General features: G+C 42.9%; 1 protein-coding gene across 1 annotated transcript; it reads right to left on the reverse strand.

The window, feature by feature from the left end:
• Positions 1-28,505: 28,505 nt before the first annotated feature.
• Positions 28,506-29,490, reverse strand: LOC136514442 (CASP-like protein 1C1). Its single transcript, XM_066508397.1, has 3 exons — positions 29,258-29,490; positions 29,050-29,152; positions 28,506-28,955 (listed from the first exon to the last, which is right to left on the reverse strand). Exons 1-3 carry the CDS (start codon positions 29,410-29,412, stop codon positions 28,725-28,727), a joined length of 489 nt encoding a protein of 162 aa, XP_066364494.1. The 5' UTR covers positions 29,413-29,490; the 3' UTR covers positions 28,506-28,724.
• Positions 29,491-72,089: the final 42,599 nt, after the last annotated feature.

Here is a 72,089-nt window from a genome sequence, read left to right on the forward strand (position 1 = left end):
AATACGATCGTTGTAGAATCGGAGGAGAACCAGATGGACGAGGATCATGAGTACCATGAGGAGAATGGAGACGACTACACTGAAGGTGTCACATCCCACCCAATCTCGTAGCACCTATTACGCATGGCTAATATAGAACTACTATTGCTTTACTTTACTGCTACAATCATACTATGACAGGACTTGCATGGTAGTATGCTTACTTGAAGGCCTTTACCTTGACGCAACCTTACCCCTGCATACCCTGCTATTAGGCTGGACACACGCTTACTGCTATATATTTCATTACTTATACTTCTAATATGCTTATACTACATGCGTGGTGGAAACTGGTGTTATCTAGACTATGGGGAGAGTGCTGCGGGTGTGACTTGGGTGTGTGGAGGGTGAGGGTTGTGTCGACCAAGTTGGAGTATATGACAAGCCTGGGGCAAGTCTTGCCATGGGGTGCTACCTGGGCTCCCCAACAATGGATACCTATGGTGGGTAAATGGTATATGAGGTGGTCCTGGGTGTGAACCTGTGATGGGAGGAGCCCGGGATGGAGGTGCTGTGGTGGCATGATAAATGGAAACCCTGATAGAGACATTCTAGCTTGGTCATCCCTAAGGACTTACTAGTACTCAGATTCACCAGGAAGCCTTACGTACCACTCGCCCTATATGGTGCGGGACGGCTGGACTACTTGGTAGGATATTGCCACTACTGCTAGGTAGATAGCGGACAGTGTAAGGAGGTATGGGGAATGGAGGATTCCCCCCACACCCTTCCGAGACTTCATGGAGACCTTGTGGACCCGGCTCATGACTCACAGTTTCAGCCACCCCAGACTGGACTTGGGGTGTACCAGGGCTGAATGGTAGAGTGGCATTATCCTAGGCTAGCAAGCGGCTAGAATCAGCCTAGTTGACGACGGTCAGCGAGGAAGGCGGATCTTGTGGTTATGTAAAACCTCTTCAGAGTGTATGGTTGATCAATCGATACATATGCCGACTTGTCGGTTATGAACCTTTCCTGGGTTTTGCTTAAACTAGATAATGAGATGAGTCCTTCTCTTCTTCCCCCATGAGAGAGTGTCGGTCGTAGCTAGGGGCTACAGGCCTTGAGACAGTGTCGAGAGGGAGTTGGCACTGAGCGATGGTATGGTGTTGGTGTGGATGGTGGTATAACGATCCCAGGATCGAAACCTGGCTCTAGAAAGGGAATGGGGTGGAATGTGTGTGGGAATGGTGTTAAAACTTGACCAACTATTATTATATACTTGATATGCTAAACATAGGAAACCCCAGCCTTATATGTTCCTTTTGAATATATCCAACTTGCATCCAATTTCCACAAAGCAACGCTCATAGGGTGGGAGTGGCCAGTACAAATCGTACTGATAAATTTGGCACATAGGTTCTGCTGAGGAGTATAGCTTTGAGGAGTTTGACAGTTGAGGGGTTCGTGCCTATGCTCGAGTTTGGTGATCTTATCTTCAAGCTGTTCTGAATGGATGCTACTTTTGATTCCGCCAATGCGGCGATGTAATAAATTATGTAATTCCGCACTATTTGTACTCTGATATTATTGTTGTATGGATGTGGTATTCAACTGGAAATCTAGGTAATATGATCTATAATGGTCTTATTACACTTCGGCACTATGGATTTCCCATCGTGGAAATCAGGTCGCTTCAGTTGGTATCAGAGCCATACTTGACCATAGGATGAAACCCTCAGAAATGGACGATAGAATAGGACGTGAACAACCCTTCTTTTAGTTATATACCGACCCTGCATTTACTTTTATGCAAGGCTTATCTATTATTGACCTGCTAACACATGTTCCTTAAAACATGCAGATGGCAACGAACATCGACTGGCTGCCTCTAGGACCGTTACCTCTGGACCACACCAAGTTTACCTTCGACCTATGTGAGCTCGAGGGTTTTGCATAGACCCTCTGCCGAGTTCTTGTCATGTTAGGAGTCTCCGACGAGCTTGTCAAGGTCACCTGCACTGAGAAGCCAGCTCAGGAAGGAGGAATCGAAGGACCGATTATCACCTCAGTCGAGTTCCCAGCTAGCACTACCTTACCTTCTGTCCTAGCTTTCACTGAGTTGACTATAGGGGACACAGTTGAGGAGGGACTACAAGCTATCTCACACAAGGCACTTCGTAGAGTGATGAGGGACCACTATGAGCACCTGAAGACGACAGAGTTCCGTCTACTTCCCTAGGCCCTCGACCTCAGCCTTACCCCTAGTGAGCAGAGTTTCGTAGCCGGCAGAGTCATCTTTGCCGAGGAGGACAGATGCCTTCGTGTCTCAGCTATCCACCTACTGGAGCAGGACAGGTACGTGACCCAGCTAGAGTAGAGGAGACGTCAGGACCAGGCCCTTTAGTGGGAGTACCAGGAGCGAGACTCACAGGGGGCACAGGAGCGAGCTAGTCTACTAGAGACAGTTGCCAAGCTACAGGATGAGCTCAACTGTTGTGAAGAAGTCCACAGAACCAAGGTCACAGACTTACAAGACAAAACCGCTGACCTAGGCAACAGGAACTGCTACCTCGACAGCAAGGTCTTGGAGTTGCAGAGAGAGTTGGACGACAAGAAGGCCGAGTTCAACCGCAGAGGAGACAGAGAAAGGACCAAGGGGATTGATATGCTAAAAATCCAATCTCGAAACAAGACCATGACTTAGGATTTAGAGGAGTTTAGGAAGAAGGCCGTTCACAACTAGGGTCACCTGATCGAGGCACTCAGGCAGAACGGGTACCTACAAGACAAGTGTGAGAGGACATGGCAGGCTTGGCAGAAGTCTGACAGGAAGCGCCTCAGGGAGATGAAGGGTAGGTGGGATCAGCTACCCAAGAAGATTCACAGCAAGACGAAGCCTAGGATAGAGGAGTTTGAGTTAGCCCCGACTCGCCTCAACCTAGACGCCTGCCCTACCCTACCTAGAGCCAAGCCTACCAAGGAGCTCATTGAGGCTTTGAAGTACGTGTCCCGACTTCACAAGTCTGACGAGGAGATCGAGATTGAGAATAGTCGTATCCCAGCTGTGGTGTACGAGTTAGAGTAGATGACCCTACATGGTCATGAGTCATGTCAGTGGCTTCCATAAGTGTACCCCTTATGAGATGTGATATGAGACACTAATACATAGTACGATTCTCGCAAGTCTTCAAGTGTAGCTACTAGAGATGATGCTATGTAATAAAACCCATGTAATGAATGTTTTGGATCTTATTGCATCTTATGGATCTTATTGCTTCTTTGTAATGAGTGTTGGATAGTATAAGTGTTTTTCTTTAAAACGTCAAAATCATGTAATTGTACTAAACTATAAGCACTTATGGCACAAACACTAAGATTCCTATGATCCATGTTGCAGATGCCGAACCGCCGATCTAATCGTCTAATGAACCATGGACGTGCGCCCACCCCCGAACCAGTCGAACCAAATGGGGGGCGTGGTGGCAACAACCGTGGCCGTGACTGCGGCCGTGGACGTGGAGGGATACCCTTCAACCTAGAGAATACCCCGCCGCCCGAGGAGAACCTTCCACCACCACCACCACCGAACCTAGCAGAAGTGATGGCACAACAGACCCAACTTCTTGCAGCCCTTGTTAATGGAGCAAACCGCCGCCAGGGAGGTCAGCAGAATGACTTCCAAAGGAAGCTGGAAGGATTTCTGAAGCTAAGGCCACCCACCTATGATGGCACCGACCCTGACCCGCTTATAGCCGATGACTGGCTCAAGGAGATGGAGAAGAAGCTTGACCTCACTACTTTCATTGACGATGAGTGTGTCGGAGCTGCCACACACCAGCTCACAGGTGCAGCATGTGCCTGGTGGGACAGTGTTAGTGATTCCCATGAGGACCCTGCAAACATCTCGTGGGATGAGTTCACCAAAGCATTCACCGAGTATCACATTCCCAAGGGTATCATGGAGGCCAAAGCCGAGGAGTTCCGCAACATCAAGATGGGAAAGGACAGAGTGACTGAGTACACTACTCATTTCACCAATCTTCTTCTCTATGCACCTTCCTATGTCGTGAACTCTGAGAAGGAAAAGATGTACTATTATCGCAAGGGACTTAACCCGCACATCAAGCTGAAGTTTGGCGGTATTGAGAGTAACACGTTGCGTGCTCTGGTGGATCGTTGCATCCAGATTGAGAAGGACCATGCTGAAGCTAGAGAAGAGTATAGGGAGAGGAAGCATAAGCCTGAGGAGTCCCTCCATGGCTAGGATCACAAGAGGTTCCGCAGAGACGCACCACCTAGGGAACACTCTCGCCACAACAGGGATGACAACCCTAGATCGAGTAGGGGTAGTGGAGGCTACACCACCAAATACTCCCGCCCTGCTCAGGATCGTTACACCTAGGACCGTTATGCTCAGGACCGCAACACTCAGGACCGTTTCAACTATTCCCGCTCTGTGAATGAATGCCTAGCACAGAACCGCTCCGCACCAAGCACTGGAAACTAGAAGGCACCCGCACCAACCCCTACAGGCGGTACGCCTTTCACCTGCTTCGCTTGTGGCCAACCGGGTCACAAAGCCACTGAGTGCCCACAGAACTCAGCTGCTCAGAAGTCTCAGTTCAAGGGATCTGCTACCCGAGGACGTCTCAACCATATGGACGCCGAGGAAGCACAGGCTGCCCCAGACATGGTATACGATATGTTTTTAGTTAATGGCAATACTGCATCAATTCTATTTGACTCTTGAGCAACTTGTTCTTACATATCATCCAAGTTTGCACGAGAACATGACCTGCCTGTAACCCCATGTGAAAAGCCTATCATTACCAGTTCCCCTTTAGGAGACCTCAAGTGCACCCACATCTATAAGGGAGTGAGTCTTACCATTGAGGGTCTTATCTTTAAAGCCGACCTAACCCTGTTACCTTCCACAAACCTAGATGTCATCTTAGGCATGGATTGGCTAACCATTCACCGAGGTATCATATCATGTTCACCTAGATATGTCCAAGTGACCCATCCATCAGGCCAAGTTATTATATGTGAACCCCAGTCCGGAAAGTCCACTTCTATCCTATGTGCCCTTAAAGCTAGTTCAGAATCACAGAAGGAGGACAAGACAATTCATGATGTGCCTATGGTCAGAGACTACCCCGATGTATTCCCTGAAGAATTACCGGGCATGCCACCAAACCGTGATGTAGAGTTCATTATTGATCTTTTGCTAGGAATAGAACCCATTGCCAAGAGACCCTATCGCATGTCAGTTGATGAACTGGCCGAGCTTAAGAAACAACTTGATGAGCTCATCTCGAAGGGATATATCAGACCCAGTGCTTCACCCTAGGGATCCCCTATTCTATTTGTTAAGAAGAAGGATGGCTCAATGAGAATGTGCATTGATTACCGGAACTTGAACGCAGTCACCATCAAGAACAAGTACCCCCTGCCAAGGATTGATGATCTGCTTGATCAACTTCGAGGTGCCAAGTATTTCTCCAAGATTGATCTCAGATCTGGCTATCATCAGATGAAGATTCGAGAGAGTGACATCCCGAAGACAAATTTCGTGACTAGGTATGGGCAGTTTGAGTTCACTATGGTATCTCACGAATGCTCCCGCCTACTTTATGAACATGATGAATAAGGTTTTCATGGATAATCTGGATAAATTCGTGGTAGTATTCATTGATGACATCCTTGTCTATTCATCCACTGCTGAAGAACATGAACATCATCTGAGAACTGTACTGGAAAAACTAGCCCAACATCAGCTCTACACAAAGTTCAATAAATGCGAATTTTGGCTATAGGAAGTTGCCTTCTTAGGCCATGTACTATCAGCTGAAGGTGTCATAGTTGACCCAGCCAAGATTGAAGCCGTGAAAGAGTGGGATCAACCCCGTAATGTGACAGAAATCAGAAGTTTCTTGGGATTAGCTGGATACTATTGTCGATTCATTGAAAACTTCTCCAAGATAGCCCGTCCAATGACCAACCTTCTGAAGAAGACTAAGGAGTTTGAATGGACGCCCGTGTGCGAACAAAGCTTCCAGGAACTGAAACAGAAGCTTACCACAACTCCTATGCTAGCATTGCCTGATATCAACAAAGATTTCATGGTCTATTGTGATGCATACCATCAAGGACTTAGTTGTGTATTGATGCAAGAAGGAAGAGTGATAGCATATGGATCTCGACAATTGAAAGAACACGAGAACTGTTACCCTACTCATGATATTGAGTTAGCAGTAGTTGTGCATGCCTTGAAGATCTGGAGACACTACTTGATAGGCAACAAGTGTGACATCTACACCGATCACAAGAGCTTGAAGTACTTTTTCACTCAAGAAGATTTGAATATGAGGCAACGCCGATGGCTAGAGTTGATCAAAGATTATGACCTAGAAATTCATTATCATCCGGGAAAAGCTAACGTAGTTGTAGATGCTCTTAGTCGCAGGAGTTACTATCACACTTTGATCACTGAATCCGTACCACCTGAGCTCAAGGAAGATATTGATGATTTCCAACTAGAGATACTACCACATGGCTTGTTGAATGAGCTCCGCATATAGTATGATCTCACAGATCGCATCCGTCAAGCTCAGAAAAGTTGTGAAGAGATCGAATATCTCCATGGCCTGATGAAACTAGGCAATAAGACCAACCACCAGGAAGATGAACAAGGAACCATCTGGTTCAAGAACAGAATCTGTGTTCCATCTGACCCAGTACTATGAGAGGAAATTATGTCAGAAGCTCACGATTCCAAGTACTGTATTCACCCTGGAGGTTCAAAGATGTATCAAGACTTAAAGAAACACTTCTGGTGGGAAAGCATGAAGATAGACATTGCAGGACATGTGGCACGATGTGACACCTGCAATAGAGTCAAGGCTGAACATCAAAGGCCTGCAGGATTGCTTAAGCCTCTTGACGTTCCCAAGTGGAAATGAGAGAGCATATCCATGGATTTCATAGTTGGATTGCCCCGATCACAGAAAGGCAATGATTCCATCTGGGTGATTGTTGATCGTTTGACCAAGATTGCTCACTTTGTACCAGTTAAGACCAAGACCGATGCCAAAAAATTAGCAGATCTATATGTTGAGCATATTCTCAGACTGTATGGAGCTCCTTCTAGTATTGTATCTGATCATGGTCCTCAGTTTGTGTCCCAATTCTAGGAAGCTCTACACAAGTCCATTGGAACCAAACTTGATTTCAGTACCGCTTATCACCCACAGACAGATGGACAGATAGAACGAGTAAATTAGATCTTAGAAGACATGCTTCGCGCTAGTGTACTGAATTATGGCTCTGATTGGGAGAAATGCCTACCCTATGCAGAGTTCTCTTACAACAACAGCTACTAAGCCAGTATCAAGATGTCGCCATTTGAAGCTTTGTATGGTAGACCTTGTAAGACACCTTTAATGTGGTCCCAACCGGGAGAAAGATCATTCTTTGACTCCGCTAAGATTCAAGATGCCAAAGAAGGAGTTGCTCAAGTGAAGGAGAATTTGAGAATTGCCCAAAGTCGATACAAGAGCTATGCTGACAAAAGAAGAAGAGAACTTGAGTTCAATGTGGGAGACTTCGTCTATCTCAAGGTATCCCCGCTACGTGGAACTGTCAGATTCCATGTGAAAGGAAAGCTTGCCCCTAGATTTATTGGCCCATACAAGATTAGCAAGAGGATTGGAAAGCTCGCCTACAAACTTGAGCTACCTGAGGAATTGGCGGGTGTACATCCCGTATTCCATGTCTCACAGCTATGCAAGTGTTTCAGAGTGCTTGATGAAGTAGTTCCAACTGATACACTTGACATTCAAGACACTCTTGAGTATAAAGAACATCCTATCAAAATTCTAGGAAGAGATACCAAAGAGACCCGAAGCAAAACTATTCCTATGTGCAAGATGCAATGGAGCAATCATACTGAGAGAGAAGCAACATGGGAGAAAGAGTCTGACCTCTAGCTACGATATCCTTACCTCTTCGAAGAGTACGTTATGCTTTAATCTTGGGGATGAGATTCTGTTAAGGGGGTAGGACTGTAACAACCCAAAAATCCATACACCAAAAATACCAACTACAAAATTTTTCTCAAAAACTCCCATGGGCTGATGAGTGTCATGTATAGAAACCCAACTTAAGAGATGCATTAGGTCTAACCCCAACCCAAGTCAACACATAAGCATGGCATGCCATATGTTAATCATGTTTATTTAAATACTGACAAATGAAACATAGCATACATTGTTAACTAAAATGGTGATTTGGATTTTCATCTATTTTATGTAATGCCTAACAACTCCTTTAAAGAAATACACCATGAAGTAATTATTACTCAAACCAAAGAATAAATGTTTAAAGAGAAAAATAATTCAATTTTTGTATAACAAAACTACACCTATTTTTGTTATACAAAATAGCTAAATAAAATTCCTAATATATATATAAAAGAGAATGTTGTGGGCCTCATATCTACAAAAACTCCAATGAATAAGGTACACTAATTTTTGAATTCAAATTCCAAATCAATTTGAATTTAAACAAAGGAGAAGAAAAATAAACTAGAAAAAGGGAAAAGAAAAGGAGAAGGCCCGCAGCTGGCTTGGCCTGCTCGGCCCGCCAGCGCGCAGCAGCAGCCAGCCAGCCCAGCTTGCGTGCGCAGCAGTAGGCCGGCCCAACTCACGTGGCTAGCCCAGCGCGCGCCCACGCCCGCGCGCCTCCCCGCCTCGCTTGCTCTCACTACCGCTGGGCCCCACCTGTCGGCTTTCCTGTTCATCTTCTTCACGCCCACGCCTCAACTGCCCGCGCGACCGGAGGCCGACAGCGCTGGTAGGAGCGGGCCAGGGGGTCACGCCAGAGGCATGGCCTTGTTCCCCTTGCGCCGCGCTCACGCAACCTCACGCCACCGTTAGATGCATCCCACGCCTTTCCACCGCACGATGCCGAATGCCATTGGAGGCATGGAGCTCGACTATAAAGCCACGCCTAGAGCCTTAGCCTCTCCCTCAGCCATCGCCGCCGCTTGGTGGCCTAGCAGCCCGCACCGCACCAAGAGAAGAGGGCCGAGAAGGAGTTTGGGAGAGGAGGGACGGAGCCACCCGCGTGCTGCCGAAGTCGTCGGAGCCGAGGACGACGCTGTCGTCTTCATCACGATCGTGGGTCGGCACTACACTGCCTCCGTCTTCACGGCCACGACCCTCCACTGCACCGCCATCCCATCGCCTTCGACACCAACGGTGAGCCCTCACTGCTAAGACCCCTCCTAGCCCCTGGACACCATAGCAGAGCACGCACACACCGTGCTCCCGACGCCGCCATCATGGCGCGGCCACCGCTTGCGCACCTGGCCGCCTCACCAGACTAGGACACTGCCGTAGCACCACCAGGATGCCCGGAGGGTAGCCGCGTAGCCCAAGACCCTGTTAACCGACCATAGCGCCCTGGCCATGAGCACCGGACCTTAGCCGAAGTTCTACCATGCACCAGCACCGTGTGCGGACTACGCCACGTCTTTTGGTCGCCGTTGTCACTTGTTCCGGTCGCCCGCTGGCTGTATGAAAGGGAACGGGGCACCAAGACCCTTGGAACGGCCCCTAGCTACCCCACCGGTGAGCGCCGCCATGACCAAGCCACCAACTGCTATGGCCAACGCTCTGGAAAGCCCCGGCCACCACCTAGACACCACCATCATGTTCGCCATGGCCTGGGGAATCTTTTCCCCACCTTAATTAGACACCAGCGCCGCCGTAGGGTCACGCTAGTGAGCACACCACCGGCGGGAGCATGCTAGGGATGGAAGTAGAGGCCTCCCCTTGCTGGCCACACACGCCTGCACTTGGTGCACGTGAGCCAAGCCAAAAGGGAAAGAGGGTGGACTCAGTCCACCGTAGACCTGCCAACGGTCCATGGACCGTGAACCTGAGTCCACCGTGAGCCACGTAGTGCGGGCCAAATGGTAGACGAAGCCCAGTGGAGGCCCATGGCTATGACGTGGCAGCGCCATAGCTCGCCACGTGTCCGGGCCAGCCCAGCCCAAATCTAGCCTAGTCTAGGCCCACCAAAGCCCAGTCGAGGCCCAACCTGGTTGACCGTTGACCGGTCAACATTGATAGTTAACCTGGCCCCACATGTCAGTGACACAGGGACTCTAGACCCACTCGTCAGTAAATGACATCATGCTGACATCATGACGACATCACGTGGGTCCCACCTGTCAGTAACAACACAGCCAAGGTGACGTCACGATGACGTTAGTTGCTGACGTCAGTAGCCCTGGCCCCACACGTCAGTGACTATGAACCATTGACCGTTGACTCGCCTGTTAACTTGGTGTTGACTTTGACTGGACCCACAGGTCAGTGACCCAAGAGCCTCTGGCCCCACCTGTCAAGAACGATGACGTTGATGACGCCATGCTGATGTCAAGCTGACGTCAGCAGGACCCCACCTGTCAGCTCAGAGCCGAGCCGATGACGTCATGCTGACGTCAGCATGCCACGTGGACCAGTCACAGCGTGACACGTGTCAACCCAGGATTAATTCAGCCTTTTTCCATTTTCAGAGAGGAATTAAACTTCGGAAATTCATAACTAATTCATACGACCTCAGAAAAATACGAAACTAGGACCAAAATTCATCTAAAATCGAGCTTTACGCAATGAACCCATGTTTGAGTGCATTTGGCTCTTTCGAATTTTCATTGCTTCTTTGTGCTATTCTATAGACGTCGCTAACGCGACTATAATACGATCGTTGCAGAACCGGAGGAGAACCAGATGGACGAGGATCGTGAGTACCGTGAGGAGAACAGAGACGACTACACTGAAGGTGCCACATCCCACCCAATCTCATAGCACCTATTATGCATGGCTAATATAGAACTGCTATTGCTTTACTTTACTGCTACAATCATACTATGATAGGACTTGCATGGTAGTATGCTTACTTGAAGGCCTTTACCTTGACGCAATCTTACCACTGTATACCCTGCTATTAGGCTAGACACACGCTTACTGCTATAAATTTCATTACTTATACTTCTACTATGCTTATACTACATGTGTGGTGAAAACTGGTGTTATCTAGACTATGGGGAGAGTGCTGCGGGTGTGACTTGGGTGTGTGGAGGGTGAGGGTTATGTCGACCAAGTTGGAGTATACGATGAGCCTGGGGCAAGTCTTGCCATGGGGTGCTACCTAGGCACCCCTGGAATGGATACCTGTGGTGGGTAAATGGTATATGAGGTGGTCCTGGTTGTGAACCTGTGATGGGAGGAGCCCGGGATGGAGGTGTTGTGGTGGCACGATAAATGGAAACCCTGATGGAGACATTCTGGCTTGGTCATCCCTAAGGATTTACTAGTACTCAGATTCACCGGGAAGCCTTACGTACCACTCGCCCTATATGATGCGGGACGGCCGGACTACTTGGTAGGATATTGCCACTACTACTAGGTAGATAGCGGACAGTGTAAGGAGGTACGGGGCACGGAGGATTCCCCCAACACCCTTCCGAGACTTCATGGAGACCTTGTGGACCCGGCTCATGACTCACAGTTTCAGCCACCCCAGACTGGACTTGGGGTGTACCAGGGCTGAATGGTAGAGTGGCATTATCCTAGGCTAGCAAGCGGCCAAAATCAGCCTAGTTGACGACGGTCAGCGAGGAAGGCGGATCTTGTGGTTATGTAAAACCTCTTTAGAGTGTATGGTTGATCGATCGATACATATGCTGACTTGTCGGTTATGGACCTTTCCTAGGTTTCGCTTATACTAGATAATGAGATGAGTCCTTCTCTTCTTCCCCCGTGAGAGAGTGTTGGTCGTAGCTAGGAGCTACGGGCCTTGAGACAGTGCCAAGAGGGAGTTGGCCTATCGACTGAGCGATGGTATGGTGTTGGTGTGGATGGTGGTATAATGATCCTAGGATTGAAACCTGGCTCTGGAAAGGGAATGGGGTGGAATGTGTGTGGGAATGGTGTTAAAACTTGACCAACTATTATTATATACTTGATATGCTAAACATAGAAAACCCCAGCCTTATAGGTTCCTTTTGAATATATCCAACTTGCATCCAATTTCCACAAAGCAATGCTCATAAGGTGGGAGTGGCCAGTGCAAATCGTACTGATAAATTTTGGCACACAGGTTCTGCTAAGGAGTATAGCTTCGAGGAGTTTGACGGTTGAGGGGTTCGTGCCTACGCTTGAGTTTGGCGATCTTATCTTCAAGCTGTTCTGAATGGATGCTACTTTTGATTCCACCAATGCGGCAATGTAATAAATTATGTAATTCCACACTATTTGTACTCTGATATTATCGTTGTATGGATGTGGTATTCAACTAGAAATCTGGGTAATATCATCTACAACGGTCTTATTACACTTCGGCTCTGTGGATTTCTCATCGCAGAAATCAGGTCGCTTCACCGGTCCAGGTGGATTTTTTTTAAATTTTAATATTTTTTCAAAACTAATTTTAAATCTAACACTGTCTTTTTTTAACTAACACTTTTGGCCGCACCTATTACCATGGCGCGGCAGTGGGCTGATGTGGTGACGATCGGAATCGCTGACCGGTTGCCGTGCCACCGATTTTGGCGCGGCAGTGCCATGCCTTGATCTGTGGCGCGGCAGAGCCGAATAAAACCCCCGCAGCTAGTCCCGCTGCCCAAGCAGCAAGGCTCTACCCACCGCCGCCGCGACCGCGTCCGCCCGTGCTAGCCCGCAGCTGAGCACGCCGACCCTGCCCACCACTACACCCGTGCCCGCGCCAGTGCCCACGCCAGCCCGCAGCCGAGCACGCCGGCCCTGCCAGCCACCGAGCACGCCGGCCGCCGCGCCACGAACGCCGGCATGGCACGGCCACCGGCCGCGCCCGCCCACTGATGTGTCACCCCCTCCGGCCACGCACGGCGGCTGCCCGCCGAGGCCTACGCCCACGCCTCCTGGCCCGGTCTAGCGCGCCACCGCCACGAGGACGAGCGCTGCTTCCGCGAGGTACTCCCCTCATGTAGTTTGTATAGTTAATAAAGTTAGTAAAATTAGTAAAGTATAGTTAGTATAGCTAATATAGGTAATATAGTAAGTTAGTATATATAGTAAAGTTAGGTAGTTTAGTTAGTACAGTTGTTGAGTCTAGTTATACATTGGATTTAGTCTAATTAGTTGTTGTAGTTAGCCTTGTACAGATGTTAATATTAGATTAGTTAGTATAGTTATAGTTAGAATAGGTATTAATATTACTATGGACATTACGTACGACGATTTCAACGATTTGATGGAGTTTCTTGAAATGCTTTTCAGATGGATTGTTGTGTTAGAGTTTTATACGGAGGAAGTGTTAGGAGAGAGGATGGTATGTTTGAGGATATGGAAGAAGAATTGGAATGGTTTGATGAATCTCATAGCTTCAATGACCTTTGTGTTTGTTTGAATGCAAAGTTTGGTGGTGATTTCACACTAAAGGGGAGGTTTGATACTGGGAAGACTTGGGCACACTATGTCCTCATGCCCTTTCGCGACCCTGCTCACTGATCCCGCTACACTAGGGTTCTCCAAGGTTCCAATGTGCCCATGGCTGAGGTGGTGGTGGAGAATGGGTACAGGATGCAGGGTGTTCAGGACGGCCCATCCATTGATGGTTTTGGAGGCAATGAACAAGAATTATGGGTCGAAGGGGAAGCAACTCAGGATAACATGGATTTGGACGGTCAGTTGACATAGGAGCAGTTTCATTCAACTGTAGTAGGCTGTATAAGCAATGACTTCGATGTGAATGAGTTCGAACGGGAAGAGGAGGAGCAGGAGGAGGAGGACCGGATCAGTGATGTAGTTAGCAGTGATTCAGACGATTCTGATGATGATCAAAGAGGTACAGATGCTATGCCTACACCAGCTGATGTCATGCTAGTACTGGTTCATACTATGCCATTACCAGTACCAAATGTGGTTTTGCATGGTGTCTAGGCTCAGGGTAGACTAGTCATAGATTTGGCTGCAGATGATACCCCCTATGATTTATGGGCTAGAATTAGCGAAGCGCAGCAGTATGTTCCACTACCACCTTACATAGCGACTGAGCTTGAGCAACTAAGGTCCAAGAACGTACCTTTTAGGGGTGTTTCGAACTATAGGGATGTCAGCATGACGGATATGGCAGTTTGTGACACCGGTCTCCAAATATGTAGGAAATCATTGTATGACCATGAGAAAGAAACCCTTAGGAAGGGGATGATATTCAACACAATGTAAGAGATGAAACTCTTCCTTTAGGACTATGATGTGTACCACCATAGGCCGTACACCACCACTCATTCGGATGAGGAGTTGAGGTACCACGTGATATGCAAAAACGGTTGTATGTGGAGGTTAAATGCACGAAAGAGACAGAGTGATGGCAAGTGGAGTATAACTAAAGTTGTTGAACCCCACACTTGCCTAGACAATAGGGGGAAGGAAAATCATCAGCAGCTCCCTGCATGTTACCTTGCCCATCGTATATTGGGGCTCGTTGATGACAATAACGACATTTCAGTGTCTTCTTTACAACAATCCATATCTAGATTCGTTAAGTATGATGTGACGTACTGAAAGGCTTGGCGTGCCAAGCAAATTGCTCTGGCGATTCGATGGGCTAGTTGGGAGGAAGCGTACAATAGGGTGTCCCGCATCATATGTGTAATGCATTACTACAACCCTGGCTTGAAATGGTTTGTGGACACCGAAGGGATGTGTTTTTGGGACCCATTAAGGCATGTCCTCTATCGTGTGTTCTGGTCGTTCGCGCAAACGGAACATGCATTCCAGTTTTGTCGGCCAGTCATCCTTGATGGCATTTTCCTAATAGGAAAGTATAGGGGCACCTTGATGATGGCTGCTGTTGTTGATCCTGAGGACTAGATAGTACCCGTGTCTTTTGCTTTGGCAGAGGGAGAGAACAATGAATCTTGGTCATGGTTCATGCGGCTTCTACGTGTACAAGTGCTTGGCCCATCTCGCACTATATGTTTGATCTCGAACCGTCATGTAGGGCTTCTTAATGCTGCAGCTGGGCATATAGATGGGTTCCCGCTTCTAGTACATAGATGATGTATGAGACACTTTGCCACTAATTTATGGCGGCGTCAGCAAAAGTAGGATGTATGTGACAAGGTAAAGGCTTTATGTTGTGTATGTACAGAGCACCAGTTCAAGGAGACAAAGAAAGAACTAGACAAGATGATAAATGAAGCGGGAAAGGCCTGGTTAGAGGCGCAGATGGAACCGAAGGATCAGTGGGCATTAGCATATGACGAGGGGGGTTCAGGTATGGCATCATGACCACTAACTCCTTAGAGTCCTTCAACCGTGTATTCACCAGAGTTCGATCATTGCCTGTGTCTAGAATTGTTGAGTTCTCCTTTCATAAGTGCAACGAATATTTTGTGAAGAGGTGGCAACTTGCGAAGAGGAATATAGCTGAGCAGGGGTGTTTTGAAAAGGCCGGAACTGAATATTTGAAGGAGGTCAAGGAATTGGCAAAGCAGCACACCACCGAGCCGTATGGACCCCGCCACCATATCTTTAGTGTACGGAGCATGGGTGGCACAAGCTTGGGCGGCGAACATTATGGTGGACAAAACTACCGAGTTGATCTTGAAAAGGTAGAGTGCAGTTGTAACGTCCCTCAGATCATGCATGCCCCTTGCTCTCATATGATCACGGCCTGCAGGGTTCATGGGTACAACTATGAGGATTTGTCTTATATGTCACCCTTGTATCTCCGTTCGAACACCGTTAGTATTTGGGAGATGAGCTTCGAGCCATACCTTGACCCCACATAGTGGCCACCTTATAATGGTTATGACTATGTGCCGCATCTGGATCTAATGAAGGTAGGGAAGGGTAGGAGGAAGAAGAAGTGACTCAAGGGGGACATGAACGCTATGAGAGGGTACGGCGAAGACATGTACGGCGGGGGAGACTTCAATGAGACCCATGGCAGGAATCTTTGCTCCGTTTGCAAACAATCTGGTCACAAGGCTAGCAGGCATAGAAGACGAGGGCAGCAGGTGCTTTCATATTGTGTTTGTATTGCATAACAAGTAGTTCAAATTTTGCAATGCTACATAATGTTAATCTAAATATTGTTAATTTGAATACTCTAACCCTTTGTTTATCAAATTGTAATAGGATGGCCCCTCCCACGCCGCACTAGATGTACCCCTTCTTGAGGTGGAGTACGACGACCCCCTTCTTTCACCGGACGACGAGGTTTCCGAGAGGCGTTCGAGGGATCCTTACATTCCTGGGACTTAGTTCGTTACGTTGACTTATGTCGAACGAATATTGTCGTCGAAAACATGTAGAATCATAAACCAATGAAAATGTTATGTGGCAACTTATCGTCCATTTATTGCTTCATATTCGTTTCAACTTGCGCACGGTCGCGACAGCACTTGTAGTTTTTTACAGCACCGACAATAGCGCAATTGAGGCTAGTTGGTTTCTACCCGCGTCACAGTCGCGTCGTGGTCTATGGCGCGTCACTAACGCGCCATGGACTATGGCGCGGAAGAACCTAGGCTATGGCGCGGCTGAACCAACGGGCTATGGCGCTGTATTTGAGATAATTTCACTTGATTACGTTCGTTTTAGAAATTCTCAACATATGATACAAACAGATGTGATCACTTAAGATCAAACATGGGTAATCCGAGTACATGATACATGGGTATAATACATCAGTAGTTCAAATGGAATATAAGATAACACAATGGAATTTCTAGTACATAGCTACATTGATCATTAATAAAGCATGGAACTAATAGACAGCGCAATCAAAAACCCTCAGTCAGAAACATACTGAGTAAGCAACTCGTCGTCCGAGTACCAATCCTCAACCACTACCCTGTTGTTGTGGCTAGGCTCACCTGCATTGCCCTAATCTGCCTTTCGCCTGTAGTAAGCGGCCTCTGCTTCATCCGCGGCCTCTATGGCCTAAGTGAAGAACGCGTCGTCATCCTCCTCCGTCTGCAAGCCCGCCTCTGCTAGAGCGATGAGCTCGCTCAGTCTGGCAGTGTCGTCCTCAGCTCCTCCGCCTACAAGCCCGCCTCTGCTAGAGCGATGAGCTCGCTAAGTCTACTAGTGTCATCTTCAGCCTCCTCCATCTGGAAGCCCGCCTCTACTAGAGCGATGAGCTCACTGAGTCTAGAAGTGTCGTCCCCATCCTCGTCCCTCTCATCAGACAACACAATCGGTGATTCAACGGTGCAACCAGCTCGCTTTTTGTGCTCATCTATCTTCTTTTCCTCATATCTTGCACGAGCCACCTCTGCAACATGTTTCTCGCTGCATCCAATCCCTTCATATATAAAATGCAATCAGTTAGCAATGCGATTATATTATATTTAAAATTAGGCAACCAAAAAAAAGGCTTTCAAACACTCACTGGCACATAATGCAACAACATGCTCGTTCAAGACCTGCATTTGTACTCTTGTCTCCTCCCTTGCCCTCTCCTCCTCTAACGTCATTCGTCTCTCCAATCCCCATTTGTCAAGCCCAACGTCGATTGGGTTACAAATACCGCGCTGTCTAGCAAACTCACGCATCTTTGTCTTTGTGATGTTTAATGAAAAGGTTGACGTAGTCAGGTCCATATCTCCTCTTTCGTGCAATTACTTGCTTCCCATTCAATTCATCCAAGAACTTAGCTTGACCGTCATAACATTCCCACCTGCATTTCCTAGTGCTCTGTTCAAACAAAAAATTGTATCATATATGTCTTAGAAAAAGAAACAAAATACGATTTCATGGTTACCACAAAAATAACCAACCTCATCATAGTCAACCATATAGCCGCAATAATGGCCTATTCCAAGCTCCGAAGGGACTAGACCGTAGTTGGATTTAACACCACATTCGCACTTGACTGGAGGTGCTTTGTAAATTAACCTTTCTTTCTTCTTTTGCTTTGCCTTTGGAGGTTCTTCGGGCCATTTGTTCTTAGGACCAAACAACCACTCCTTGAAACGACACTTCACCATTGAATACACCTAAAAATGTGATATTAGTACATGAACACATATAGCTCAACATTTTAACACATACACTTTGCACTTACTTCATGCTTGTTTAGACACACAAACTCCAACGTATTCTTAGGGTTTATCACAGCTCAATCTTCGCAATCGCACAGAGGAGGTTCCTCAAGTCGTCTAACTGCTGCTAAGTGCTTTTCCTTAGCCATCATTGGAGGGGGGTTAGGAGGAGGTGGAACCCACCACTCGAGGTGCTCTCGTTGATTTTGCCCTCTCCACCAATCGTCGAAAAGGGGGTACCTGGGGTTAAACTTGTCTACACTATCGATCCACTAAAAGAAAAAGCACCTCTCATGGGCATACACAACAAAATTTTAACAAAATATTAGTAACCTAGTAATACAAATGAAGAAGAAAAAAATATACGGAAACAATTACTTACATTAAAACGACTACATGTGTAGAAGCAATGAACCACTGTGTCCGGATGTCTCGATTGAAATACGTTGGACGGACGACCACAGTCACAGTTAGGGACAGTGAGTTCAGGAGGGACAAGGGCATCTTTGCTAGACTCGTCGGGGTACAATTCTCTAGAACGACCCCGTTTTCGTCACAACTGCTCCCGAAACATGTCTTCCATCTAATAAAACGGTTCAAATTAAACATCAATCAAAACAACGCAAATTAATATAAAATATAATCATTTGTATTGCAACTCAAATAATATAACCAACACTTATAGCAACAAAAACATACATGGTAAACTTACTTCTAACTAAATAATTAACCTGAATATTGACAAAATCAAACTAATATCTTCCTTTAAACCGTAGCCTATAGTTCTCAAACATAATTTTCCTCCTAACCTTAACTCTCATTCATAATATCCTATCCACCATTCAAACGAAAATCAAAAGTGTGTCATTACCTTGAACGAGGACGAGGAGGGAGGGAGGTGGCCGGGGAATGGAAGGAAAGGGAGGGAGGCGGCAACGGAGGGCCGGACGGGCGGCGGGCGCGGCGGCCAGGTGCGGACAGGCGGTCTTGCTGCTCGAGCAAGGGGAACTGACCGCAGGGGTTTTATTCGGCTCTGCCGCGCCACGGATCAGGGCGCGGCACTGCCGCGCCAAGATCGGTGGCGCGACAAGCCCAGCCACGTCACCGGTTAGCGATTCCGATCATCGCCATGTCAGCCCGCTGCCGCGCCACCATGCATGGCGCGGCATAGGCTTTTGGCCGCGCCATGGCAATAGGCGCGGCCAAAAGTGTTAGTTTTTTTTTTAATGGACAGTGTTAGATTTAAAATTAGTTTTAAAAAAATGTTAAAATTAAAAAAAAATTCTCCAGGTGAGAATCCAGTTCGTACAAGTAGCTGCTCACAGAGTCACAGTAACCAAATGTGATTTTCAGACTTCAGAGAGGATATCGTATCATTGTATATCATCACAAGATTCCGAATGCGATATAATGGATGAGAACAGCAGAGAGGACAGTCAACCCCATCAGAAATGGTAGCAGTGTCGAAAACGCAATGTCCTCTGTGAACCATGTGATCGTCAATCGGGATCACCATCATCCATGGATCAAGTATGATGCCGCCAACGACACTGGAGTACATTGCTGGGTAACCTTGTTTGGTGGATTCCGATTTCTCTTGTAGCTTTCGGAGAACCTGTATATACATACATATTCAGAATGATAAATTAAGGATGCAACATGATGTTTCACTTCATATATTTCTTGTTTATGAATTACAGGCACCTCCCAAGAATCCGTATACTAATTTCTAATCTAGTATACTAGTACATGACTTGCCCAACAGAATCTTTCACGAACGGTACAGAAGTAAATTAATCTCCTGCTCCTTGCGTCACAGAATCTGTCACGAATGGTACAGAGGCAAATACACCAAAACAATAAGATATATACTGACCTGAGTGCCCGACGCGTACACCGGTACCACGCGATCCTCCCCTGAAACCAAGGAAAACACAAGCAGAGATGGCTAATTCAGCAGCCAATTCTCTTGAGAAAGCCATACTCCGGAGATGCGAGTCCGACTTTGGTTTTGTAAGCTCCCATCAGAGATCAGAGTCAGAAATTCAGAATCCAAGGGAGAGCATAAACAAGGTGCAGAGTTCCGCCGCTGATCGCCACCTGGAGTTGACGGCGTTATTTATTTCTTTTTTACAAATATGTTTTTGCCCATAGGGTGGGTTCGATTGACGATTTCCAACGTGAAACTCTTTTACACAAAAACAAAAAACGTGAAACTCTTTTCTAAAAACCAAAATCTCTAATATGTCAAAACTGTTCATATTTAGTTGTTTGTATGAATTTCAATACGTTTGGTTAACGTTGATTTTTTTTAGCAACGTTTGGTTAACGTTGATGATATGTGGTGACCCTGACGTCCGCCCGAGCTCCGACGGTAAAAAAAATTGGATCGATAATCGTCCCTGATCTGCTGGACTGCTGCCACGTGTTCAGTCTCAGTCTCATAGGATGCAACTTCACTCATCAGCCTATCTTTCGTGTGCCTACATGGGCCAAGTCAAACAAGGACCAGTGTAGGTGGACGTAGAAAAATCAAGAGCGTTGGATTCATAAGACTGGACATGTGGCAGCAAATCATGGGAGGTATGCACTGGAGCACGGTGAATATAGTATCCATCCAATTTTTTTCCCGCTCCGACCATCCCGTCCCGGTTCCTATGCGCACCGGAGCTAGGAGAGTAGGCCTCCAGAACGCCTGCCGTCTTCGAGTTCGCTCGCTCGGGTGAAGGGCGGCAATCACGTTTTTGGGGAGTGTCGCTGGCGGCATGACTACTCGCTGTCCTCTACTTCCTAGAGGATCGCTGGTGATCGACACAGCTTCTCATCTGCACTGCATCGAGTGAGACGACTACATCAATAGGCACTATGTCTTCGAGTGCATCCGGCTCTACCGCTGGGTATGTCTCTGGAACGAACCTCTTAAGGTCTTGGCTGTCAATCCTTAGTTTGAGTATCATCGACATGCTCGTCACATTCAAGACACAGAAACACATATATGATGTCACCAACATGTTCATATTGCTTTATGCTTTTTCTGGATTAAATTGCTACTAAAATTACCTAATATTCTAACAATCTAAAAACGTGATAGGCAATTTTTGGTAGTTGACTTTTCGAGTATGCTGAAAACGAATGTCTTTGAGATCACTCATTATAAGAGGTGGCGGCAGAGGTGCATTCCATGGTTGACTTCCATGCACTGCTATTTTGTTGCTGAACATAGGGCTATTGGGCCACATACTCCTGATGAGGAGCATGCGTTCAAACATGCTGACACTATGTTCAAGGCAGCAATTTTGAGCGTGTTAGGAGACACCACAGTGGATGCATATGTGCCCGCTACAGACTGGCAAAGAGATGTGGGATGCACTTGAGGCCAAATATAGGGTTTCTGATGTTGGTTCTGAGTTGTATGTCATGGAGCAGTTTTCATGACTACAGTATGATCGATGACCGTTCTGTAGTGGAACAAGCTCATGAGATACAAACACCGGCAAAAGAACTCAAAATTTTTGGTTGTGTGTTGCCTGATAAGTTTGTGGCATGATGTATCATTGCTAAGCTACCACAGGCTTGGACAGATTTTGCTACTTCTCTAAAACATAAGAGACAATAGTTTGGAATTACCGAGCTCATTGGCTCTTTGGATGTTGAAGAGAAGGCGAGAGCAAAGAACGTCCGTGGCAAGAAAATTGATGAGAGTAGTTCTACTGCCCAAGTGGTGCAGAAAAATCCTCCCAAATTCCACCAGAAGAATTTTCAGTAAGAACTCAAACAAAAGTCTACCACTCCTTTTAAGAAGAAGAAGAAGAACAAGGAAAAAGAAAACTGTTTCACTTGTGGCAAGCAAGGGCACTATACTAGAGAGTGTGAGGAGGCTAAGTGGAAGCCAAACAAGAAAACAACAAACACAGTTGAGATGATGTAAGAACAATGGGGTACTGTAATTTATTGCCTACTGTTCTTTTAGTTTGTCATTCACCTTATTGGTGGGTTGATACAGGAGCAAATATCCATGTGTGTGCTGATGTTTCTTTGTTTTCTTCTTATTAGGTCGGGAGGACTTCCTCCTTGTTGATGTGGAACGGGACGCGTGCGGCTGTACGTGGTGTTGGTACGGTTGATCTGAAGCTTACTTCGGGAAAGACCGTGTAGCTGAAGAACGTATGGTTGATCTGAAGCTTACTTCGGGAAAGACCGTGTAGCTGAACAACGTGCATCATGTCCCCTCAATAAAGAAGAATTTGATTAGTGGTTCTTTGCTTGGCCGTGATGGTTTTAAACTTGTGTTCAAGTCTAATAAGTGCCTACTTTCTAAGTCTGGAACTTTCATTGGAAAAGGCTATGAGAGTGGAGGCTTGTTCCGCTTGTCTTTGACCGATGCTTGTTTTAATTCCGTGAACCATGTGAACCACGATAATGAGACGAATATTTGGCATTCACGCTTATGTCATATTAATTTTGGTTGCATGACTCGCTTAGCTGATTTCAATTTAATTCTGAAATTTGATTTGGTCAAAGGTTCTAAGTGCCATGTTTGTGTTGTGTCAAAGTAACCTCACAAGCCTCACAAGGCTGCTGCGGCGAGGGATTTGGCACCGTTAGAACTAATCCATTCTGATGTGTGTGAGATGAATGGAGAGTTGACCAATGGTGGCAAGAGATATTTCATAACGTTCATAGATGATTGCACTCGATTTTGCTACGTGTATTTATTGAAAACAAAAGATGAAGTATTGCATTATTTTAAGATCTATAAAGCTGGGATAGAAAATCAACTTGAGAAGAAAATTAAACGTTTGTAGTCAGATTGCAGGGGAGAATATTTTTGAAACGAATTTTCTAAGTTTTGCACGGTGCATGGTATTATTCATGAGAGAACACCACCATACTCATCACAGTCCAATGGGATTGCAGAGAGAAAGAACTGCACTCTAACTGAGTTGGTTAACGTCATGTTCTGTGGGACTATCTAAGGAATGGTGGGGTGAAGCAATTTTGACAGCGTGTCATGTCCTGAATAGGGTGTCCATAAAGAACAAAGAAATTACACCATTTGAGAAATGGGAGAAGAAGAGATTAAATCTCTCTTTTCAGCAAACATGGGGTTGTTTGGCAAAGGTGAATGTGCCAACAAACAAAAAGCGAATGCTTGGACCAAAAATTGTTGATTGTGTCTTTCTCGATTATACTATTCATGGCGTGGATTATAGATTTTTAATAACAAACTCTAGTGTTCCTGATATGGTTGTTAGTGCAATCATGGAATCTAGAGATGCGACATTTTTTTAGAGTCAATTTCTAGTGAAAAATACACCTAACACTTCTAGTTATGAATCTATTTTTCTGCCTAAGACACATGAACCGGTAATACACGTTGATGTTGAAACCCATAAAGAAATTCATGAGGAGGATAATAATATAGTCACTCGAAAGGGTAAGAGACGGAGGACTGCAAAGTCCATTGGTGAAGACTGTATTACATATCTTGTGAATGACACTCCCACAACCATAGCTAAGGCATATTCATCTCTTGATGCTGACTTGTGGAAGGAAGCTGTTCAAAGTGAGATGGACTCTATTATGTCTAATGGAACTTGGGAAGTGGTTGATCGTCCTTACGGATGCAAACCAGCGGGGTGTAAATGGGTCTTAAAAAGAAGCTTAGGCCTGATGATACTATTAAAAAGTATAAGACGAGGCTAGTGGCTAAAGGTTATACTCAAAAGGAAGGCGAGGACTATTTTGATACATACTCACCAGTTGCTCGCTTGACGACCATACACGTGTTGCTTTTCTTGGTTGCCTCACATGGTCTTCTCGTTCATCAGATGGACGTTAAAAAAACTTTCTTGAATGTAGAGCTTGAGGAAGAGATCTACATAAATTAGCCTGATGGATTTGTAGCAAAAGGTCAAGAGGGTAAGGTTTGTAAATTATTAAAATCCTTGTATGGCCTAAAGCAAGCTCCCAAGCAGTGGCATGAGAAGTTTGATAAAACTTTGACATCAGCCGGCTTTGCTGTGAATGAAGCTGATAAATGTGTCTATTATCGGTATGATGAGGGAGGTGTAATTTTGTGCTTGTATGTGGATGATATTTTAATCCTTGGAAATAACATTCATGTGATCAAGTAAGTGAAAGACTTTTTGTTTAATAATTTTAAGATGAAAGACTTGGGTGAGGCTGATGTTATTCTTAACATGAAGCTACTAAGAGAAGGAAATAGTGGGTAACACTTGTGCAATCTCACTATGTGGAATAGGTGCTAAATCGCTTTGGTTATAGTGACTGCACGCCTGCTCCAACTCCTTATGACCCAAGTGTGCTATAAGGAAATCGCTGAATAGCACAGGATTATTTGAGATATTCTCAAATTGTTGGCTCACTTAGGTATTTGGCTAGTGCAACAAGGCCTGATATCTCGTTTGTAGTGAGCAAACTTAGCCGGTTTGTTTCAAATTCAAGAGATACACATTGGCATGCTCTTGAGAGGTGTTGCGCTACCTGAAGGGAACCATGAGCTATGGCATTTACTATACCAGGTACCCAATGGTACTAGAGGGCTACTATGATGCTAACTGTATATCTGATGCTGATGAGCTTTATGCCACAAGCGGATATTCGTTCTTGCTTTGAGGTGGCACTTCTTCCTTGAAGTCTTGCAAGCGAACTGTTTTAATGAAGTCTAGAATGGAAGCAGAACTCAGAGCATTAGACACCGCTAGCGCTGAGGCTGAGTGGCTTCATGAACTTCTTATGGATTTACCGGTGGTTGAAAAACCAATACCGGCCATATCCATGAACTATGATAATCAGACTGTGATAATCAAAGTGAATAGTTCTAGGGATAACATGAAGTCTACAAGCCATACAAAAAAGTGGTTAAAATCTATCAGAAAACTGAGAACTCTAGAGTAATTGCATTGGACTATGTCCACAAATCAAAGAATCTAGCCGATCAGTTCACAGGATTAGTCACGCAATGTGATAGAAGGTGCATCGAGGGAGTTGGGTTTGAGACCTACTTGGAGTCATTCCATAGTGGTAACCTATCCTATGTGATCGGAGATCCCGTGAAGTAGGATGGCGAAACAAGCTAGGGGTTGACTGTGGGAGAGACCCCTTATGCTAAAGTCCGAATTGTTTGAGATGCAATGTTTCTCCAATACTATAAGGCAGGATGGTTAATTCCTTAATGTGATCTGAGTGGCTTATTTAAGCAGGGATGTTGTCCTACAGAACATCCTAGAAGGAACACATCTATATGAGTTCGATTGCTAGTAACAATCTATGAGATATGGGTAATTTCTAGATACTTATGAAAGGCCTTGAAGTGCGATTTATATGCTTCAAATAGAGGAGATGCTTGTTGCAGCCTATTACCACATAAGAACTTTAGTGAATCTCACCTCACATAAAACTATCAATTCAAAACATAGTTCATTGTTCAGTTGTGACTGAGTATAACTACTGCTCTAGATGGATGTTCAACTTAATAGTTTTCATCGAAACTCTGGTATATCAAAGAAATATGGTTTTGAGACTATTTTACTATAAACCCTAGAGTTTAGTGGGGATTGTTAGATATATTATGGGCATGGCCCATATAATATTTAATAAATCAAATAAACTCTATGGCTCATAATAATGCGCGATATATGATTTAATACCGTATGGGATTTTGACTTGATGTTGACTCAATTTATATGGTTGGATATTGTCCATCTGTGTTGAGATGCTGAGAAAAGGACGTAGTGTGCCACACGCGCGCGTGCACCGCCACTACCGCCGGCCGGGCTGGGCCGTGGGTGGGGCGTGGCTGGCTGGCGGTGGTGGCGAATGGGCGAGCGGACGGATGGGATGGGGGTGGTTTTGCCACTCAATCCACATAATTATGGGAGTTACTCTCTTTCATGCTACTGGCGGCTTCATGGCGGAAGTTTCGCATCTTACTGTTGTTTGCGTCCGCACGTCTCCTTGGTCCTCTGATCTCCTCCTGCGCCCCATCGCCTCCCTGACTGCGAGCATATAATCTCGGCTCCTCTGTCAGTCATCTTCTTCGCTTCCTGGACAACCACATATTGAGCTGCTCTCTGGTTCTCCCCGTCCTAGGTTCTTGCGCTCACAGGAGCTAGGAGAGTAGACCTCCGGAACACCTGCTGTCTTCGAGTTCGCTTGCTTGGGTGAAGGGCAGCAATCACGTTTTTTGGGAGTGTCGCTGGCGGCACGACTACTCATTGTCCTCTACTTCCTAGAGGATCGCTGGTGATCAGCATGGCTTCTCATCTGCACTGCATCGAGCGGGATGAGTACATCGATAGGCACTATGTCTTCGAGTGCATCCGGTTCTGCCACTCGGTATGTCTGTGGAACGAACCTCTTAAGGTCTTAACTGTCAATCCTTAGTTTGAGTATCATCTACATGCTCGTCACGTTTAAGACACACAAGCACATATATGATGTCACCAACATGTTCATAATTCTTTGTCTTTTTTGGATTAAATTGCTACTAAAATTGTCTAATATTGTAACATCACATTGAGCTAATGAGACCATAACTTCTGAAATGAGTCGGCCTATTTCGTATCAACTAAATATGCATATAATTTTTCCCTTATTTTAGAATATAAGAAGAAACCTAACTTCATTTAACAAAAAATGATATTGCTTAATGTCATTTACCCAAAGAATGGCACATGTCACACGCTTGAACTTATCAGTTTGACTTGTCAGCCGTAGAACAGTGTTTTTCTCTCACAAGAAATCAGCTTCAGCCATCTTATCAAACACATAAACCATCAGTCGAACAACTCGATGATTTTTTTTCACAGTTTTGGTCAAAGTCGTCCCATGGTAGAACTTCTAATATCACCAGGGGAAACGATTTTCAAAAGTGGTTGTTTTCTTAGAAGCGACAGTGCATTAATTTTGATTCTTTGTGAATTCGTGATATTTTTTTAAAAATGTATTAAAAATAGAAAATTTTGGGCACACAGCAAGAGAAATTTGCTGTTTATACGTTATATATGATTTGTTGGGACAAACAATTGACATATTTTTAGCTATCGAACAATTTTGCTTTAAGATCTGTCCAATGGGCAATGGTTGTTGTGCCCGTGGTGTTTTCAAACTTCGAAAGTTACTCGAGGCAGATCACGGTCCTCTTGGCTTACTTATCACCCATACCGTTTTAATAAAATAATAGTGTTTTTCTCTTAAAATAAATCAGCATCAGCACCAGCTGTTTTTCCAGTCATCCGAACATGGCGCATATCTATCAAGGTATAAAATGCAGAGCTTTCATCTTGCTATTAACCTTTTGCAATTTGCGATTGGGCTCTGGAGCTCGTATACGATTCCACTTCAGCTCGTGACATACTCCCTCCATCTTAAAATAAATCAATTCCTAGAATCTATGCAAGTCAAACCGTCCTAAGTTTGACTTCCTAAAATCCATGCAAGTCATTCTGTCCTAAGTTTGACTTTCTAAATTTAACTAACTTTATACAAAAGAGTAACAACAACATCTGCAACATAAAGCCTACAGTTGCAAGACTGGTTGGTCAAGCCTCCTGATGACGTCTCTCGTGACCAGAGTTTGAATCCTTGGTCAGGCAAATTTCACAGGTAAATGGACCGGCCCTCTCACCAGGTAATAGGTCCCTGTGTGCAGATGGGGCATGGGGTTCGGGGGTTTTCTTGGGCTGGGTGAGAAGTCCTCTACCTTAAGCTAAAATAAAGGTGTGTATCATCAGATCACGTCTCACTCGTAGCTAGTTTTTTTTTATCTATAACATAAAATAAGCCTATTATGAAAATATATTTTATGATATATCTAATGATAATAATTTAATGTTATAAATCTTAACAGATTTTTCTATAAGTTTAGTTAAAGTTGAAAAGTTCTATTTAAGACAATTCTACGAATCTATTTATTCAGGGACAGAGGGAGTACGAGTGAGCTGTCATATATTGTGAGTTGATCATGACAGCATGCCGACCAAAAGTTTGTCATTAATACGAAGCCATGTTCTAAGAGATTGTTTAATTAGGTGAAGGTAGATATATATTAGCTCACCAAACTGATGTGACAAAGCATGCAAATCGGCGTTGATGACGATCGAGTTAAGTGTGTTTGTAGACCAAATAGTAATCCTTGACTCAACCGAGTAAGGTGATACTGATGTACCAAATCCTCGACTCCACACTAGAGCATACGCACGGCATGTCGGCAGTCGGCAACAACCAAAGATAATAATATGTTAAATTTTTTCAAAAAAAAAAAACAAAAGTGACGAGATCACAGCAGCGGCCAGCGGGTCAATCCCCCAAAAATTAACCTCTTCGAACATTTTCTCTTCAAAATTTAAAGTTCCAATGAAATAAAGTGTATGACAAAGAAGCATTTTGGCGCATGCAGCAGCTGAAATGCCTGAATATAATTTCAGGGGTGACAAATAAAAAACGATCACTTACGAAATAAATGAGAAGATATAATCAAACGGCAAATAACGTACAACTTAGGCAGATCTCGATCGGGATACAAGGCTCGGACGACGATGGTTGGTTAATCGATCGACCGATCGATGACCTGAAGTAGTGAACGCGAACTGGAAGAACTGCTTATTTGCTTCTAATGGCAGGAGCAGAGGGGTTTGGCCACGGCGTGGAGGGAGTACATGATGATGAGGAAGTAGAGGAGCAGCGAGAGGAAGCCAGCGATGAGCGCCCCCATCACGTGGCTGCAGTAGGCCTGCACCTGCGCGCAGATGGGCAGCCACCCGGCGTGCTCGTTGCCGCTCTTCCCGACTTGAGAGATCGCGCCGGTGGCCGCCACAGCGCCCGTCAGCAGCATCCCTACCATCTGCATGCAATGGAGGAGGATCGGACTCATATTCATGCATCATGTGCAAGGTAATAATGTTAATTTACGCTTGATAATTATTATATATAATTACCACGTCGCTTAGGAGCAGTAATCTGGAGGCGGTGCTCCCCGGGCGCACGAGGAGGGCGAGCAGGCTGTAGGCGAAAGCCACAGCGAATGCCACCACGAAGAAGCTGTGTGTGAGAACGAGCATCGTCATGAACGAACATTAGTACTGTAATTAATTAGTTGACCAATCTATGCATGATATGATGGAGAAGAATTAGATTGTTACTTACACGAATGATGGGGTGTACGAGTACTTGGCCTCCATCTCTGTGCCGAAGAAGCTGGTGGTCTCGTGGCTGGTCACCATGATTATGGCTGCGGCCGCCGCGCCTCCCGCTGCAGCCAGCCTCAGCACGGCGGAGATGAGCCGGTGCAGCTTCGCCATTTCTTCGATCCTCTGCCAGGCCACCGCTCTCTCTGAGTATGCTTGCTAAGTGAGAGTTAGCAATACGCGGGGACGAGCCTCCGCAGTCCTCAGCAAGTTTTGACATGTGGCCATGTTAAATATATAGCTGCACCGGTCGCTTCCAGTAGTTTTGGTAGTTCAGCTCTGTGTGGAAAACATGCACACCAAGAGCGAGCAGGAAACCTATGCATCCGGGAGCAGGTTTGCTGGTAAGCGACTTTGCCTTAACTTCTGAGAGTATGCCTTCTTTTCTGTCTAACATATATGTGTAGGTACCATGATAGTTGGGCAACGTGAGAAAAATTCTATGACTTGCTCTGCTCTGCTCTGTTGGCACTGGTGATGATACAAAAGAATTATTCTCCTGTCGTTTGGTATCATCTCAATTCGGTGTTGCGTACATAGCAGGCTGCAGGAACGAAATACTTAATTAAAGTGACTAGCGAGCAGAGCTACTGGTTTCCTTTTGGCAAACCCTGGTAACCACGAAAAGTTTCTCCTCCTGACTGAAGCCTGAAGGAGACGTCTAATATGATCCCCTGTAGCACACCTACTAGTTGTTGTGATCCCGCTAACACGGCAAACAATAAATATATTTAAGCATTGTTGGGATGTTGTCCGATTTACCTCAATCCACACGTATTAAGGTGAATTGGAATGAAATTTAGTTTAAGTTCCACTCGAATCCACCCCAACCCATGTGGATAGATACGAATTCAACTACATCCAAACAAAGACCTTAATGTTTTAGGCAGGGCTGTGGCCTGGCCTATACGTTAACAAATGAACTCATTTGCAAACCAGAATCATGTTCCATTTTCTATTCATTGCAGTTTCAGTTGTGCTTATCGAAACACTAAGGACCTATCTATTTGTCTTGACCTAGGTGGTACATGCGGACGACCTGGGCCAGGGCAGCACCATGCTGGCCCAGATGGTGAAAGGTGCCATGTTTGGTTGTAATGTTCCAGTTTGGTCTCACTGGGCCAGGAACGTATTTGTTTGCCTGGATGCATTGTCAGGTTTTTCTAACTAACACCAACTACTCATTTGAGGTGTTTGGATGCCTGCATAGGTGCAAATGTGCCCATTGCCCTGAGCACATTGTATAGATCACATATAACAACACACGTTGATCAAGTTCAAACTACATAATTCCAGAAAACAGGTCCAGGTAAAGCAGCTCTAAGCATTACACTTACAAGAGTTACACTGGCTCAAAATCTTCCATAGGACACACACATAGATTGAAAGGATAATGTCGGATATATGGGCCAGGGGTACCTGCACCGCCCTTATATTTTACCACATTCGGCCATTGGGCCAGAGGTCGTGAAGGAGGAGGCCCACGAGGTCTGAGGAGGTCGACCAACATGAAGACCAAGGCACACCGAGAATATCCGAGATAGGCGTATCTGGATGATAGCGTATGATAAATATGTTGCACAATCTGTGTAACAAACTAGGAAACCCATCTTTTAGCTGATCGCTCTTATTGTAACCCTACCCTCTCTGCCTATATAAAGGAGGGTAGGGACCTTGCAATCGAGATGAATCTCATTCCATCTCATCTACTATATAGCTAGAAGCAACAACCCCTGTAACTGAGCATATAAATACGTAGGGATCTTTCACGTACAGATTTTGATGAGGACATCCCAGCTCAACTTGTGTTAATACATGAAGGAAAGCTCACTATCTAACACTCATGGGCCACCTACACAAAGTCGTGCCAAAAAGAAACAAGACCAGGTGAATTTGTTCCAAGCTGAAATTAACTTTGACATATTTGAGAATGTTATACTACCTAAGTGTTCTACTTTGGTTATACTTAGGTATACAAATAAAGAGGAGGATATTACTCTAAATCGGACTAGCACAGTGAAAAATGGACCAATAGTTCGAAACTAGCACAGTGAAAAATAGACCATCAGTTCGGACCAGCACAGTGAAAAACTGGACCACCTATAAGAAACATTCATAACTAACGATTCCCTGAAGATTTGGAGGTCCATGAGGACATTTTAGAAAGCTTATCAAGTCTAGTTTCCAATGGCAACAGTTCCAAGTCTTTTGGACTTTCCAATGTTGAGATATGAATATAGTGAAGATTGCTAAGAAGGTCAACAGTCTTTATAGGACAGAATGTTAGGTATAACTTTCCATGCAAAACTATACCATTCTACAATGTTTCATGATGCATGCTACACATGTCTAGAAAGCTTATCGAGTCTAGCTTTCACACCCAATAAATGGCTCATCATTTTGACTTCTCAATAAAGAGTAATGGCCAGATTAGTGAGACTATTAGGAGGCAACATACGCAAGACCACTGTTGTTCTAGGCCATAGCCTTCGAACACCAGGCTGCTGCTCAAACTACCGAAAAGCACAATAAAACCGAACCGAAAGGAACAAAAAGGAACCCTGAAATGGCGAAAGGCATATGTGTATTAATCAAGGAACAAGGTTTCCACCCCCTTTACAATGCTCCCATGTAGCCCTATTTATACACATCCATATCTTTTACAGAGACCAAAATGCCCTCCTAACTGCTTAGATCCCAGAGAATATTACTATTCTGTAAAAGGCACTTTTGGTCCATTCTGCTTACAGGCCTCCATCGATGAACGCCTTCCTCTCTTGGGTCCCCCTTGCGCAGGCCCCATGGCCGACACACCAAGGCTCCTACCGAAAGGACGAAGGCTTGAAAACAGAGAAAGACCTGCAAGGATGACACATCATACTATATCTGTTAGCCCATGGCAAATCAAAAGGATTTCCCTAGCGTTGTATTCCACTTTCGCCACTCACAGGAGTGCCGAAAGCTATGGGTGTCATTCGCCATCAGTATCATCGTTGGACCATCAGGTTCCTGCGGGTGAAACATTGGTCGAAAGCTTTTGAGGCAGACCGGGATGAAAACCAACGGCTTCTTTCGCCATCGGTTTCATCGAGCTGGGCGAAAGGTAGGTCGAAAGCTTTTGAGCTTTCCCTGAGCAAATCGGGTGAAAACCAATGGCTTCTTTCGCCATTGGTTTCATCGAGCTAGGCAAAAGGTAGGTCGAAAGCTTTTGAAGCTTTCGTGAGCAAATCGGGTGAAAACCAACGGCTTCTTTCGCCATTGGTTTTGTCGAGCCAGGTGAAAGGTAGGTCGAAAGCTTTTAAGCTTTCCTGAGCAAGCCAGGTGAAAACCAACGACTTCTTTCGCCATTGGTTTCGTTGGGTCGGGTGAAAGGTAGGTCGGAAAACTTTTAAACTTTCGTGAGCAAACCGGGTGAAAACCAACGACTTCTTTCGCTATTGGTTTCATCGAGCCGATGCGAAAGGTATGTCAAAAGCTTTTAAACTTTCCTAAGAAAACCAAGTGAAAACCTAATGGCTTCCTTTGCCATTGGTTTCGTCATGCCGGGCAAATTGTAGGCCAAAACCTTTTAAGCTTTCCTGAGCAAGCTGGGTGAAAACCAACTGCTTCTTTCGCCATTGGTTTCGTCGGTCAGGCCTTTTGTCCTTAGCAAACAAAACGTTGGCTGATTAGTAAGAAGAGGTGGGGGGCTTATACCCTAGGGCCTCACCCAACAGTAGCCCCTCGGCGACCTCTTTTGCCGCTTGTGCCGAAAGGAGTCACCACATTTGGCCAATGTTTCGGCTTATCGGCGCCTTCCCCCAAGGTGCGAAACTGCTTAGCCGATTGTCTTTCATGCTTTTCTTAATTCTTAGGTATTTTCATAAGATTGGTGTGCTGTTTATTTATTATATCTTTAGTTTATTATTTCTATTGTTTGAAAATCGAATTGACACGACGTGTGGAGTAACGGCTAGCTCCTGCGCCCCTTGGTTTTCGTTCCGCGACCCTTGGCATTCTGCTAGGTGGCTATATATAGCACCTCCCGTACGTTGGCCCGGAGTGCGCTTCCTATGCCTAGGCCTTGACGCATTTGCTCGAAACTTCCTGAAGCCTTCGGCAAACGTTTCGCGTCTTGCTGGGATCTCTAGCTTTCGCTTCGTCTCTTGACAAGGTAAAACTTTTTTCTTTCTTTTGCGCTTTCGTCTTTGTTTTCATTATTATCACTTGGTATTATTTTTTCTTTATTTGTATGCTTTCGTTTCATTTTAGTTTTTGCCATCTCTTTAGATGGCTGACACGGTATAGGTTGCTTCGCCATCCGGCTCGCCCAGCGGAAACAGGAACAGCTCAGGAAATTCGGGTCAAAAGGCTGCTGACAGGACTACTAGTAATTCGTCTGATTCGTCAGTTTTGACTAGCACTGGCAGTTTTGGTTCTTCACGGCAAAAGCTCATTGAACCTCGACATGCGGTCTCGGGTCGGGGAATGTCGGAAATGCCCAGCCGATTGAACCAGAAGAGCCGCAACTTTCGGATGACTCGGCGGAAGTGTCTGTTACTGAGTCTGTTAGCAACTCTCCTGCCCCAGCGCTGGTTGGGAATACTTTCGTCCTGGCGATCTCGGGTCAATCATAAGCAAATACAGGAGTTTGTGTACAAGGGCTACCTGAAACCGGATAGTTTGAGCCACCCACAGTTTCGTCCCCCTGGCAATGAGATTGTGCCGCAGCCTTAAACCCTATGAGACGGTTGTCTTTCGCGACTTCTTCGTCGCTGGCTTGCACTTCCCCTTAGAGCCCTTTGTTTCGGATGTTTTGGACAATTTTGGGGTACAGCTTCATCAGCTGACTCCTAATGCCATTGCTCGTTTGAGCGTTTTCGCTATGGCTATGTAGATGACTGGTTTAGAGTTCTGGTCGACACTTTCGCACGTTTTTACAAGATTTAGCAGTGCCGAAACAAAATTCGGAACCTAGACACGAATGAAGAGGTGTATTTGGATTTTGGCGCGTACATCTTTGTTCAAAAAAAGCTTGAAGATGGTGAGGGGCTCGTGCCTACCTTCCGGAACAAGTGGCCCCAGTGGGCACAGCACTGGTTCTACTATCGCGTGTGCACTGATTCAGAAGTTGTGGATGCCGAGGCGAATGGTAGGGAAAAGGCTTCGCTACTGGTTTTGACACTCACCCTGCTTTCGGCGATCCGCATGCCTTCATTTTCGACTTCTCGTCCCAACGAAGTGAAAAGCGGGGAAGCTTTCGTTCTTACCTCTCAATGGCAAATCAGCAGAGATCTGATTGAAGAATGGATAGCCCTCGGACGGAAGCCACTCTGCGTCCATACTAATATTAGAGGTATAGTCGATCTGAACAGGTATTAAGGTCCCACGATAGAGTGCAGAAGGCCGAGCTCCTTTAAGAACGACGAGACTTTTGTTAATCATGTCGAAAACCAGGCCGAAAAGATTTGCGGGCCTTATCTTGGCAAGGAACAAGAAACCAAGATTGCTAGTCTTGGCTCGAAAAGGAGACTGAACCGGATCTTTGATCTGATGGGAGTGGTCTATGAGGATAAAACCATTCTGGAGGACAAGGTTGCGAAAGGCGCCGAAAAGCATGTTTCTGAGGCTAGCCAGCCGACCGGAACGCCTTAGTAAGGCTGCCGGTAAACACGAGGCTCGTGAGCCCGCTGATGTGTGGATCGGACGCGAGTTGGCGAAACCCGTCAAAAAAATGAGCCGAAAGGTTTCTTTTTATCTTGGCAAATATACTGGCGAAACTAGTTCTAACGATGGGTGAGTTGGGCATGGGCAGTGCCGACCCTAGGGTAGGGCACCAGGTGCGACGCTTGAGGCCCAAGCAAAGGAGAGGCCCAAGCTCAGGTATACAAACCTCCAGATCCTATAGTTCATTAGGTATTATCAACCTAATAAGAAGAGATATATAAAACTAGCCAGACAAAAAAAAAGACAACATCGGCATTTCTTTCCTAGTTTCCTTTCTCCATGGCCCTCAGGTAGAGAGGAGGCGAGGAGTCACGCTGCACACAACACACTCTGATCATGAGTTCGCGACGTGCGCCTTACATACGCGGAGCTGGCGAGCCGCGCTGCCGCGAAGAGCTAGACTACTGTAGACACGGCACAGCGCACGAGGACGGCGACCAGGCAGGGCTCCACGACGACGACGACATCTTGATTCTTGGCTTCTTATGAATTACGATCACCGATCAGTTGTTTAGGCCCAAGGTATTATTTTTTATGTCTATTTTTAATCCAAATTAATTATTTGTATAGTATTCCAGACTTCTAGTACTTTGTACCCATATAGTTATATTTTTCTTCCAATTTAGGTGTTAGAATTTTAGAGTGTTACCTAAGAAATATTTGTCATGGGTGAGAAAAGAAAACGAATATATTGTTTTTTTAATCTATATTGTTCCTCGATAATTATCATACATCTACAAATATATTGCTTAATCTACATTGTTCCTCGATAATTATCAGACTATGTTAAATGAAAAATATGTTATTGAATTTGCTTTCGTTTTGCAAGTAAAATTAGCGTCTATATATTATAAGATTTTATACATGGTCCAAAGGTGCCGTTGCGACCAGATCGCGAGAGTGCTGTTGAAATCCTAGGACCGGCACTGGGCATGGGGAATCGGCTTTCGGCTTTTTGTTTGCATTGATAGTTTCTGGGTTCTGCTAACTAATCTTCTTTTTATTGTTTGCCTCCATGCTGTTTCAGGTTGGCTTGCCTTCTGGCCCGGACCCGATGGCTTCTCAGAGAGTTTCTGTTGCTGCCGCGAATGCTTTCAATGACGATATTTTTGTTATTGATCCTCCCACTTTCGCCAGGGGGGTTTCGAGGAAGAATAATCGCGCCCCTGATGTTGCTATTCGCGATGACGGTGCGAAACGCTAGAGGTCGGTGTCTTCGCGAAAGCTGCTGGAGAGCAAGGCTATTGGAACTAGTGTTGGTAAGGAGAAAGAGCCTTCCTCTTCGGCGAAGGAGAAGTCTATAAATGGTGAGATACGATTTTATTTGGGGTCCCGCTCTTCTGGTGAACTGGATTCGGCGAAAGAAGAATCATTCGCATTGCTCGTTCTCTAGGGTGCCGTCGGATGCCCAGATGGCGTGCGGGTTTAACTTCCGTGACATTGGACTCCTGCCTTCAAAGCATTGGTTGTGATGCCCAGGTTCCAGCAGAGTATAGCGCTGATTTGTTCCTGGACTGGCTGCATGGAGAGGTTTTGGCCCTAGAAGGTCATATGACTTTGGGCCGAGGCTTCGCCGTGGTGACTGCCTTTAAGGCCGTGTGCACCGGACTTTTCGATGCCGGTTGCGATCACTTGGAGCATCTTGACCTAGCTGAGTGATGTGGACCACTACTGGCATGCTCCAGTAGAAGCCAACTCGGTCAGCAAGAGGTTTTTTTATTCGTTCTGATCTGCGGGCGGCAACGACATGGCTACTACGAGTGCTGCCTTGTCATGTGGGAAAGTAAAGCTTTGTTTCACTAATTTTCGGGCACTGCCTTTCGTCCTTTTGCTTGCTTTGTTTTCTAACTTCATGGGTTGTTTTCTTCAGACTTCAGAAGAGAGGCAGGCAATTCGCGCCATGGTGGTGAAGTACCTAGATGAGGTGCGCGACGCCCGCGATGGTGGCAACGCCTCGCCTACGGTTTCGCTCGCCGCTTCGCCTGCCCGAGGGGTCGAAAGCTCTGCTAACGGCGCCGCTCGGAACATCGGTGACCAAGGCGTAGATGAATAGATTTGAGCATTTTCCTTAATGGACATAAAACTTTTAGCACTGTTGTAATAAACTTGGTTTATGTGTCAAGTGACCCTTTCTGTTTTAATAATAACATCTGAGGTGGAGTTTACTTAATTATAGTTTTGTTCTTGTTGTTGCTTCTACGTTATATGTTATGTAGGGGTTTTTGTTGCCGAGTTTTATACTCTGGCATGAGGAAAGGGACATTAGTGACATCTTAGGTTTTTGTGGCCCCTGGGGTGTTACAGTGAGATTTCACAGACACTCTGTCACTTGCAGGACTTGGTATTTTTCTATGATCAAGTCTATGCATAGCTGACGGACATTTTGCTAGTGGGTGTGGACGCTCCACCAGCCTAAGTCTGTGGCTTGCTACTTTTCTGCCTGGAAATAATTTCACTGACGCTCCGCCATAGGTGACGGACTCTCTGCTAGATGATGGATGACAGTGAAGTGTTCATACATCTCGAAGTGCAAAGCTGGTGCTAGGGTGTTTGCATGTGCAATTCATTACCGGTGTGTGTTACTAAGGTGCTTAAGAGTCCCTCTAACAAGGTGCATGTGTTTAGAGTACAAAAATAAAGCTATCAATAACCTAGTTCTCATTCTTACCAAGGTTAGAATATTTATAAAATGCCTAAATGAGATGTCATGAGGACATGTGCAATGATATGATATACAAAACATCTATCCTAGGTAGCACATGTCTAAAGGAAGCTAACAAAACAAGTTTCATGATTTTTGGAGACCCGGAGAATAAGTTATGCATTTTATAAATTAAAAATTGCATTATTTCGTCAAAATTAAAATATACTTTTTGGTGTCAAAATTGTGTTTAGATGATAGACAATATTATAAGTGACATAACAAAATTTATTTCACAATTTTTGGAGTTCAAATGGATCTTCTATAAATTTTATAAGTTTGGGTTGTGTTGCTGTGCATTTTGTGGAGACTCCGTCAATTTGATGGACACTCCGTCGACTTGACGGACTCTCCGCAAATTCAAGTCTGCTCTTAGGTTGTTGCTATAATTCAACGGATGGTTCGACAAAACGATGGACTCTACGTCAATGATGAATCAGCATGAGTGCAAAAATGTCGAGATCAATTCCGGAGGCATCCAGACTCCAAATTGAGTGAGGTTTATTTCTATAGCTTTCTAGTGATGTGAGGAAGCTATTCCAAGTGTTGGATGCGTCATGCATGTGTTGTGGTGAGCTTGAGCTCATCAATGGTGGTGGTGGCCATGGATGGAGCAAGAGCTCAAGGGAATGGCCATGGGAGGTGGGGAAGATGAAGGTAGACTTCGTGGGGTGGCTCACCATGTCATGGGGGAGCTCTAGCTGCAGCAGCTTGGCCTAAAATTGCTCAAGGATGGATATCGACTTCGGGCTTCACCATGGAGCTTGAGGAGGAAGAAGGGTTTTGGGAATCCATGGTGCTCATCTCTGCTGGGACTGAAGTCGTGGAAGGGGTGGAGGAGCTCGTCGCCCGCCTAATCTGGCCACCATCTGGCGTGGTCCTTCTCCTTCCCTTCCCTCCAGGTGCACGATGCACTTTGGTTTCTTTGTATTTTTGTTAGTCACCCCTTGCAGGGGAGTTCATGCTTATTGATGGGGAAACTATAGCACCCGATTTTAAGAACAAAACCAGATATACACCATATGTGAGCCCAGGAAGTCAAATATCACATATAGCTACAAATAAGGGTAATATCGAAAGACAATGCTCAATATATAATGTATTTAGTATAAATGATACAACCTTAGATAGTAAACAACGGAAAAGACAACTCTGATCTTCGGGTGAAGACTCCAACTCCATAGGGACAACTGACTGGATGATCACAAGCCTAATTCGTCCAAACTCTAGTAATTTGGTACCTATCCGGTATTTTCCAAATATTTAAAAAGTAAAGCAAGCGTAAGTACATGTAGTACTCAACAAATATAACATGGGGTTCATGAGGCTCAAAAGGCTGATACTAGTTTAACTGCAATTACCTTTTAATGAGTCACTGTTTTAGCAATTGGGTGGCAACAAGTTTATCCAGAAGCCCATATAAACACATGATCAGGTAAACATTAATAATGAATAGCATAGACAGTAATCATTAGTGAGCATCTTTATCATCAGTACCATCAGTGTTCATCATCTATTCCGTAAGGGTCCAAGGCTACTCGTGACCGTCAGCACGACTGATATACCAGTTTTACACTCTGCAGAGGTTGTACACTTTCACTGTGAGTAATGATTTACCCTTTCGCTTGAAGGTAGCTAATCTCTTGACCCACTTCCAAGGAAGGTCGACAGGGTTCACTATGAAGCCTTTCAAAGGTTCATCTAACAAGTTAGGGTCATTAGATTCACTCGGCAAATAGATATAGGAACCCCCTGTCGAATGACACAATGACACGCAGCCTATACACATAAGAGTAGAGGCCGTCCTATAGCCGATTCGTCAAGCTATTCTTACGCCATAAAGGTAACCTCTAACAAGCTAGAAAAGGTTCCTCATACTAAGCTAAAGACTAGAGCCATATAGTCCTCACAGTTGTACTATAAGTCCCAGATGTTCGCTTACAGATAAGTCTTTAGGGAGAGGAATCTAGAGCACCATAAAATAGCCCAATGCTGTAGCCCCTTGTTCTATGTTGCTAAAAAGCATCTTTTAGTGTTTATTGCATATACCATTAGTCAAGTTACAAGATCATGGTCTTTAATTGAGCACTAGCATCATACTACCCAATGCAATAACCCATAGGTAACAAGGAATCCGGATATTAAATAGCTAGGAAAATTATTATGGTTGCCAAGGGAGACACATGCATATGATTAAAACGATTAAAGGTGTATAGGACAACAAGGAAGATCACATGCTATAGTTGCCTTAAACTTAGATGCTTCTTCTAGTCCAAACCTTCAATGTATTGCTTCTGGATTCACCGCGTATAGCTCACCGACTGGACATGATTATACAACACCACACAAACATCCATGCAATCATACATGAAGCAAACAATAGATCTAAATTAGAACAGTATACCAAATATAAATTAAGATAAAAAGTTTGTAAAATGAATCTACGTCTCGCTACGAACACACAGACACGAAAAGCACTCTAATCGGAGCTATAACGAAGAAGTTATGAATTAAACAAGATTTCCTTTAATAAAATAATAGATTAAATCTAACCTTGAATTTCGAAAGTGGAAAATATATTTAACAGTGGGATGAACATGTAGATTACGAAATTACGAATCTAACGCAACTTGAACGGATAAAATCGAAGTTAAAACGAAGATTTTATGGACTAAATAAAATAGTGGCAAAACTGTAAATAGATGAAAGCGTATTTTCGATCTAACAGAGGGAATCTACGCTTTCAGAATAGGAAAACGTATTTTGAAAATACACTTTGGTCCGTGAGTTCGGATATAGAAAATTATAGGGTCTCTTTAACAAAATTGCAGGGACAACGTGTTCTATACTAGAAAAGGGCAGGGGCTCTGTTGAAAGATTGCCAGCTATCTTCTAATCTAGGCCGTTGATCTCAAATCGGGTGGTGCAGATCAAATGGGGGAACAGGGGTCGCCGGAACAACACTATGCGCGGCGGTGCTAGGGCCGCTGCGGAGATATGGGTCGGCCAGTGGCGGGTATGCAGGGAAAGCTATTAGGCCAACGAGGAAAGGAAAACCGAGGAGCAGGCTGTCTGGGCCGAGTGGAGAAGGGAGAGAGTGAGGTTTGCTCTTTTTTTCTTTTTTTAAGTTCTATTTTAAAATCCATTTTCAAACCATTTCAAAAGCATTTGAAATTGTTTTGAATTTTGGACAAAACCACTGATCACAAAAAATAAGTACGCATTAGCATGAATGCACAAAAATGTTGCTAAATTTCTATGATAAATTTTAATTTAATGAAAATTATTATTTCCTATGTTTTTATGAGCACAAAAATACCAAATTAAATCTTTTTAGCCCTACTTCAAAAAGAGCAAATTTTAGGGTGTTACAATTCTACCTCCCTTAAGATGAATCTCGTCCTCAAGATTCGAAAGACGTCGACTAGGAGATAGGGATACTCCATCTTTGGATTCTTCTTTACTTCCTCATGTAGTTCCATCTTCTTGATAAGGATCCCACTTTACTTTGCATACATGTTATCCTTACTCCAAGTATCTTGCCAAAGATTCCAAGATTCTAACAGATACTCCAAACAATACCCAGGTAACTGTAGTCACTAGGCCACCTTTCCTTTTTAGTCCATACTTATTAGACCTCTTTCTTCATATGTTCACCTTCCAACAGAGCCTTTTCACTTTCTTGGTCCAAAGTAGGCTCTGTCACTAACTTTAAAACTTTAATGACTATATATGCTCTGGTTAAGCTGAACAACTCTCAAGCACAATTCTAGTCCATGGTGTTGTCCGAATCTTCTTAGCATAACTCTCCTTTGCTAAGGGCATCGGTAACGACATTCACTTCTCTAAGTGACAACACTCTTCCGAGTCCTAAAACCTTGATTGCTTCAATCCAACAATGATGTCACTAGCTCGAAACCATCTTAGGGAAAATGTCTTTTAGATTCTTGTGATCCACTTAGATGTCACTTTTATGGCCCAGAAGATAGCACTTCCATGCTCCGCAATGGATAACTCTAGATAACATGTTAGGTAGTTCAACTCACGCTTCCTTAGTTGACTTAATGAACAAGCCACTAACTTTTCTTGTATAAGGACACATCCCACACCTTGACAAGGTGCATCATTGTAGATATAAAGCTCTTGTCAGATCTAGCAAAGCTAATACTTAGGTTTTACTCCAACCCCTTTTTTCCATCAAATACTTAGCTGACGTCTCCTAATCTGAACTAAAACCTTATCCAGTAACACTATCAATACCTTGACGATCTTGGATAAACTTCCTAGGAACCTCTAACCAAATCACATTATTAAAATCTTGAGTTTCTCTCACATCTTTGAGTGGGTTTCAATCACATCATTAACTTTCTTGGGACCTTTTCTCCCTAATAACATATCCACGTAGAGAACTCACTTGTCTGGCTTAATGTCACATTGATGTTTTTTGAACCTATGTAGAACCAATTATAGATGTCCAATATCTCTTTCCAAAGGTGTTTGTTCCTCTATATTGACATCTGAAACTCACAATCCACTTTACTATCCTCACAGGACACACTTCTAGTAGGTTATTCTCATATTCCTCAGGTGCAGGTTGAATACCCTCATACTCAATTCTTTCTCCTGATGGTGTTGTTAGAAGCTTCGAATGTTGAGCATACTTAATCACTCCCTTGCATGCAGACAACTATCCCATTCTAAGGATAACATCAATGTCTATTAACTCCAAAACTATAAGGTTTGCCTCGAAGTTTACCCTCTTTACATCAAGACTAATGTTTGGGCATATACGGCCAGGCTTCATTTCTCTTCCTAGAGACTTAACTATCACTGGTTTCCTCATCGGAAGCATAGTTATCTTAGGATCTTCCATATATACCCTAGATATGAACGAAGGTGACGCACTGGGGTCAAACAAGACCATGGTGGAAGTTGAGTTTACTGCAATCAAACCATAAACGACCTCCTTAGCTCCACGAGTGGTAATCAAATCCACATTGTTCAGACTTCCAGGGATGTAGTTTCACTTTAATTTATTTTCTTACACCTGCTTCTTATGGACATTCTATTCTAGCTCCTATTGTTGTCGATTCTAGCTTTGAGTACTCTCAGCAAAATTCCCAAGACAGTCATTCTCATAATGTTCAATCTCACCACAATCAAGATCTTCCTCACTAGTAGTAGTATTTGTCTTCATCAAGGTGATAGTAGGAGGTGACAGACATTTTAGCTCTCAAGAGCCATGTCTACAAATCATCATTGGGTTGATGATACTGACCTTGATCATTACTTCCAAGCAGATTAATAGGGTGTGTCTAATATTCTGGTTGGTAGCAAAATGGAGACGAGTATTTCTTAACTAGCGTTGAAGATCACGCTTTCTCTTCTTCTTTTCCATCTCTCGACGCTTGTTCTCAAATACATTTGCTCTATCCACCAACGTTTGATAGTCGGCATACACAACGGTCATCAACTGTAGTTGCAACCCATCATTTAGTCCTTTCCAAAAGTGTTTTTGCTTCTTAGCATCACTATCCACTTCTCTTGGAGCATAGCATGACAATTGAGTGAACCGGTTACGATACTCACACACTGACATAGATTCTTGCTTCAAGTTGAGGAACTCTTCTTGCTTAAGTTCTACCTCGCCTAACGGAATATGGTAGGACCTAAAATTCTCCTTGAATTACTCCTTAGTGATAGTAGTAGCATTGTTGGGACGCCCATATTTATAAGACTCCCACCAGTCTTGTGCTACACCCTAGAGTTGATCGAACACAAAAAGCACCTTCTCATGGTCGTCACACTGAGCTATGTCCAATTGTTGCTCCACAACTCTAAGCCAGTCATCAGCTTCTAGTGGTTTGCTTGTATGAGAGAATGTCGATGGGTGCCCCTTCATAAATTCACCATGCTTATCAATAGGTGGTGCTTGATGCAGGTGGTTCAACACACTTTGAGCAATAGTCTGTAATAGCTGAGTCTGCATCATCAAAGCCTGCTCTATAGATGGAGGATTTGATGGTGGTGGATTAGAATTGGCAGTATTCCTTCCCAGTGAGAGCTAGAATCTACAAAACCACCTTCACTTTGGCTACCCTCCTTACGTAAAGATCAACTAGGAGACACAAAAAAGGTAGCTTGCACCTTCTTCCAGATGAGCTAACTAGTATCAAGACGTTCTGACATCCCTAGTGATACTCTTGTGTATGGGCAAGTACAAGAAATCTAAAATTCCTTGCGAGCAGAAAAATAACAGCACAGTAAATAGATGTACCTCTCATTTTGTTAATCTAATAAAGTTGTAGCTTATACCATTGGAAAGATTATCAAATTCTCCACAACTTCCTTATAGAATACTTTTCCAAATTCTACAGTTCAGGTAGTCGAAAACAGTGCACAACAGAAACTGTTCTAGGCTTTAGACAGCCTAGGTGCATCGTCTTGTGATTTTCATAACTCCATAACCAAAATAGCTATCAGGGTAATTCTTATGGTCAGAGAAAGATATTGAAGTCTAATATTGTCCAGAATTTTCTATGATTTTTGGTAGTCCAAAAATAGAGATATAAGCCGAAGAGTGCAGGCTGCTCCAAAAAGATAGGATAGAGGAAACAGGAGATAACCGAAACCTAACTATTTAGTTTCATTAATCCTTATTCCTTAGGCCCATAAACTAAATGAAAGTGTGGGCAAACCCCATAAGATCATTGCATGCATTACAAAGGTTCAAAACAAGCATAAGCATAATGACAATTCAATAAAACAATATAGGTGCACAATTTAATCATTGACTCAACTTGCAATACTATCGTCCTCATTGTACTAGGGGTAACAATCCTAAGACTCGTCTTCAGATTATGCAAGAAGGTGGTGAGGAATAGTTCTAAAAGCATATCAAACCAAGGAGTGAAGATGAGAACAAAGACTTTAAAATAAGCACCATGGTAGAGATGAATATCAAGGGTAGAGATATAGTAGAGAAGAAAATATCAACGTTCAGAGAGCAAGGGTTTTTGTAGCAACTTCTAAACCTTAGAACGACCGGTTTCTACTAGGCTTGCTTCCTATAGTCAGCATTGCTCTGATACCACTTTGTAACACTCGATTTTAGGAACAAAACCAGATACACACCATATGTGAGCCCTAGGAAGTCAAATCTCACATATAGCTACAAATAAGGATAATATCGAAAGACAATGCTCAATACATAACATACTTAGTATAAAGGATATAACCTTAGCCAAGAAATAGCGGAAAGACAGCTCCAATCTTCGGGTGAAGACTCCAACTCCACAGGGACAACTGACTGGTTGATCATAAGCCTAATTCCTCCAAACTCTAGCAATATGGTACCCATCCTAGAATTTTTCCATATTTTTAAAAAGTAAAGCAAGTGTAAGTACATGTCGTACTCAACAAATATAACATGGGGTTCATGAGCCTCAGAAGGCTGGCAGTGGTTTAACTGTGATTACCTTTTAATGAGTCATATTTGAGCAATTGGGTGGCAACAAGTTTATCCACAAGCCCATATAAACACATGATTAGGTAAACATGAATAATGAATAGCATAAACAATAATCATTAGTGAGCATCTTTATCATCAGTACCATCAGTGTTCATCATCAATTTCGTAAGGGTCCAAGGCCGCTCGTGACCGTCAGCACGGTTGATATACTAGTTTTACACTTTGCAGAGGTTGTACACTTTCACTGTGAGTCGTGATTTACCCTTTTGCCTAAGGTAGCTAATCTCTTAACCCACTTCCAAGGAAGGTGGCAGGGTTCACTATGAAGCCTTTCAAAGGTTCATCTAACAAGTTAGGGCCATTAGATTCACTCGGAAACAGATATAGGAACCTCTGTCGAATGGCATAATAACACACAACCTATACATATAAGAGTAGAGGCTGTCCTATACCTGATTCATCAAGCCATTCTTACACCATAAAGGTAATCTCTAACTAGCTAGAAAAGGTCCTCATACTGAGCTAAAGCCACAGCCATGTAGCCCTCACAGTTGTACTATAAGTCCCGGATGTTCGCTTATAGATAAGTCCTTCGGGAGAGGAATCTAGAGCACCATAAAATAGCCCAATGCTCTAGCCCCCTTGTTCCATGTTGCTCAAAAAGCATCTTTTAGTGTTTATTGCATATACCATTATTCAAGTTACAAGATCATGATCTTTAATTGAGCACTAGCATCATACTACCCAATGCAATAACCCATAGGTAACAAGGAATCCAGGATATTAAATAGCTAGGAAAATTACTACGGTCGCCAAGGTAGACCCATGCATATGATTAAAATGATTAAATGTGTATAGGACAACAAGAAAGATCCCATGCTATACTTGCCTTAAACTTAGATCCTTCTTGTAGTCCAAACCTTTAATGTATTGCTTCTAGGATTCACCACGTATATCTCACCGACTGGACATGATTATAGAACACCACACAAACATACATGCAATCATACACAATGCAAACAATAGATCTAAATTAGAATAGTACACCAAATATAAAATCAAGATGAAAAAGTTTGTAAAATAAATCTACGTCTCGCTACAAACACAGACGCGAAAAGCACTCTAATCGGAGCTATAACGAAGAAGTTATGAATTAAACAAGATTTCCTTTAATAAAATAATAGATTAAATCTAACCTCGAATTTCAAAAGTTGAAAATATATTTAACAGTGGGATGAACCTGTAGATTATGCAATTATGAATCTAACGCAACTTGAACGAATCTAATCGGAGTTAAAAAGAAGATTTTATGGCCTAACTAAAATAGTGGAAAAACTGTAATAAATGAAAGCGTATTTTGGATCTAATAGAGGGAATCTACGCTTTCAGAATAGGAAAACATATTTTGAAAATACACTTTGGACCGCGGGTTCGGATATAGAAAATTACAGGGGATCTTTAACAAAATTATAGGGACGGCAGGTTCTATACTAGAAAAGGGCAGGGGGCACTTTTGAAAGAATTGCCAGGCCAAAGGGGTATCTTCTAATCTAGGCCATTGATCTCAGATCGGGTGGTGTAGATCAAATGGGGGAACGGGGGTCACCGAAATGGCACTATGCGCGGTGGTGTCATAGCCAGAAATCAAGCAAGCTCGCCGGCTTAGTTGCATCTAGGCCTATGGGCTATGGAAGGACGAACCAAAGACACCGAGAGATAGAGAAGGAAACGGCGATATCTGCTAGGTGGCTTACCGGAGTCTAGTTCGACGGAGAGCGGCACGGTGCACGACTGAAGCAGTCGGCTCATCGGCGGCCAGGGTTTTGTGGTGACTCGACAATTCGGCAAGGCTACAACTGTGCTGATGGTTACGCAGGGTAGCGGTGTGGTGTGGGCGACTGCTATTTATGGCCTGGGAGCAACGTGTGGCGCAAGGCAAGGACGAGGCGTGGTCGGAGCAGAGTCAGAGTCGGTGGTGACGGAGAGTCCAGCTTGGTCACACACGAGGAAGAAGAAACCGAGTCGGAGAAGAAGGCGCTAACCAGTGGGGTCTGCCTGTCAGCGAGGGAGAGAAAGAACGGCGTGGGCACATTGCGGGAGGGAATAGGCCGCTATGGAGATATGGGCCGGCCCATGGCGGGTACCAGGGAAAGCTAGCAGGCCAGCGGGGAAAGGAAAACTAGGAGTAGGCCGTCTGGGCCGAGGGGAGAAGGGAGAGAGTGAGGTTTGCTCTTTTTTCTTTTTTTCTAAGTTCTATTTTAAAATCCATTTTCAAACCATTTCAAAAGCATTTGAAATTATTTTGAATTTTGGACAAAACCACTCATCACAAAAAATAAGTATTCATCAACATGAATGCACAAAAATATTGCTAAATTTCTATGATAAATTTTAATTTAATGAAAATTATTATTTCCTATGTTTTTTATGAGCGCAAAAATACCAAATTAAATCTTTTTAGCCCTATTTCAAAAAGAGCAATTTTTAGGGTGTTACAGAAACCTTAGTAGGCCTAGACTTGTTAGATGAACCTTTGAAAGACTTCAGTAGTGTTCCCTGCCTGCTCACCTTGAAAGTATTTTGGGAGTAATTTACCCGGGCATATGGGTATCACGGCTCATGGGTAAAGATGTACAACCCCTATAGAGTGTCTTAAAACTGTTACAATAGCCGTGCTCACGGTCATGAGTGGCCTAGGCTCCTTACTAAATAGATAATGAACACTAATGATACTGATGATACAGATCTCCTCTTCGGTTTATATCCCAGTTTTTGATGACCAAAAATCATGGAAACATTCTAGACAATGGTAGATTTCAGCTTCTTTCTCTGATCACAAGAACCACCCTGATATCTGTTATGGTTTGTGAGATATGGAAATCACAAGGCAGTGCATCTGTGCTGTGTGAAGCCTTGCACAGTTTCTGTTGTGCACTATTTTAGACCAAGTTAACTATAGAATCTAGAAAAGTGTTGCATAATCTAGAAAAGCTTTTCTTAAGGGGAGTAGCAAGTTATAGAAGTTGCAAGACAAAGGTTTCGTACATTCTTGTGCTTCATTTGGAAGAATTAGTTATCTCTATGGTTGGGCCATCTCTTGCCTCTCATGCTATCAATCGTATCTTGCCACCTCATGACTGCTACAATTAAGAATGCTATCAACGACTGAATCCTAATGCATACATGTTGAAAAACAGATGGTTGCTACCAGGAGAAGTGCTTCTCATGATGACCGAAGGAATGCTATCAATTTTAATGATGCAGACTCAACTAATCCTCCAACTATACAGCAAGCTTTGATGACGTAGACTCAACTATTGTAGACTATTATTCAAATTGCACTAGACAACCAGCATCAAGCACCCCCTATTAACAAGCGTGGTGAATTTATGAAGGGACACCCACCGATGTTCTCCCATACAAGTGACCCAATAGAAGCGAATGATAGGCTTAGAGCTGTGGAGAGACAACTTAAAATAGCCTAGTGTAATGATCATCAGAAGGCCCAAAACTGGTGGGAGTCATTTGAGCATGGGCATCCCAACAATGCTCCTGCTATCACCTGGTAGAAATTCAAGGAAAATTTTAGGTCGTACCACATTCCCGTAGGTGTGGTAGAACTCAAGCAAGATGAGTTCCGAGCTCTCAAGCAAGGATCTATGACTATGTGTGAGTATCATGAAATGTTCACTCAGTTGTCGCGCTATGCTCCAAAAGAAGTGGATAATGATGCTAAGAAATAGAAATGCTTTTTGAAAGGACTAAATGATAGGACTTCAATTGCATTTGATGACTATTGTGTATCTTGACTTCAAAACATTGGTGGATAGAGCAATTGTAATTGAGAACAAGCGTCGAGAGATGGAAGAGAAGAAGAGAAAGCGTGACCTTCAACGCTAATTAAGAAACACTTGTATCTGTTTTGCTACACAACCAGAATATCAGTCATACGCTATGAATCTGCTTGGAAGTAATGATCAAGATCAGTATCATCAACCCAATGATGAAGTGTAGCATTTTAGTTCTCAAGAGCCATGTCCGTCACCTCCTACTATCACCTTGATGAACACCAATACTCCAACTAGTGAGGAAGGTTATGATTGTGGTGAGATTGAACACTATAAGAATGATTCTCTTGAGAAGTTTGCTGAGAGTAATCAAAGCCAGAATCAATAGCAGCAGCAGCCAGAACAGAATGTCCATAAGAAGCTGGTGCAAGGAAATAAGTTAAAGCGAAACTACATTCAAGGCAGGTTAAACAATGTGGATATGATTACCACTCATGGAGCTAAGGACGTCATGTTGGGGTTGATTCTAGTAAACTCAGCCCTTGCCATGGTTTGTTTGACCCCAGTGCTTCACATTCGTTCATCTCAAGGGAATATGTAGAAGATCATAAGATAACTATGCTTCCAATGAGGAAACCCCTGATACTTAACTCTCGAGGAGGACAAATCAAGGCAGACCGCATATGCCCAAAAGTTAGTCGTGACATAAAGGGGTGAACTTCGTGATAAACCTTATTGTTTTGGAGTTAATGGAAATTGATGTTATCCTTGGAAACGGATGGTTTTCTGCTTGTAAAGGAGTGATTAAACATGCCTAACATTCAGTAATTCTAACAACACTGTCAGGAGAAAGAATTGAGTATGAGGGTATTCAACCTACACCTGAGGAATACGAGAATGACCTATTAGAACGTGTGTACACCGAGGATAGTAAAGTGGTCTGTGATCTTTCAAATATCAATGTAGAGGAACAAACACCTCTGTAGGAGCTCAATACGAGAGACGATCACGCTTAAGCAGATTAGCCAGCCAAGGATCTTAGAAACTGCTCGATGACTCTTATTGAAAGAGTACTTAAAGCATGTAAAGTGTAGTGGAGTAAGCAAACGGAGGAAGATGTAACTTGGGAAATTGAGGATCAAATAAAGGCAAGTATCAATACCTCTTTTGATCACCATCGTTTGAATCTTGAGGACGGGATTCATCTTAAGGGGGTAGAATTGTAGCACCCTAAAATTTGCTCCTTTTGAAATAGAGATAAATTAATTTAATTGATAATTTTTGTGCTCATGAGAATATAGGAATATCATAATTTTCATTAAGTTAAAATTTATCATAAGGTTTAGCAACATTGTTGTGCATACATGTTGTTGCATTTGTATTTTAGTAATGTGTGGTTTTGACCAAAACATAAAATAATTCAAACTGTGTTTTAAAAAGGATTTGAAAATGACTTTGAAATAAAAGAAAATAAAATAAAAAGAGAAATCCTCCATCCTCTACTCTTTTTGGCCCGAGTGGCCTTTTCCCTCAGCTGGCCGAAGTGGCCTAGCAGCAGCTGCTGCGCAAGCCCAGCTAGCTAGCTACGCCCGGACCCGTATGTCAGCTGCATCCTTCTCCTACCTCCCGTGCAGCAATCGGACTCTAGTCTGATGGCAGCCCCTGCCACCGCCGCTCGATCTAGTGGGATACGGCTTGGTTCCCGCATCCGACGTCCTATAAAACTCGGAGGTCCCAAACCGTGCCCCTCTTTTCATCGACGTTACCTGTTGTCGTTTTCGCCCTAGCTTCGCGCCGCCACAATCATGATCTCGCCGAGCTTGGACCTACAACCACCGCAACCATGCCCGCCGTCTGCAAACCGCTGATGAGCTTCGCGTCAAGGAAAGCCCGTTGCCGCCCCGTTGAGCTGCACGTCATCGTTCTGCTACTCATCGCTGGAGCTCTTTGTCCGTGAAGACACGCCGCCACCGCAGGCACCACCAGCTGCTTCACCACCGATCGCGACACTGCTGTCGAGGTTTGAGTCGAGGTTATGAATCCGTCGATGCTTCCCTTCCTTCCTATTTTTGCCCCGTAGCTCACACCACACACGGTATTGCCGAGCTCTTGTAGGAAGCCGTCGTCCATCGGTGGAGCCCAGTGCTGCTGTAGAGCTCTCTCCGATCATGTCGAGCCCCTAGGTAATCTTCCCGTGATCCACCCTACCTCCTATTAATAGACTGCTGATGCCGTAGGCCTTTTTCCTGAGGTCACCGGAGATACTTCGTCGCCGTCCATGGAGGAGTCCTGTTACGTGTAGCACCATCTTCTTCTCCAAATCGGATACCTAGTGCTCCACTATGCAAGTTCATTTGGACACCGTGATGTTTCATGTTCAGTAGATGCAAGTCGTGGCCACCCAGTTCGTCCAACAGCAGAATCTTCCAACGGCGCACCAGTAATGAGCGTTATGCATGCATGCTTGATTAAAGATGTGCATTATTTTAGTGATTAAAGATTATGCTGATGTCATATATATGTCATTCATGTGTAATAAATCACCATTCTCTATTTATTCCTAAATTCAACAAAAAATCATCTTTTGATGTCCCCTAACTATGCAGACTGTCCATAGAGTCTATGTACGTCTACTTGTCGAATCTTTGTTTTAATTCCGATTGGACCCGTTCAAATTACGTTAGATTCAAAATGACGTAATCTACGCGTTAACAATAATGTTTACCATACCTAGAATATTATAATTCTATAATTGAATTATGGAACTGGGATTAATAAATAAAATATGATTAATCTTACCTTGTCTTTTCTAATTCAAATATAAATTTGTTTTATATAATTATTAAAATAAATGAAGCCAATAATTTTCTTTTTCTCAGATAAAGTGAATCTTACGGTAGTCTTTTCTCTTTCACCATTGTTCTGATTAGAGTGCTTTTCACGCCTGTGTGTTCGTAGCAACGTGTAGAACATCTTTAAAATCTTTTCACTCACTGTTTCATATGTTTGGTGTGCTGTTCTAATTTATTTCTATTATTTGTTTCATGTATGTTTGCATGGATGCTTGTGTGGTGTTCTACGAATATGTCCACTCAGTGAATTTTGCGTTGGTGATCAAGAAGCAATCTTTCGGAGGTTGAGAATCAGCAGAAGACCAGAGTTTAAGGCAAGTATAGCATGGGATCATGCTTGTTTCCTATTAACCTTAACATACTAAATTCATATGCATGTGTCTACCTTGTTACCACTAAGGATATCCTAGTACTTTCTAACTTGACACCCTGGGTACTTGCATTTGGGTAGTACTTTGCTAGTGCTCGAATTAAATAACCATGATCTATAACTTGACTAATGGTATATGCAATAAACGTTTAAAAGATGCTTTTTAGCAATATGGCTCAAGAGGACAAGAGCATTGGGCTATTTTTATGGTGCTCTAGTTTCTCTCCCTAAGGACTTATCTGTAAGTGGATTCCCCCAAGGCTTACAATACAACCATGAGTGCTACATGGTTCTGGCTTTAGTCAAGTATATGGACCTTTTCTATCTTAGTAGCTTACCAAAAGGCGCAAGAGGGGCTTCAATCTATATGTTCTCGTCCTGCCATGAGGGTGCACTTTGGTTTTTTTATATTTTTGTTAGTCACCCTTTGGAGGGGAGTTCATGCTTATTGATGGGGAAACCTTAGCGGGCTACACTTGTTAGACGAACCTTTGAAATACTTCATAGTGATCCCTGCCTACTCACCTTGGAAGCGTTTTGGGAGTAATTCACCTAGGCATATGGGTATCACGGCTCATGGGTAAAGATGTACAACCTCTGCAAAATGTCTTAAAACTGTTATAACAGTCGTGCTCACGATCATGAGCGGCCTAGGCTCCTTACTGAATAGATAATGAACACTAATGATACTTATGATACAGATGCTCACTTATGATTAATTATTTTTGCTATACATTAATCCCGTTTACATGATCATGTGGTTATTTAGGGCTCAAGCTGAACTTGCTACTACTCTAATGCTAAAATTTGACTCACTAAAATGCTAATCGCAGTTAAGCCTTTGTCAACCTTTGAAGCCTCATGAACTCCATGTTATATTTACTGAGTAAGACATGTGCTCACGCTTGCTATTTCCCCCATACCTCAGTCTATAGTAAAGTTGTTCAGAAGATTGATGAGGACACAAAGGAGTTCCTAGAAGATTGATAGGAGTGCTAGGCGTATGTTACCCCTCGTCAACCATCCCTGTGAAGAATAGAGTCTAAAAATTAGTTATCGTTCCGCGATACTCGGATGTAAGTGTTAATATAGCTATGTATATGTTATTAATAACATTGTTTCTGATACTATTCACTATTGTTATATGTGTGGACTTCCTGGGCACACATATAACGAGCTTGGTTTTCTTTGGAGAATTGGGCATGATAGATTGGTATCAGAGCCGTGTTGACTGTAGGACGTATGCCTAGTAGCACTCATCGATTTACAAAAGCTTATTTTGCTATAAAACTATTTTCTAGCTCCTTGACCATTGATCTGACTATTTCTCATCCTTGTCATATTGTCTCCCCTCCTAGATATGCTTTAGAATCTTCTCTTGCCACCTTCTTGCATCATCGGAAGAGGAGCATTAGGATCTTTGCCCTTAATATGAAGAGAACGGTAGTAATCGCATGTTGAGTCAATGTGTGAAGTGTGAACCTTTAGTGTTTAGTTAGTTTATCATTGCGCTTATGCTTGTTTTGGATCTTCATAATAATTTTAATGATCTTGTGCGGTTTCTCTACAATTTCATTTAGTTTATAGGCCTAAGGTATAAGGATTAAAGAAATAAATAGTCAGGTTTTGGTTTTCTTCTGTTTTCCCTACCCTGTCTTTTTGGAGCAACCTGTCCTCTTCGGTTTATATCCCAGTTTTTGGATGACCAAAAATCATGGAAACATTCTAGACAAAAGTAGATTTTAGCTTCTTCCTCTAACCGCAAGAACCACCCTGGTATCTGTTATGGTTTGGGAGATATGGAAATCACAACGTAGTGCATCTGTGCTGTCTGAAGCCGAGCACAGTTTCTATTGTGCACTATTTTAGACCAAGTTAACTATAGAATCTGGAAAAGTGTTGTATAATAAAGTTGTATAGAATTTTCTCAGCTTTCCAACGGTATAAGGTATAGCTTCATCGGATTAACAAAACTCGAGATGTGGCTGTTTTACTGCGCTGCTGTTTTTCATCTCGCAAGTAATTTCAGGTTACATGTTTATTCCCTTGCACACGAGTTTCTTTGGGATGTCAGAACGTCTTTATGCTAGTTAAATCATCTAGAAGAAGGTGCAAGCTACCCTTTTGTGTCGCCTAGTTGAACTTTCTTAAGGGGGTACCAAGTTATAGAAGTTGCAAGACAAAGGTTTTGTACATTATAGTGCTTCATTTGGAAGATTCAGTTATCTCTATGGTTGGGCCTTCTGTTGCCTCTCATGCTATCAATCCTATCTTTCCATCTCATGATACTACAATTAAGAATGCTATGAACGACTGAATCATAATGCATACATATTGAAAATAGATGGTTGCTACCAGGAGAAGTGCTTCGCATGATGACTGAAGGAATGCTATCAATTCTAATCCACCGCCAACTAATCCTCCAACTATAGAGCAAGGTTTGATGATGCAGACTCAACTATTACAGACTATTGTTCAAATTGCACTAGACAACCAGCATCATGCACTCCCTATTGATAAGCGTGGTGAATTTATGAAGGGACACCCACTGATGTTCTCCCATACAAGCTGACCCAACAGAAGCGGATGACTAGCTTAGAGCTTGGAGAGACAACTTAACATAGCCCAATGTAATGATCATCAGAAGGTGCTTTATGTTTTTGGTCAACTGCAAGGAACTACCAAGACTGGTGGGAGTCATTTGAGTATGGCCGTCCCAACAATGCTCCTGCTATCACCTGACAGGAATTCATGGAGAATTTCAGGTTGTACCACATTCCCATAGGTGTGGTAGAACTCGAGCAAGATGAGTTTCGGGCTCTCAAGCAAGGATCTATGACTGTGTGTGAGTATCATGATATGTTCACTCAGTTGTCAGTGCTATGCTCCAGAAGAAGTGGATAATGATGCTAAGAAACAGAAATGCTTTTTGAAAATAGATGGTTGCTACCAGGAGAAGTGCTTCTCATGATGACCAAAGGAATGCTATCAATTCTAATCCACCGGCACCTAATCCTCCAACTATAGAGCAAGCTTTGATGACGTAGACTCAACTATTGCAGACTATTGTTCAAATTGCACTAGACAACTAGCATCAAGCACCCCCTATTAACAAGCATGGTGAATTTATGAAGGGACACCCACCGACATTCTCCCATACAAGTGACCCAATAGAAGTGGATGACTGGCTTAGAGCTGTGGAGGGACAACTTAAAATAGTCCAGTGTAATGATCATCAGAAGGCCCAAAACTAGTGGGAGTCATTTGAGTATGGGCAGTCCCAACAATGCTCCTGCTATCACTTAGTAGGAATTCAAGGAAAAATTTAGGTCATACCACATTCCCGCAGGTGTGGTGAAGTCAAGCAAGATGAGTTCTGGGCTCTCAAGCAAGGATCTATGACTATGTGTGAGTATCGTGAAATGTTCACTCAGTTGTCGCGCTATGCTCTAGAAGAAGTGGATAATGATTCTAAGAAATAGAAATGCTTTTAGAAAGGACTAAGTGATGGACTTCAATTGCATTTAATGACTATTGTGTATCCTGAATTGAAAACATTGGTGGATAGAGCAATTGTAATTGAGAACAAGCGTCGAGAGATGGAAGAGAAGAAGAGAAAGCATGACCTTCAATGCCAATTAAGAAACAATTGTATCCATTTTGCTACACAACTAGAATATCAGTCATACCCTATGAATCTGCTTGGAAGTAATGATCAAGATCAGTATAATCAACCCAATGACGAAGTGCAGCATTTTAGTTCTCAAGAGCCATGTTTGTCACCTCCTACTATCACCTTGATGAAGACCAATACTCCTAGTAGTGAGGAAGGTTATGATTGTGGTGAGATTGAACACTATAAGAATGATTGACTTGAGAAGTTTGCTGAGAGTAATCAAAGCCAGAATCAATAGTAGCAGCAGCCAGAACAGAATGTCCATAAGAAGTTGGTGCAAGGAAATAAGTTAAAGCGAAACTACATTCAAGGTAGGTTAAACAATGTGGATATGATTACCACTCATAAACCTAAGGAGGTCGTGTTGGGGTTCTTTCCAGTAAACTCAGCCCCTACCATGGTTTTGTTTGACTCCTGTGCTTCACATTCATTCATTTCAAGGGAATATGTAGAAGATCATAAGATAACTATGCTTCCAATGAGGAAACCCCTGATACTTAACTCTCGAGGAGGACAAATGAAGGTAGACTGCAAATGCCCAAAAGTTAGTCTTGACATAAAGGGGGTGAACTTCGTGGTAAACCTTATTGTTTTGGAGTTAATAAAAATTGATGTTATCCTTGGAATGGGATGGTTTTCTGCTTATAAAGGAGTGATTATATATGCCCAATGTTTAGTAATTCTAACAACACTGTCAGGAGAAAGAATTGAGTATGAAGGTATTCAACCTGCACCTGAGGAATACGAGGATGACCTATTAGAATGTGCATGCACTGAGGATAGTAAAGTGGACTGTGAGCTTTCAAATATCAATATAGAGGAACAAACACCTTTGTAGGAGCTCAATATGAGAGACGATCACGCTTAAGCAGATTAGCCAGCCAGGATCTTAGAAAATGCTCGATGACTCTTAATGAAAGAGTACTTAAAGCATGTAAAGTGTAGTGGAGTAAGCGAATGGAGGAAGATGTAACTTGGGAAATTGAGGATCAAATAAAGGCAAAGTATCAATATCTCTTTTGATCACCATCTTTTGAATCTTGAGGTCGAGATTCATCTTAAGGGGTAGAATTGTGTAACACCCTAAAATTTGCTCCTTTTGAAATAGAGATAAATTGATTTAATTGTTATTTTTTGTGCTCACGAGAATATAGGAAAATCATAATTTTCATTAAGTTAAAATTTATCATAAGGTTTAGCAACATTGTTGTAACACCGCAAATGTTAGCCAGTTGCTAGGCAGTGGGTTTGAGCTCAGACATGACAGATTAAGAGGTAATCAGGAGCTTTAGTTCCTTATCTTTGAAATGGTGATGAAAGTGTTGAGGTCAAATCTATGAAAATGAGTCCAACTTAAATTTGGACAACACACCATTGCTTACATGTGGATCCTTATTAAGATTATGCACAAGTAATGTTAAAACATGCTTATTTCATGTACATTACATCAACATGCTTTCATAGTGAACTTTGGGAAAGTTTCATGAAGTTTGGAATAAAAAAGTCACATGAAATGATAAGTTATAACCTTTCTTGAATTGCTTCATCAGGCAAATGGGAAAATTAGATGTCGACCAAACCTTGCTACCATACCCAAATGACTCTAATTAAACTCATGAACAAAAGTTATGCAGGGTTCATGTTGAGCAAATGTCTAGAAAATGCTTCAATGGATCAAAAAGGATAATTTAAGCTTTATCGTGATGCTGCTTTGACCATGTTGAAACCTTGATTTGGGGACCAAATATGAAGTTTGACCTTAAATAAAAGTTGAAGTTTAAGTGGAGTGCAACAACAAACTTTATTTTTGGACCAAGCCCCAATTCAACTCCTAAGTGGCTCAAACAGTGCCTCAAATTTGAATGCTATGCTCCTTTGGGCTCTTAGAAATCTTTCTAAGTCCTTGATTAGCAATAGTGAGTTGACATGTTGTGACATTTTTATCTTTAAAATTCATATGGTAACTCAACTGAATTCCTTAATATGAGTTGAAGTATACTTTGTGAAGGAAACAACAAAATAACTCTCAGAAGATTTGGAACTGATTTGATCATTCAAAGGTTCTCTACAAGATGGCAAGTTCACTGAATTTGGTCACACTTTGCCGAAACTCTGAAATCCAAATTTTAGTTTCATATACCCATCTTTGGAGATTTGTATTTCCTAACCAAGCTGAACCAATCCTAATCCTTTAAGCAAAGTTGTAGTTTAAATTAAGTCGAACAACTTTTGTTTAAGTACCAAGACCTGGTTCAGCATCAAACCTAGCCAATTAGGGACCCCAAGATCGAATCCAGTGTAGTTTTCAGGGTCCAAGAATCAACTAAGTCTAGAATTTCAGTGGCAATGATGATTGGCATCCCGTGTTCTCCAAAATTTGTTAAGCAACTTGAGTTGAGCCAAAAATAAGAGTTGGAGATAATTCCATGAAGAAGGTATAGGAAGAAGTTGGATCAAATTTGACCAAGTTTTGACCAAGTAACTCGAGCTCAAATAGAGCAAAGCTTAACCATTGTTAAGTCGTTGATACTATCAACTTGGGGCTTAATTAGCCGCTAATGGAGAGCTCTAATGGCCAGGCACCCTTAATTAGTTTTGTAGATCATCAAGTGGGTAGCAATTTGGCTAGAGGCGTACAGGTACGAATCCACATGGAATATGCTGAAATAAGAGCTTGAATGTGTCCACAACCACGCCCACCAGGTGTTCGACGTAATGTCCACGTGTCCTACATGTGCCGACCGCACCCCCACCAAGGCTGCCATGTGCCCCTGCCTTCTACTTGCGATGGAGAGATGCCAGCTGCCCCCAGACGCTCCCCACTCCCAAGCACTCTCTCTCACTCGCTCTCGCTCTCCCTCCTCTCTCCCTCATCTCTCTCGCGCTGCTTGCCGTGGAGCTACCATGGCTGTCCCAAGCTCTGCCCTGCTGTTGCGCTCCCAGCGTGCCTCGAGCCCAACCACTGCTGCCAACAACCCCACAGCATCCTCTCCCTGCCTTGCTCATGCATGCAGAACCCTAGCCGCCGTACTCACAGGTGCCAGCGTGCCGCCATCCCTGCTCGCCTCCTCATTGCGAACGCGCATGGCCAGAAGGCCACGGGCTATAGCTGGCTAAGCCATGAGCCAGGCGCGGCCACGGCCTAGCCTTGCCGACCCTTCCTCGTTGCCATCTCCAACCACCGCTCGCCAAGGCCAACCATGAGCCCGTGAGGAAGATGAAGGGACAGGCAAAAACGAATTAGAAACTCTTTTGTGGGTCCAGTTGTGAAGGATATGACTCATATGAATAGTGACTTATGAACTATGGGTAGATTAGAGGAAAGTACGGGGTCCTAAGTGCCAGATGCCATTTTCTTTTTGGTTTAATCTTTTTCTTTTATGTGTTTTCGGCTAAAAATTTGGAAAATCAAAGTAAATCATAGAAAAATTGTAAAATAGCAAATGAAGATTTTTTGGAATCCTTGAGAGTAGATATATGTAGTAGAGTCATGTTATGACATGTGTTAGTAGAAGCTTTTTGTTGTTTTTATTTATCTATGTTAATTAGGGTTTTCTAGGAATAAATTCATATCTAAAGTTGTGGTGCTCCACTTGTTGTAAAATTTTTATGGTAGGTTTCTGATGTCACATGTGTGTTGTGGTAAACATTTCATGTTCATTGGATGCAATATGACTGAGTAATTAATTTAAATTGTTTAATGTTTATTAAATGGTTTATATATAATATAAGTTTGTAAAAATGTAAAATGTGGTTCCACAACCTTTGTATGATGTTGTTATTTCATGTTGATACATAATATGGCTATATGTTTACAGAAAATGTTGAGTTTTAGATTTATCTTTCTCTTACATGTTTTCTTGCAATAGCAATTTGTCTTTTTCATAGTGATTAAATTATAAAACCTAAGCATGTAATATTTCTACAGTAGCCATGTTTTGATATCACCTATCACCTGTAAAAATTCCAGCTCTCAAATCTATGTTTAAGATATAACCTAAAAATAATATATATGTTGCATTATATAAGTAGATGATGAAATATTGTTAATAGCTGCATGTGTTTATACCATGTAATACTTATAATAATTGGTGCTAAGTAATGTGATTGCTTGGACATGATTAGGAGTTGCATGGAGCTGCATATATAGCAACAAAATGTTAGTTGTCAACAACATAGATGATAAATGCATATAGTTGTATCTCTGCTATTATGGCTGCATATACAGTTTCTGTGGTGGTGATTTTTTTATGATGCAAATAATGTTTTCTGTAAATGTGGTCAATACAAAAGTTGTAGATAATCTCCTTATCTTGCTTGTACTAAAATTTCATGATTTTAGACCCGATGGTTTAGGAGTTATAGATTTTAAAAGTTTGCTGTTAGGTTTTGTATGTCCTCTAAATAACTCTAAATAAACCTGAATGATTGTACTATTTGACTTATTTAAACATGGAATCATGTATTGGTGATAATATAAGTGTTGTAGTTCTTTTGTTAACCTTTCCAAAATGTCTAAGAGCACTAGTTTTGCTTGTCTAAAACTCCAATTATAGCTGTTCAAAGTAGAATGACAAATTCTGTCCCAAGTCTAGACAGAGATGTCTTGTTTGTGTTGTTTGGCCTTGTTGGCTGTGAAATCATCTTAAGATGATAATAAGAAAGTTATAGATAACTTAATAACCTTTTCATAAAGTTAAGATTCATGTTTGCTGAATATTTAGAACTCCAATTATGCTTTTCTGAGGTTTATGTCAGTTTTCTGTCCTAATTTGTGCAGGTCTGCTTGTTAGTGATTTTCAACCTTGTTAGCCTTTGAATAAACTCTAGGTGTAATCAACAAAGTTGTATAGAATTTCCTAAGCTTTCTAGAAAGTCTAGGATCACCTTTCTTTGATGCCTATAACTTCAGTTATGGTTAAAACAAGTGGCTATTGTGCTGCTGCCCAGAATCTGAGCATGTACCTAAAGTTGTTTTCTTCACTTTGCATTGCTTTGTATGCTTGTTAGTGTTAGCTCATGACACTAATAGAGTTAAATTGATCTACCTAAGGTATCTTATAAATGTGTTATATAATGTTAGTCAAGCACGTAACTAATAAATGGTCATGTATGTATGTTGCCACAAAATGATCTTGATGCATGTTTTGCTAGAGCTTTAATTATATTGGTGTCATTCACCGCATCCCTAGTTCATATGTGATGCTAGGATTAATTAGTTCTTGATTGTTAAATGCTTGTAATAGTTTGACTTGATTTAATTGGTATTCCATGCTTGTTATGCTTGCTATTCCTATCCTAGACTTGAGTGATAGTTAGTTAAATGACTTGCTCTCTAAGTGCATATGTCTTGAGGTGTAACCTTACACTTGTCTTGAATTCTTATATATGATGCATCTCATGTTACCATTCTTCGCATTCATGCACTTGTATTTTTCATCTCATCTAGGTATGCTAGATACACCACGTGAAGGATGTGATGTTGGAGCCAAACCGGAAGATGGTGTTGGGTGGACCTATCCTGAAGATGGAAGGACTACGCAAGTGCTAAGACCAAAGATGTCACCAAGAGGATCCAAGGTAACTGAACTAACTTTGTGTCGGATCCTAGGCAAGCCTCGGAGCATTTTAAGCCACCTATGTTTTACAAAATATCACTTAAGTTCTTTATGTTTGATGCATTAGGTTATAGGAGTTGATTGGAAACACTTGATGCATATAACTTCCTTGTCTAGAAATATACCTTAAACCCTGTGTAGGTCCAGGATCGAGTATATGCTTAGCAATGCTTAGCTCGGTAGAAGTCGGGTTATTTCCTATCACCTATGAGATATAGGTGGATACCAGAGCACGGTTGGCTATATTTGCTATCGTGGAAAAGAACCATGGGATAATGTAACTAGAGGCTGGGCGGAGTCTATGTGTAGGTTGACTCATGTGATTCCATCTGTGCCGATTAAGGACCACATCGTTGGATTCCCTCTTGTCATATTGAACGCATGCCTCTCACTTAGCTGGCTGGATAACTCGTTCCGATTGTGAAGCCGAGTAGCTCAACTCAGGCCAGGCCTTGTTCTGTTAGAGTGCGCATAGTGGAGGTAGTAAGGATGTGCGGGGAGGCAGTGTGAGGCTAAGGGCAAGTTAGAGTCCTGATCGACCTGGCATCCGGTAGTGTCCCTGATAGTGCGGCGCTGATCAAACCCGTGAATTGGACCTAAGTTGTACCAAAGATGACCTAAGACTACCTTGGCACAGGTATGTCTGGGTTTGTGTTAGGAATAAACTCCTAGCTGGTTGAAATCGATTCGAATCGTCGTCTCTCCCGGATAGTGAGAAACTTGATGAAGCTTCTTCATCGTAGTAATTTGACTATGGAATGTGGTGGTTATGATGAACATGGAAATATTACACCTGCTATGGTTACTATTGCATGTTACTAAATGATATTCCACATGTTTGGCATAGGCTAGTTGCTAATCTAGACATGAATAGTTATAAATAACTTGGTTACCAAATTATAAAATGTATAGCTCAACTAGTGGCTTTTATGCAAAATGTTGTTAAGCTAGCTCCACTTATATAGCCTTGCATGATCCTTGGTTTCACTTTATTTTTACTTTGTGACAGGTAAGTCTAGTTGAGTACATTCAAGTACTCAAGGTTTATCCGACAATGATGCAAGTGAAGTTCTCGGCCTGCTAAAGATGGTGGTCAACCGCGGTGGGCTCGGTGACTCTATGTTGTTCTTATCTATATGCTTTTGTTAGAGGATGTCACATATGCTAGCAATGTATTTGGAACTGATATTATTGTAATCATTTGAAAGCTATGTTGTTTTCACTAATCGGTTTTGAAACCAAAACTTGTTTTATTATTTGTGAACTCATTGTAAACATTATTCTGCTACAACTCCGTGTATATGATGTATATTTGCTTAATCGTGCGATCTTGGTTGTGATGTTGATTTACCGAGGTCCTCCGTGACACTCGGCGGACTACCGGGTTTATATTAGTGAAAGTATGTGCACGTCAACGTGTTAAATGGGGACAACCGTACTTGAGCTTGTATGAATTGGGCAGTTCTATCATAGCTGGTATTAGAGCAAGATTGAGCATAATACTTCCATGTACATGGTTTTAAAAACAAAGTTTTGGTTTTAAAAGCCTATTTGGACTAAAACTTTAGCTACAGGCAAATTTATCAAAACTAATTTGCAAAACTATGCTAGAGACAACCTCCAGTTAAGCCCAATTAAGGACTACTAGGTGGCTAAGTAAACTGATACTAACTATAGAGGGATTTACTTTATTGCAATCTTTACTTCGTCGTCCATACAACGTGCTATTGTATGGATGCCATTCAGCTGAGTGATAATGTATGGATCAAATGCCTCTATGCCCAAGGTAAGATGATGAGTGGCATGACCACAAGATGTGAGCGTGTGGTCTAAGGGGAGATGTAGCTTTGATACTGAAGTATATATATATATATACATGAAAGTATTTAATTGTGGGTTAGCTTTGGTACGGCTATATATGTATGTATAGACGTATTTACTAATAGGTAGCTTTGATACGAAAGTATATATATAGTCAGTATATATATATAATATATATACGAAAGTATATATAGTCGGTATATATATATATATATACGAAAGTATTTAGCATGAAATCTAGAGACCAAACTTTTATTCTTGCATACGTATACGTGGGGTTGGGCTTAAATGTAATCCTTCTACAGGTTCGCTAACCATGAATGTGGTGATTGAATGTAGCTGACGACTAGCTATATATCGAGAGAGTATGTGTTATGCCACCGACATAGAACGTGATTGTCGCCTTAGGCTGGCAATTTGGTGAGGACCAATAGGATGAGCATGCATCATGATTGTTGCTTGTGCATAAACATGCTCCTCTCACCATTATTCTATTATTAGATAACTCGTCGTAACCCTATGGTCATGTTGTGCATGACCCAAAGCTAATTTGCTAAATGTAAGTAAAACTCATTTTGAAGACATGTACACCTACTCAGTAAAAGGAAATAAAAGATAACAATACCTTGCCACCATGTTTTGCATGTTATGTGTAGTTGTGTTGCTAGAGATGACTGCTTGTTATGTGCGAGCTTGGTGCTTAGTAATAGTCGCTTAAGCTAATTGGATTGAGTGTTTCAAATACTTGTTTAAGACCATGATGTATGTGTGGATGCTTTGTTACCTAGGTAGTATCATAGTCATTACCCCTTTTGTCCATGGTGAGTATACAAGTGTTGAGGAGCCTAATCCTAGAACCGCACTCAAGTTACGTTAATCTCATTGTTGTCTCCTAGTAGATTCCCTTTGCTTAGGAGCTTGAGCCTGTATGTGTGATTGTTAGCCCTTGAATGTTTGTGTATCCATGCCTTTGCTTGACTCATGAGCCTAAGCTTAGTTCCCTTGAATGCTTGCATGTGTCATGGTTGTCTCGCTCCTGTGTGTGAAGACCCTACCCAAAAATCATTGTCGGATCTCTCTGCTTCTTATCCTAAAGATGGTCTGGTGCAACGCTAATCTCTATTGCCCTAGCTTTGGAACCTTTTCCTAGCAGATCATGTTGTTACTTTATCAATTGAATCCCTAGTCAATATATCGGCTCTGTCCCTAGAATCTTGTTTGTTTTGTCTCCAACTCTCTAAAGTCTCTAGATATTTATCAGTTTTGATCTCATGTTGCTGCTCGGTAAGACCAAATCTCATGTTAATCTTTATCTGGTAATCACCTTGGTGGACATAAGGTGTATATGGAAATAAAGCAAGAGTCTCATGTTCAGTTGTCTTTGTTGGTTAATCTATGTTCCCTTGTGCTGTGTTTTGATCTTCGGATCACCTCCTTGTTGACTCCTAACCTTGTGACTACCTTTGCTTTCTATCCCTCCTTCGCATAGTGCTTGCTCCTATGCAACCCAATTTGTGCCATGTGAGATTTCTTATAGGTTGTAGGTTCAGTAATGGTGTCTTGGTTAATGACTAACGGTGTCACGACGGAACCTAGGGCCTCCTTGTGGACGGCCGGCACATGGTTGTACTACTAGGTGCGCGCTAGTATCGAGGTTTCTAATCATAATCCATTATGGAACAACGTCGATGTGTCATCTCATCATGAGTTTTTCCTTGATTATCTCTCCTGATCCAATCAGAAGATCCCCATATCTTATCAGAAGATCCATATATCGGACCAAAAGTAGTAAAGCTTCCTTCCGAAGTTGCAAAGAAGATAACCTTTGAAGAATAGGTCATCAACATAAACATTAACAGACTACAAGAGTTGGTAGATGAGTGATTCTACTTGGATGTCCCTGTAATGACATCGATCATCTAGTGAGCAATGTATGTCATCCCTATTGGATTAGAAAGGTACACAACATGTAACATTGGACAAGTTATCAGTCGAGTGACAATGGATGGAGATATTATGTGCTATAATAGGTCACCTAGTGCTCATGAGCTTCCTATCCAAGTTCTCAACCTTTAGGTGCATAAGGATCATGCAGTCAAAAACTGACCTTTTTGGTGTGACCCCTTTTCTGCTGACTTCCAGGGTGACTGACTATTTGCACATTAACTACGATTGTTGCCGTCAAGAAGGAAGTTTTGAAGCTTTTTAGTGTTGAGAGACAACTAATTAGTTACCAGTAGGAAGGTTAACCTCTAGCTAGGTAACGACTCTTTGTTAGCCCTGAAGGCTATGTCTCACATAACAATGTTAAGCAAACAAACAACAAAGCTGGTCAACAATGCAAGTACTATTTTCTTTTCTAGACCCTATGTTGTCAAGTCAATTCCATCTTGGACAATCATTTGGGTAGTGCAAGATGTTGTATCAGCTAAGTAAAGAGCTAGAGAAAGCATGTCCCTTATTTCGGTCAGCATCGTTATGTATATGGTGCTATCAAAGGATTTATTCAGGACTCTATTGGATGAAGCACATAAGGGTAGTTAGAAACAGTCCCTTATTTTTGCTAGACTACCCCTCTACATGTAGTATGCATTGTGCCCTACAAAAATAGCCCACAAGTCTAGTGCTTGTGTATCATCAAGTTGCTGTCTAAATCAACGGTTGAGGTTGTTTTCTAAGAGGCATGTAAGAAAAAACCCTAGCCTCCATCCTCAGTGAGAAAGCTACTACTGCTTCTGTATGAAGAGTTAGAGAGTGTGGAACACACTCCACAATGTGTGATGCAAAGAAAAAGAAGAGCGAGAAATCTGTCCATATTTCATGGCACTAAACCGGTTATCCTTAAGCCAGTGATTAGAGGCTCAAACATGGTTGGCACAAAACTTGATGAGCTCATTCCTTGCTTAGGATACTTCGATGGCTTAAGTTGGTTTGAGGATTGGTTGAGTAAAGCATTGGATTTGAGAGATGTTTTGTCAGTTCAGGTCACTAAAATATTAGAACTGAGTAGTTTTGGTAGATGGTTTATTTGGGTAGTCAAACGGTGTCCGTTTGAGCTGGATTTTGGTCAGTAGTTAGAGGACTCTTGGATTTAAATGCCTACTAAAATTTATGCACAATGGATCAGTAGTTTGTGAGATATGGAATAAAAACCAATGTGTACAAAATCTGTGATTTCTCTATTGACTGCTATCATCCCTCATATTAGAAGGTTGTGTTTGTAATTGATGCCAAAATTAGCAACATGGTCAATATTTTGTCGATTAGGCAATCCTTTAGATGCCCTAGAGAAGACTCCTTGCACCCCTTTGTGCCTTGCTTTTGCCCTCTCATATCAACAATGTTTGAGCAGTCAAGGTGTTCTACAAGTTAATTTGTGCCATTGCGAGTCAAAAACAATTTGAAAAAGTGTCTAACAATAGGTTTCACATTTTGATTTTGTGTTGATTGATTGACATTAGAAAAGAAGCCTCAATGTCAAAAGTGGTCCAACAAGGCTAGTTTTGCTACAGTGCAAGTCAACCCAACTTACTATGCAATAGCACCATGAAGGAAAATTGTACTCAATCTTGGTAGTGTATTGTTTCTCCGGTTGGTGAATACTTGCAACATTTGTTGTCCTCTAGGCCTCACTATCATCATTCTTCAGCAAGGATTTCCAATGTGGACTTGTCCTTTGGTAACTTCCTTGTGTTTTTACCCAAGAGGTTGCATCAGATTCAACCCAGATAACTATTGCCGCTTGGATACAAGGATCCCTTTTAAATGATGATAGTCGAAAATGCTAAGCTGATAGAGTCAGCTATCACCTTCACTGCTCACTCAACAGACTTAGATAATGCAGTGTTGTTATCAGAGGAAGAGAACTACACATGTGGAACATTATGTAGTTTTCTATCGGTTGGCATCTGAGTGATTGGACAGTTACGACCGACATAGACATTGTCTGTTGGTTAGTCGGTTTCTCACAGCCTTAGAGGATGTTTACCCTATCTATGATCTCATCCCTTATGGAAAGTTGTATTCAAGCTACTTTAGTAGAGGACTGCTTTTCGAACTTTGTGGACGAACATGGAACCATTGTAATGAGTAGCTTTCAGAAGCTTGCAGTCTAGTGCAAAGTTCACATGGTTCATGCTATATTCACTAGGGAAATAGATATTATGGGTTGTTAGTTTATGCTTTGTAGTATTCTCCGTATACCGAGAATGAAGTACTATGCTATCTTGGACTCCTCTCAAAGGAACAAGGCAATTTTGGTTTCCTCTTAAAGTAATAGTGGTCGCTTGGATTCACCTCAAGAGTAACAATGCTTCATGGAAGTCAATGAAGGAAATTCATCAAACAAATTTACTACAAAGAGCAAGTATCAGAAAGTTGTCTTAACCAAATTAGCCTCTCTGATGCTCGGAGCTAAGTAACCTAATGCTATCGCAGACGTTGGAAATTGGATGACATGCTTCCCTTTCCTTAAAAGTCTTTCGCACCGAATCTTGGGGCGAGATTCTCATAAAGGGGGAGGGCTGTAACACCTAAGTGTTAGCCACTTGCTAGGCAGTGGGTTTGAGATCAAATATGATAGATCAAGAGGTAATCAGGAGATTTAGTTCCTTATCTCTAAAATGGTGACGGTGTTGAGGTCAAATCTATGAAAATGAGCCCAACTTAAATTTGGACAACACATAATTGCTTACATGTGGACCCTTATTAAGATTATGCATGCATAATTTTTGAGTCGGTTAAGGACCAGCTGTTGCATTGGACTCTAGGCAAGTCATAGACTTATTATCCTGAGCACATACTTGGGTATGGGCACAGGGAAGGCTTGTTGCTCTCTTGTCGTGGGTTTCGACTCTTTCTGTTCTGACTGATTGGAGGCGGGGATGGTGGAGGTCTAAGCACCACACTGAGTCTTGGATTCAGTAGCGGGGGCTTGGAGTCTAAGTTTGGATAGGGACCTAGACCCCATGATAGGAGATTGGTGGGTTGGTTCTGCTTGTGCCTGGGGTACAAGTGGGGCATGTGTTTTGGGGTACCTAGCTGGGCACATTGATTCATGAATTGCCGGACGATCCGGTATGGCTTGTCTACACTCTACCACTCTAGTAAGAACTAAAAGAGGAAAGGTGGTGAAATGGAACTGTTTGCTCAACTCTTGCTTGAAAATATAACATGTGCTTACATAGAATGGTTAGATAATGAACTAATCATAAATGCTAATAATTAACATACATAAGGATTCACTAGTAGTATTGCTTTCTGCAAAAAGGATCCCAACAAACCATAAAGCTTATCATATTCCTTGGAGTCGGGAAATTATTCCCACTAGTCGGATAAGTCTTGTGAGTACATTGTGTACTCAAGGTTTATTTACCCCTGTTGTAGGTACTGCTTGAGTAGCCATTGTGTGAAGAATTCTTCTAGTGGGCATAGATAGATCCTTGTATATTATCGATAGACGTTTCTTTTCGTTCCGCTATTAAATTTCCACGCTCTGAATTTAGTACTATAATAATATATTTCTAAGAACTCTGGATGTATGAAATGGACTAAGTAATGTAAAGTCGTTCTCATTATTGGATTATGAGGGAAAAAGGTGGATTATTCGGGCTCTCCCTTAGGGTGTGTTCGATGGAATCCACCCAATGTAGCTCACTCTCGGGGTGCTTAGTGTCTAGTGGAAGACAAGCATCTCTGTAAGTGCTTTATTTTGGGCGGTTCTGCCATAGTTGGTACCAGAGCCAATAATGAGTCTATGAGTTTCATCTCTCTTTTCCAAAGCTTAAAATTTGACCAACAAAAGTTTTGCGAAAAGTAGGATGCAATAAAATTATGTAAATAAGTATAAGCCCTAGCAATATGGTCTATTTAGGATAGCAGCACTGGTTTTACCTAATTAGTTTTCTATAGGTACACTAACTTATGCTGTGTAAGAATCATTTAGCAAGCGGAAAGTGACTGTGCGATGTGCCAAAAATTTTGTGAATGTCGCTATATTCCGGCTTGAGTGATCGTACAGGCCGATGCATACATCATGATAAGAGAATCTTGTTTAAACTAAACTCCCCCTAAATGTATAATTGGATTAGTGAATTGATAGGATGAACTAAAAGAATGCTTTAATAAATGTATTATCATTTCTCTAATCTCTTGTTCCTGATCTGGAGGGTTGTCCTAAATGGTTTGTTCCTATCTATTTTTAGATGAACTTGAGGTCCGGTCATGGGAGCACCAGTGCTGGAGCGGGCCATGGCCTTGGCAAAGGCCAAGGTGAAAGTGGTCGGGGCAATGGGAACGGCAACAGAGAGAGCCATGAGGCCCCACTTTTGGCTCCTCCTCCTCCACCACCACCACCTCTGATGACTCATGCGGAGATGATGACGGAGATGTTGGCTGCTCGTCGTGAGTTAGCCCGTGCCATGGAGCTATTGGCATAGGCTATCGGTGGCTTCGCCCATGGAGGCCATGGGGCAATGGTGGGAATGGGGGTGGTGCGCGTGGTCCTAAGGGACCCTACTCTTATCAGGATTTCTTAAAGATGCACCCACCCACGTTCACACCAATGGTTGAGCCTCTGGATGCGGAGCATTGGCTTCGCATTCTGGAGCAAAAGTTTCTACTACTCACTATAACTGAGGAGCAGAAAGTGTGCTTTGCAGCGCAACAGCTGTTGGGATCTACTAGTGCATGGTGGGACACATTTAATGCCATGCAGCCGGTGGATCACCAGGTGACCTAGTAGGAGTTCACTGCTGCCTTCAGAAAGTATTATATTCCTGCTGGTGTTCTAAATAGGAAGTTGACAGAATTTCTAGACCTGAGGCAATGAAGCATGTCCGTGATGGACTATGTCAATAAGTTCAACCACTTGTCATAGTATGTTGGGACTCACGTTGATACGAATGAGAAGAAGAGGGACCATTTCTATCATGGTCTCTCTTGCATCTTGCAGAAGGAGTTATATATAGGAAACTACCAGACCTTTGGGGCGATGATGAATGCTACTATTGCCATGGAGGGATTGCAGCATGACTCTCAAGCAGAATGGAAGCGCAAGCGGGTGGCTATTGGGTCTTCTAGTCACCCCTAGGCATAGAAGGTATAGGTTGTCAGGCGGGTGCCCTATCATTCTTTGGGTGGGCATTTGTTTCGACAGCCTCAGTAGACCTTTCAGGCACCTTCCACTCAGTATCGTGCACCTACTCAGGGACAGTAGGTCCCACCTCGTCAAGGATAGGAGAATAGGCCTGGTGCTTGTTCGAAGTGTGGCAAGGAAGGCCACTATGCCCGGGAGTGTCCACAAAACTAGCCTACCCAGTCTGCTTAGCCCTCAGCTAACTCCTACCTGATCAAGTGGATAGTTATAAAGAAGAAAGTGCCATTGAGCCGATCTACATAGGTTAATTTCACGGAGGCTGAGGAAATATTGCAAAATGAACCGGTGATGGCTGGTATGTTCACCATTGATTCCCATCTAGCTTATGTGTTGTTTGATTCTGGTGCATCATATTCATTCATGAGCATGGGATTTATACACCAGCACAATATACCTTTTATGGCTATACCTTTTGCCTATAGAATCAATACTTTGGGTGCGCAGTTGTGCGTTAATACTCGGACGGACACAGTGGGCTTAGTGTTAGCCACTCACACTTACCGTCTCCAGTTCATGGTGCTGCCTAGACAAGGCATTGATGCAATTCTAAGAATGAACTGGTTGCGGGTATATGGGGTAGTCTTGGATCTGAAGCAGAGAGTTGTTGAGTTATGGCTTCATTCTTCTGAGGATAGGATGTCTCTTCTTATGCCCTTAGATCTATCCTTACCTGTTGCTGCTCATGCTAAAGTTTTTCCTAATCTTGCCTCTATTCCTGTGGTCTATGAGTTCCCGGATGTCTTTCATAAAGATCTACCTAGGTTGCCACCGGAGAGAGATGTGGAGTTCTCCATTGAGTTAGAGTCTGGCACTGCTCCTATCTCCCAACGCTCGTACCGCATGGCCCGAAGGAATTGGCTGAAATGAAGAAACAGTTAGAAGAGTTGTTGGAAAAGGGATTCATCCGTCCTAGCTCATCACCATGGGATTGTCCAGCCATTTTTGTGAAGAAGAAGGATGGCACTCTTTGTATGTGTGTGGATTACCACCCTCTCAATTCAGTAACCATTAAGAACAAGTATCCTTTATCTCGTATCGATACTTTGTTCAATCAACTAGTTGGTGCCAAGTTGTTCTCCAAGATTAATCTCTGTTTAGGCTATCATCAAATCAAGATTAGACCACTAGATATACCAAAGATAGCTTTTTCTACTAGGTATGCACTGTATGAATACCTACTCATGTCTTTTGGTCTCACCAATGCTCCTGCATTCTTCATGTATCTCATGAACTCAGTCTTTATACTGGAGTTGGACAAGTTTGTGGTGGTATTCATTGATGATATCTTGATATATTCGAAGAACAAGGAATGCCCGACACCTTCGGATAGTACTGACTCGATTGAGGGAACACAAGCTTTATGCCAAACTCAGCAAGTGTGAGTTCTGGTTAGATCGAGTGCAGTTTTTGGGACATGTTCTGACTCCTGATGGCATCTCTATAGATCCAAGCAAGGTGCAAGATGTGCTAAATTGGAAGTCTTCCAAGTTAGTGCATAAGATTCGTCAGTTCCTTAGTCTTGCTAGATACTATCGGTGCTTCATTCCAGACTTCTCCAAAATAGCTCAGCTGATGACCAAGCTACTCTAGAAAGATGCTAAGTTTGTTTGGAGTCCGGCTTGTGAAGAAGCC

This window comes from Miscanthus floridulus, chromosome 16 (assembly GCF_019320115.1).
Source record: "Miscanthus floridulus cultivar M001 chromosome 16, ASM1932011v1, whole genome shotgun sequence".
NCBI lineage: Eukaryota > Viridiplantae > Streptophyta > Magnoliopsida > Poales > Poaceae > Miscanthus > Miscanthus floridulus.

What these genes read in the sequence shown, in the direction of transcription:
- LOC136514442 (XM_066508397.1), bottom strand. Translation starts at nt 29,412, where the DNA reads ATGGCGAAGCTGCACCGGCTCATCTCCGCCGTGCTGAGGCTGGCTGCA. An exon ending in TCGTACACCCCATCATTCGT is followed by an intron (nt 29,153 to 29,257) that starts GTAAGTAACAAT and finishes TCTCACACACAG; the next exon opens with CTTCTTCGTGGTGGCATTCG. An exon ending in TACTGCTCCTAAGCGACGTG is followed by an intron (nt 28,956 to 29,049) that starts GTAATTATATAT and finishes CATTGCATGCAG; the next exon opens with ATGGTAGGGATGCTGCTGAC.